Here is a 72089-nt window from a genome sequence, read left to right on the forward strand (position 1 = left end):
CCTGTCAAATCCTGTAAAAGCACAAAAGTAAGGATCAAAGTGTGATGGAGCACAAAAGTAGAAGATTAGAAATATGTGGTGTGTTCCTTTCAGAAATCAATGAATAGTGATTCAATTATATAATCATACAATCGCTTTGAACTTTTTGACAGAAGCAACCTATTTTTCTATGAGAACAGATTATCTGATCCAAGAGAAGGAAATCAGCTTATGTACTCATTGACGATCGATGTTTAGTTGCAATTGCAGTTAACACACCATCCCCGCCTATGTAAAACTAGTAAACTGCACCCGTGCTTTGCACGTCAGGGATTAATTAAGGCAAGGCAACAAAACAAAAATGCAGACCAATTTCAGAACTCAAATGGGCATTGTTACGACATACAAATTCAATACATCAAAATACTATGGAATGCGTCGACACTGTCAATCATATGGAGCGCAAAATGTGCTACCAAGGTTCCAGGATAGCACCTTCAAAACACGCTGGACACTAATGTTCGCGGTTAGCTGATACCCGTATTAATTCAGAACAGCTATTTCAGAGAGGTTTCATAATCTCTAAACTAAATTAGGCAGGGTGCAAATAAGCATGGACACACGGACCCAGGCATAGGATATCAATTGAAGTTCTTCGTGTTCAAGAGTCAAGACTAGAACACATAAAAAAATTACTAATATTAACGCTCCAAGGAAAAAAAAAAGTTAAGAGCATCCTGAGATCATATACTGGTTTACTAATTTTAACTCTATTCTCACATGAGAAGAGGTATATGCAATGGCATCTTCACTGCTACAAACCAGACCACATCATTCGACATAGTTCTATACAGCTAGCACAACCTATCAGTATCTGAAGTTAGAGCAAAGTTAATTAGGCCAACTGATGATTCGTACATCAAATAATTCAGTCTAACTTAGACTGTCTAAACATAACAAAAGAAGGATCGTATTTTGAGATTTACACGTTATAGTTACAAATATATTAGAAAAAATAAAGTGGACAGAAAAAAAAATCAAACCACCTTTGTGGACATAAACACAAACACCTGGTGGTCACATTAGGCTATTAACTTGCTCATTTCAGAAATACCATATTACCTATTCAAATTCTGAATGTGTAGTGTGGAGGGTAATGTGCTCAATGCGTTGCTGGGGTGCAATGGTATGGCACGGCTGATAGCACTGGCAACCCACGCGCCGAGAGGCGAAGGAACTGGAATTTCAGGCAAGCAGCAGCGCTAGCACCAGAGGGAAGAGGCGACCACCGGGCAGGGACGGCCTGACTTCAGACGACAAGGGATTGGAAGCATGAGGAGGCAAGCGGTGCCAGGGAGCGGTGGTGGCCGGTGACTCGGTAAGAATCTGTAGCGGCAGCAACAGATGGTGAGGGAGGAGCGACTGGTGAAGGCCTGGCTTTGGCCGACTTGGACAGTGGCGAGGGCATCTCCAACATGGGGACCTATTTGCTAGCCAGACCTAAATCTGGCCCTGTTTTGCATCCACTCGTAGTAAAAAGCGATCTGTCGTTCAAATATAATTTTGGTTTACACACCAAGTGAAGAACCTTACTTTCAGGGCATCTGGCCCTATGAATAGGATTCAAGAATTGCTTCTCTTAAACCGATTTGGTTCAATGTTGGCTATTTGAAGTGAGTCTCCAAGTGATGCCATCCTCGAAGTCTTGGTGAAGTTAAACATTCACGATAAGGGACCAAAGCTCAACAAACTGGGAGAGGTGGTCAGTGGTAAAAGGACGTGTCAAGTCAATTTTCGCAACCCAACACAAGCGTCTTCATACATTGCTTGCAAGACCTTCAAATCATATTCTTGGAAGAGGCATAGAGGAGAGGGACAATCTCAATGGGCTTCCTCCCGTCAAGCCACGGAGCTTGCCACCAAGGGTGATTGTAGTGGCGGCATAAAATATCTCCATACCCTCCTAAGAACAAGGGTGGCCGGACCCCGCCCATACTTTGCTTGCTTCTTTCCACGCAAGCCAAGGCCTTGTTGGTATATCAATTTTAGGGTGCCACGATGATAGAGAAAGAAATGTAGATTCAATGTTCAAAATTGGTACACTATAGAGGATTACAGATACACATATAAAACAACTTAGGGCATTGGATTTCCATTCTGCTAGCAAGTACACTATTTCTATTTGGTTATGCTAGATAAGTATTTGGTGTGTTTGGTGGTGCTGTTCAACATATGTGCGCTTCCAGAATTCCTTCCAAGAGAACCAGATTTGGTCGTACACGGGAGAAAAGCACTAGTTTCAGGAGAGCAGATTTGGTGCACCCAGCACCAGTGATCCTGGTTTTTCAAAAAAATGAAAATTATAGTTTTGTGATTTAAAAAATCATAAAATTTATTTCATGAATACATACATATGTCCTAAATACTCGTGTGAAGTTTTTATAGAAATTGTATTGTATTTTGAGCTATAGAAAATTCACAAATTTGTGGCTGTGGATAGTGATAGAAAACTCAGATTTATGTCATAAATTTATTCATATTGTATAGCTCAAAATATAACATATGTATGTGTGTATTTAATTTCATATTTTTGGAATCTCGAAAATATGTTATTCAAAAACCGCGAACACTAGTTTAGTTAATAGTTATACACCTCTGGTTTCAACCTACTTGACATCTGAATTAGTTAGAATAACTCTACAAGGCTCAAGAGAAATTTAAAGTATTCTGCACAGTCTGCAGTTGAAACGAATGCATGGCTACCATTTTTCTATTAGATGCAGCTGCAACAATGGACCACAAACTGGAACAGCAAGAAGCTGATGAGCTCTACTGCCACGATGTTGGCTTATATATGCTGCCACATCCTTACTAACAATTTGAGCATATAACTGTTCCAAATATGTCTGAGAAATGAGTTATCTTTTTTTTTAACATAAGGCCTACGGCCCGGCTTCATATATAAAGTCCCAACAGCAAACACACCAATATCCAGATTACAAGACCCAACTCCACACCACAACATAAATGAGTTAACTTTACTAGGTTCAGTTTACTGCCCCTTGAAATTGCTACAGATGAACTAAGGAAACATAGTGTGGACATAAATGTTTGGGCGCTTTCTATTGACATGTCCCTAGTTCTAAACAAAAAAAATCTTTATTCTGAAGCCTGCACGACACATGTAACATAGCACTAAAAAGCTTGTGGATACGGACCAAGGGTTCATCCTTTCGTTAGGGTTCTAGTCCAAATTGATCCAAAGTTGCAGTACACAAAACGGGGAGATGTGCAACTCCACAAAATGGGGAGGGGGGAGATTGCAGGAGTCTGAAGAGAACTTACAGAGGATTGCCTGGTATTGCTTATTTGCTTTCATCCGACTAAGCTCGCCGCCGGCCGGTCACTGACTGAATACACCAACTGGCTCGACCAGTAGGTTCCCTGGTCAAGCTGCTGTTCAGCTCCAGTGGTGTTTATTTTCTTTCTAGAAACTGCGAACTACTCTTGCGCAGGTAACACCCTAATGCTGCTTCTTCGGTTATGCTTTTAATGGAGCAGGGCTACAACCCCTTTTTATCTAAAACAGATGAGATGCTTACAAAGGAATATTGCACAGGTAAGAGGCCGCCGTGTCCACAAGATTCGCGCTGTGATACTCTCTCACACGCAAGAGCTTCTTCACTCAGTTGTCAGTACTGACCAAATTAGCCACTGTAGCCACTAGCTTGGCACCGTGATTCTCTCTTACACGCAAGTGATTCGTGTTCACTCCAGTGCATCCCAAATAAGCAGCCGTGGCCGCATGATTCGCACGCTTATCCTCTCTATCTTACACGCAAGTGCCTCTTCACCACCAGCTTTTTGGTGTTCGGAAAATACACTTGTTTGTTACCAGTAGAAAAGGAAGTTCACGAATGTCAACGTCCCAACAAAAAGTTCAGGAAATATAAGGACATAGGCCCAACAAAGGCCCAAGTACTCAGATGGTACTATAGATTCCGGGGATTTCCCTCCTTTTCCAAAAAAAAAAGTGGTAGTGAAAAAATAAGAAGACAACACGAATAGGCTTTTTTTTTCTCGAAAAGGACTGTCGCTCTATCAATCATCATCAATAGAAGCAGAAATAACGTCAAAGATAATAAAATTTACAGATAGATCTTTGGGCCACCTAACGAAAACTATGAACACTGAACCGAGTCGAAGGCGCAGTGCTGTCTTAGCCCCTCCATCACCAGAGCTAGATAAACTTTGTCGAAGTAGAGCTCAATGTAGTAGTTAGACAGGAATTCATCATCTTAAGGCTCCAAATGACCACAGAGGAAGAGCCAAACTGTAACCACACATACCCACACATGCGAACACGAAAATGGATCGTACCCCAAGAGATCCCAGAATCGCGCTTCTCATGCCAGCCTCGCCGCCGAACAGGGATGGCAATGGGTACCCATGACTCGCGTACACGCTGGGTAAACTCCCAATAGACATACGGATATGGGAAAAAAATATCCATGGGTTTGTAAATGGAAAAATATCTTGCACATCAGGTAGAGCGGGTACGCGTATGAAATCATAGAACCCATACCGGCATATGCTCATTTACCCGTGAAAATTTGGCAAGTGGGTTGCCATAATATTTTTAAGTACTTAATTTTCCTCCTAATCACATCTTCATGTTTCCTGGCGCCTCCCAGTATCACAATCGTTGCTTGGTTAGTGAGGATGAGGATTATACCCCATTTAAGATCGCTTCACCTGTGTCATATGATTGTTGCGGTCCATATCATCTTTACGTGATCACATCCTGATGTGTTGTTGTTTATGATCAAGTGTTTGTGTTTATAATAATGTGTTGTTGTTTGTAAATTTATGTTGATGTTAAAAATATGTTGTTTTCACAAATTTTAGTTATATGTTGTTACTTACGACTTTTTTAATCAATTTAATGTGTTTTAAGCGTATTTTTATCTGCGGGTATCCATTTACACTAACTGGTGATGGGTATGGAAACAAATTTGTACGCGGTTATAAGTGTGGGTGACGGGTAAGACCAGGGGCGGAGCTACTTGAAGCTACCAGGATGCACATGCACCAGGGTAGAAAAAAATAACCTTGCAATTAGCCTGAAATATAGTGTGCACACCCCTCTAGACAATGGTTTGTGCACCCGTGTGGCTTGAATTTGTCTAAAATTGTAAGTTAGCTAGGAACCGTGAACCTGATTAGCTTTGCTCTAAGCTCCACCACTGGGTAAGATTGAAAGTCGTCACGGTACCGTGTATAGGATAGGATGACGTACTGTACCCATACCCATACCCATACCCTGGGTGTGCCGTACTGCCGTCCCTAGCCGGACTCCGGCAAGAGCCGTTCCCTTCGGACACGATACGGGTCTCGCTCACTCGCGGATACTTTGTCAGCCGGGCGGCGAACACTTGTCACAGCAATTCAAACATCGGCGACGGGACGTGCAGTCAAGGCCACGCACGCACGTCCCACCTGCGCTGGAGCGTGACGGGGCGCTCGTCGACAGACGACAGCTCGGACAGGCACACGCGGCATCAGCGTCAAGCGGCGTGGCCGGCCCCGCCGCGTTTGGCGCGATCGAGCGGGCGGTGCATGCTCCTCTCCCCCTAGCCGCTTCGGGACAGCGCCACGTTGCTTTCTCGTGTCTCGCTCTCGCCCAGAAAGGCAAGCCACGTGACCGCCGGTGGCGCCGCGCTGTGTGCACCGCAGCGCTCGGACGGCCGCGCGCCGGAAAGCAGCGACGGCGACGGGCGGGCGGGCGTCAGCGGCGACCCCGGCCCGGCCGGTCTCTCTCGTCGGTGCGTAGAAGAAGAAGAACGCGGTTGCTTTGCGCGCACGGCCGCCGGCCTCGCGGACGGACTGGGCCTACAGGGTTTAACCATGCGGTGCGGGTCACCATCTTGATCCAGACAGCGGGAGTTATCTGAAGGTCTGAAACCAACTATCACCACGGAAGTTGTATAAATATAAAACTGTCACCATGGGATCTCGCAAGCTACTCCTACATAATATAATCGAGTGTAGAAGCGTCAGCATGGAGCATTCGAGACGCACGTATAATTTTCAAAGAACCAAAATACTATTTCCGTTTGAAAATAAGTGTCTCGTCTCGGGAGGCAAATTTTATGCACAATGAGCACCCGTGCTCCTGATTTTTAAACCCTACAAATTATATTTCTGTGTTTTGATTTTTTTCACGAATACATACACATGTTTTAAAATATTTAAAAATTATATTCTTGCGAAGTTTTGGTAGAAATTGCCTTATATTTTAATAAATAAATTTGTGGCTGTGTATAGAGGCATATATTTGTCAGAAATTTGTCTTTTCTATATACTTCAAAATCACTGTTCAAAAACTAGGCCGATTCAGCGATTACTAGGCCGATTAATCGCTACTAGGGGTCTGACCGTGTCGATTATCATTAATCTCTTGTGTTAATCCTTTAGCCCGATTAATCATACTGAAAGTCCGATTACTAGGTATGTTTCCGATTAAATACTACATTTGGTCAAAAAAGTTACAAAATTTTCCATGCATATTGCTAGTACAGGCGCTACCCCTCCCTACTAAAGTAGGTTTTGCGAAGCTCCCGCTTGATTGGAGCCTCCAGCAGCTCGATTTCCACTGTCGCCAACTAGTTACTTGCCCTCCTAGACCAGTTGCTCGCAGTTGCCCAGACCTCCGATACAGGAGCTCGTGCAGGAGCTCGAGGATGTCGTCAATAGGTTAGGTGATTGAGGTGTAAGAGGGGTCGTACCCTAGGTAGGTGGTGGGAGAAGATAAACTTTAGAGGTGAGAGGAGAAGAAGTGGAAGGAAGGAACGCGACTTCGGCTAGTGGATCCTGATGCGCTCGTGACCTTGAAGATTAGGTCACAGAGGAGAAGAGTACATGTTTTCTGAGATTTTAGGCTCTAGACAAGTAGGGCCAGACATATAGAGGCTCATATACTATTATTTTTATTATATAAACTATTTTTAAGTGCTAATTTGTGTATGATGCACCGATTAATAGCCGACCGATTAAATCAGTTAATCGTCAGAATTCCGATTAATCGCTACTCCCAAGCCGACCGAGCAGTTAACGATTACCGATTTCCTTAACATTGTTCAAAATACAACATATTTTTCTCCAAATTTTTTTGCCGTACATTCGGAATATTTATATATATGTGCATATTTAATTTCAGAAAATATGATTTCCAAAACTGAGAAGCACTGATGCTCATGTGACAAAGACACTTTCCATCTCATATCTAGATATATTGTAGATACAGGTAGTATATCTATATATCTAAATAAAGTTGGGACACTTCTTTTAGCATGGAGGTCGGAGTACAGACTAAGACGTTTGCTTGCAGTACGACCTGTGAAGTCTTGTCTTAACAATGGTTGGAGTACTCTCATCGGCTGCCTGTTAATATATATGTCAACATCAGCTATGTACATGGAGGAGGTTACAACGATAAGAAGAAACTCAGGGGATCAATCTAATCTTTATACTCCGTCTATAGGATGCCTATAATATTTGGATAAAATTAAACTTCTCAAAGTTTAACTAACTATATAAAAAAATATGTCAATATTTATAATTCTAAAGTAATATTTTTTTAAAAAAACCATCATGAAATATATTTTCATATTATGTGTATTTAAAATTATAGATGTTGATATTTTTTTGTATATAGTTTCTCAAACTTTATAAAGTTTGACATTAACTAAAAACTAGAGGCATCCTAATTTGAAAATGAGGTACATCATATTAGCTCGTTTACATTGATGTTTATCTAACAACCTCTAGTAGCATCTCTAACATCAACGTGACAAGTGACACCATAATTGGTATACTAACATCCCCTCCTCAATAACAACCTATTTTTTGTTTGACATTGTGCTTAAACTCTTCAAGTTTCAGAATTGGTACAGCCTTGGTGAATTCATCTGCCACCTGATGAAAGGACACGGATGTCGCCTAGAGGGGGGGGGGGGGGGGGGGGGGAATAGGCGATTTAAAACTTTTACGAGATGGGCTTAACAAATGCGGAATAAAACTAGCGTTTACTTTGTCAAGCCCAAAGCCTATATACTATGGTTCACCTATGTGCACCAACAACTTATTCTAAGCAAGAGTTCACATATGTGCACCAACAACTTATGCTAAGCAATACAAGCAAGTATGTGATAGCAAGATATATATAACTTCAAGCACGATGACTATCACAAGGTAAAGTGCATAAGTAAAGAGTTCGGGTATAGAGATAACCGAGAAACGCGGGAGACGATGATTTATCCCGGAGTTCACACTCTTGCGAGTGCTAATCTTCGGTGGAGAGGTGCGCTTGCTTAGTGCTCCCGAACGCCACAAGAGGCTCACCTTGAGGTGTGGTTGCTCGATGCACACCAACGCCACAAAGGCCTCACCCCAAGATGCGGTACTCACACCACACACCGAACGCCACGAAGGCGCCTCACCTAAATCTCCGGTGACCCTCGCCACAAAGGCCTAGGTCACGGTTCCACTAAGGGATTTCCTTCGAGGCGGAAACCGGGCCTTACACAAAGATTGGGGCACACATCCACAACTTAATTGGAGGCTCCCAACAAATCGCCACAAAGGCCTAGAATCCGTCTAGGGTTCCAAGAACCCAAGAGTAACAACCTTCTTGTTTTCACCACCACGAATCACCGTGGAGAACTCAAACCGATGCACCAAATGCAATGGCAAGAACACCACAAAGATGCTCAAGTCCTTCTCTCTCAAATTCCAACAAAGCTACAAAAGCTATTGGGGGAATAAGAGAGGAAGAACAAATAAGAGGAGGAACACCAAATTTCTCCAAGATCTAGATCTAGTGGATTCCCCTCACAAAGAGAGGGATTTGATTGGTAGGAATGTAGATCTAGATCTCCTCTTCCTTTTCCCTCAAAAAGATTCAAGAAGCATAGGAGGAGTAGAGGGAAAGGGAAGCTCTCAAGGTCAACAATGGTGGAGAGCACAAAGGGGAAGAGGTAGCTGCCCAAGGAGGAAGAAGGGGGGCTTAAATACCCCCTCCCATCGAAATATGACCGTTTGGGTGTGCTCAGGCCGGATTTTCCGGGCCGGATATTTGCAAAATATCCGGGCCCCAAAAAACGGCTAAGGACATGAGAAAACTGCTCTCAGGATGGGGGCCGGACATTTGGCCGGATATTTGCCCGGATTTGTCCAAAAACCTGATTTTTCCGGGGGGCCGGATTATCCGCCCTAAACTTGGGCCGGAAAATCCGCTCCCCTGAAAACTGGCAGAAACATCAAACTGAAACGGGCATAACTTTAGCATCCGGACTCCGATTTTGATGATCTTGGGCTTGTTTTAAAGCTAGGAACAAGCTCTACAAGATCATGCAGGAAACCATCATAGTCCAACAAGGGAGGATAGAAACAAATGATGAAAGGTTTTACCTATCTAAAAAAGACATACCGGTAAAACCTCCAATCTTAAAAATGCAACAAGTTGCCCGTGCAAAAACCATTCTTGATGAACTAGAGCTTGTCATGAGAATAAGCACAAGCTCTAAATCATCACATGGATAAGATCCAAATAATAACCAAGAAAGATGATGAACCAAACTTGAAAACGCAACAAGTGATCTATGCAAAATCCGTTTTCGATGAACTAGAGCTTGTCATGAGAATAAGCACAAGCTCTAAAACATCACATGGATAAGGTCCAAATAACAACCAAGAAAGATGATGCAAGGATGCAAAGGTTTGAGCTCTCTCCGAACGATACGATCGAGTTACTCACTCGAGAGCCCTCTTGATAGTACGACAACTAAACTATAAACCGGTCTCCAACTACACTATGAGACCGGTGAGAAAGAAACCCTATCAAGAGCAAACCTTATACTTGCGCATTCCACTTGAGCTTGATGACGATGATCTTGACCTCAACAAGATGGAACGCCTTTCTTGCTTGTGCTTGCTTGACGAAGTTTTGTAGATTGCTCCCCCATAAACCACCATGGGAGAGCTACTTCTTCGGCGCATCTTCACATAACCCTGACCACCATGTGGATTGCTCCCCCATAATCCACCATGGGAGAGCTTCTTCTTCGTTGCATCTTCACATATCCATGATCACCATATGGATGGCAAGACTCAAGCAAAGGATCTCTTCGAGATGGCTCATCTTGAACTTGCACTTCATTTCTTCATTCTTCATCATGTTGATGTCTTGAAGTAACTTGAGGGCTCACTTCATCTTCATCTTCAAGACATACTTGACACTTGATATCCTTCATCAATTTCTTCTTATTGCAACCTTGAAGCCAACATATGGTTCAAGAATTGCCTATGGACAACTCCTACAAATATAACTCAATGCAAACATTAGTCCATAGGGATTGTCATTAATTACCAAAACCACACATGGGGGCTCCATGCACATTCAATCTCCCCCATTTTGGTAATTGATGACAATCTCTTTGAGAGGGTTTATATAAGGAATTTAAGTAACAAATAAGTTGAATATATAGAGCAAACTCCCCCATAATATATGCATGTGTGAATGATCTTGACTTTCATTGCATATATTGGCATTCAAAGCCTAGTGGAGTTTCCTCTAAATATTGAACTATGCAAAGAAACAAGATGCAATGCAATAAAGGCACATGCTTAAGCACAAAGCAAAGACATAACCAAATTCCCTTAAACCCTCCAAACTTCTCCCCCATTGGCACCAATTGCCGAAATGGGTGAAAAATTTAGAAGGCCAATATAGTGAGAGTTTCTCCATAGCGTGTGCATTTCTCATAATTTGAGTGGAATCAAATGCACATATCCAATGACGAATATTCGGAAGGAATCACACTATAGATAGGATCAAAGATTGCAAAAGATAACAAAGTCAAGAAACTTCAACAAATGAAGCAAGCAACCAAATGAACCACAAAGAGGATACCAAAAGAAAGATAGATATTATGATAAGATCAAGAAGATTGCTCTAAATAATATGAGGAAGCTCCCCAAGGTTTGTGCACAAAACTAGACAATTTGCATTAGAGTATAAAGTGCACAAACATGGAATCATCACTCCCATAATATCATTCAAAAACAAAAGATACCAAGTGAATCAAACTCTAATGATCGCCACAAGATAGTGCTCTAAATCAAATGAGGAAGCTCCCCAAGGTACATGCATAAATTAAAATGTTGTATTTGAATACAATATGCATAACATGGAATCCTCACTTCCTCATTTAAAACACAAACATTTGTAATAGATCATAGATAGAAAAGTAAGCTAAACACTTGCAACAAACAGATAGTTGAGCAACAAGTAAGAGGCACCATAATAAAAAGGCTCAACCAAGAGGATATGTGAAAGGCATGATAAAGCATATTATAAGACTATTACAAGGATGAGCAAAAAGCATCATCATAGTCTTCAAAGAATTATATTGCTTAGCATGACCAATCAACACGCAATAATAAATAAGATATCAAACGGAGATGTATCATCTCTTATGTGTATAAGTTTCTCTAAGTGGGCAATATCACAAAGATATTTATCCACAAAGAAACATGCACACATAAAATAGATACGCAAGAAAAATAGTATGATATCCAAGACGAAGTCATGCAATATACCAATAAGAATTTTTGCTTAATAGCATGGCCAAAGGCTCAATTTTATCTTATTGTACATTCATGAACTTCAATCACAAACAACTAAAATACATCACAAATATCAACAAGGGATAGAAGATAGTTGGGATGCATTTGAGAAAGACAACAAGTATCACAAACGGGGATACCAAAAGAAGTAACTAAATTTGCACTTTCATCTATATTGCACATGTGAGAGCCTTGAGGAATTGATATGCAACAAAATTGCTAGATAGGCATAGTTGGGATGGATGAATTATGAGCATGATTTAAAATACTTCCCAACAAATGCACTCATCTCAAATTACTCACATTCACAATAAAGAGGTTTCATTAAGACTTTTGCAAGAAGCCCAACATTTGCAAATCAAGAGATTCATGCCAAGATGCAACCATAAGGTTGGATACAAGAAAAGTATGCATGAGAAGATACTTGTTACCAAGATAGCATTGGTGTGGATGTAGTAGATATGTGTTCGTTGACCATCCTAGCTTGCCTCAAGTTACCATTGAGTCACCACTTCTTTCCAAGAGTGAGACAAGCATTCAATGCATATCCATTGTACCTAACACAAAGGTAAGTACAAAATGGTCCCCAAACTAATTGGGTCCGAAGTAGTTAGACACACTACAACATATAGGACAAACTCCACAATTCTATGTGCATATAGATATGAAATTGAATTTCATGCACATCTTAGCCAAATTAGGATTTGATGGAGTTTACCCTATATATTGGATCAAAGAAAGTGACACATGCCATAAGATATACATATATTAAATATGCATGCACAATACTTTCAAGAACCAAAGGAAGATACAATTTGGACAAAACACCAAATAAACCAAGAGACAATGGTTGTCCAAATTATATCAAAGAATCAAATCAACACAAGATTGACTCCAAAGACTTATCTCATTATAAGAAGCTAATTAAACCTAAACACAAAGGAATGAGATAACCAACTCCCAAGAGAGCAAGGTTCCAACAAATAAACCAAACCCTCGAAACTTTTTATGATGGCACAAAGTACCAAAAAGAAAATTTTATGTCTCCCAAAACCAAATTTTTGATAAAGATCAAGAGATGTTAAGCATTCTAATAATATAGAAGAGCTCCCCAAGTTTGGTGCATTATCTAGGATTTTTTATATGAATACAAAATGCACAAAACTAGGATCATCACGCTACCTATATCTTCTAACAATGCTAAGAAAGTTTGAATAGACAACTTAGATCCATAAGATGCAAGGAAGACACATGGGAGTCAAAGCACAACAAATTCATGGCAATAAATAAGGCAATATAAATACAAGAGCCAATGTAGATATGATCAATAAATATCTACCTCATAATTGATTACCAATTGTCCTAGGACAAGAGGTATTAGGAAATATTTCCGGTGGTAGTTTGTAAGTATACATAAGATCATATTTACAACGAACAAAGCATATGGTAAAAGATAAGAGTTAACCATCATGCAAAGATAGTTTCTTGATAGCTTCATTTAGTCATACCAACATGCAAGGCAATTAATAGTATTCATACCAACATGCAAAGCAATTAATAGTATTCATACCAATATGCAAAGCAATTAATAGTATGACTTGAAGCACATGGTTTTCCAAAAATGTATTGAGGGACACGTTGGGAAAAACCATGCCAAGAAAAACTTTCACAAATAAGATCCACAAAGATATTAGCAATGAAGCCATTTAAGAAAATTGGAGCTTGTTTGAGCAAACATGCCACATAGGAGAGAGATAATTTACGGTATCAATTCTATGTGACACAACCTCAAATGTTCACATTTTCTAGGCTTGTAATATGCACAAAGCTTATTACTCCCCCATAATGTGATAAGGAATTTATTTTCACAAGAGGCAAATAAGATCCAAGTAGAGATATTAATGGACATTAGAATTTGAATTTCTCATGAAGATGACATACCACATAGCGACTAGATAATCTCGCAATATCAATTCTAAGTGATATTCCTCATGTACACACATTGTTTAGGATAATGAAATTCCCAAAGGAATATCACTCCCCCAAAATGGGATTGTCCATTAATCGCTCATAAGAGCCATATAAGATACAACAAGATGCAAAGAGGCTCCAACACAAACACAAATACATGGTGTGCAACCCAACATGCATAGACTTGATTTCTCAAGAAAAAGCAAGTAGGAAGCACAACATATACAAGCACATGTTAGGAACAAAACTAACACATGCAAAGGGGCGAGTAACTTTCAATATAAATGAGTTGAGCACATGTTACCGCAAGGAGGAACATTGAATATATGATAGAAGCAAGATAACCAAGACTTGGCTTGAGATAATATAAATGATGAAGATCCCTTAATTCTTCATGATGTAGCCAAGTCTCCAATGCCCTCCAAAAAGCACCTATTGATCAAGTTTTGGATTGTTGGTCCCCAACTAAGTTGGGTCCTAAGAGGTTAGTCACAATAGGCTTGGCAACCCAAATGGTTCTTTTCTTGACACCACTTTGAGCACCAACATATTTGGCAAACACATTGCCACCCTCATCCTTACAAAGAGAATAAACATCATCAATGAAGATAGAGTTGGATGAGGTACCAACAGTGCAAAAAGAGGAGATGTGGCCCTTCTCACGGCATATGTAGCAAGTTCTTTTCTTCTCCTTCTTCTCACTAGATTTCTCCACAATGGGAGCATTGGCTTGATTCTTCTTGGGAAGTGGAATTTCTTCAACTTGAGGTTGAATATGAGTTTGAGCTTGAGGCCGCTTCCCTTTTTGCTTCTTCTTCAAAGGGCAAGATCTAACATGGTGCCCTTCAATTTTGCACTTGAAGCAAACAATCTTGGCCGGGTCTTTGACTTGTACTTGGCCCTTCTTGTTGTTGTTGTTCTTGGACTTATTCTTGTTGTTGGATTTGAATCCAAGTCCACTCTTGTCATTGGGGGATTGTTGCACACTTAGCATCGTGTCAAGTTTGCATTTCCCTTCATGACTCTTTACCAAGTCGGTCTTCAAAGAAGTGACTTGGGCCTTGAGCTCTTTGATTTCCTCTACATGGTTAGTAACAACACAAGTACTAGAGGAAGTAGAACCTTCATTGTTAGAGCAACAAGGCAAGGAAGATAATTCATCACAAGATTTAGCAATACTATGAGTGGATGAATTACTAGGACTAGCACATGGCAATATAGCATTTTGGGTAGTAGTGCTAGTATCCACATGAGGCTCACAAGGTGTTGCCTTCGATATGATAGCCTCATGAGCTAACTTTAGCCTATCATGGGAGGCTAGAAGATCCTCATGGGAGCTAGAAAGCTTTCCATGATTTTCTTCCAATTTCCCATAATTGCTAGTTAGCAATTCAAGTTGAGCCCTTAGCTCAACATTCTCCTTCAAGATAGATGCTTCACAAGAAGTAGAGTTAGTAGCACAAGCATCATCACAAGACATATTAAGAAGAGAAGGTAACATAGCATGCTCTTTTAAATAGGAAGCTTGAAGTTGCTCATGGGACTTGGTGAGGATAGAGTGTTCGCTCTCCAAGACCTTGTGGGCCTTGTCTAGATCATCTAGATCCTTAACAAGTTTATTATGACCAACACCAACTTTGGGATTTTCCTTTTTAAGCATTTTTACTTGAGCTTTAGCATGGTCTCTTTCCTTAGTGAGTTTAGAAACTATTTCATGTTGAGACACTTCAAGGGTTTCAAGTTGCTCTTCAAGAGAGGATATGGTCTCTTGTTCTTCTTCAAGATAATTTTTTAGGGATGCTACATCATTGGCATACTCTCGTTCAAGAGCACCCTTTTTATCAATGGTGTTCTCATGCATCCAAATAAGTTTTTGGCTCTCAATAGCGGTAGTCAAGATTTCAAAGAAGTGAGTGCTAGCAATTTTATCTTTGCAAATAACCTTGAATACGCTCTTACCCTTATCGCGTAGAGAGACAACCCAATCCTCTTCTTCATATTCATCCTCATCCTTATCACCACGAGACATATTAGGTTCCATGGTAGGAGGTACCGTGGAACCCTTGGCCATAAGGCATATATGAGGACCGTGAGATAAAGATGAGGAGTTACTTGAGGCTCCTTTCAAGATCTTGTCTTGACCAATAGAATCTTTGGTTTCCTCTACAATGTTAGTCACACAACAACTAGAGGAAATAGAAGCATTTTTATCATGGCCACAAGACAAAGCAAGCATATCATCATTAGATTTATTCAAGCAACTTACACATGATATGCAAGGACTATCAACACAAGCATGTAAATCATTTCTAGTGCTAGATGTGTTTAAGTCCAAAGATGAACCATTGCAATGAGATATAGATGAAGGATCATCAATAGTAAGCTCAATACCAACATTGCAATTTCCATCACCACTCACCATATCATTACCTTGTGTCTTGAAACACTTTGGTGAAGTGGATGAAGATGAGAACTCATCACGGCCGGAAGTGGAAGCAATACAATCATCCTCAATGATATTGGACACATCATATTTATCTCGAAGCTTTGTCCATAATTCATGAGCGCTCCCAAAAGGCATGATTGAAGAAGTAACTACACTGCTCACAACAATGGAAAACACATAAGAAGCAAGAGCATCGAGACAAGAGTTTTTCTTCTCCTCATAAGATAAATTTTGGGGATCTTTAGGAGAAGAAAACCCCATGTCAAGAAATCGCTCCATGTTCGGGGAAATACCCCGCAAAATATTAAGCACATAAATTTTCCATAGATCATAATTTGTGCCATCAAATATAAATAAGTTATTGTGATCTAATCCCCTAACCGACATCTTTACTCTCAAGGCGGTGAAGCCTAAGAATGAGAGACCTTGCTCTGATACCAATTGAAAGGACACGGATGTCGCCTAGAGGGGGGGGGGGTGAATAGGCGATTTAAAACTTTTACGAGATGGGCTTAACAAATGCGGAATAAAACTAGCGTTTACTTTGTCAAGCCCAAAGCCTATATACTATGGTTCACCTATGTGCACCAACAACTTATTCTAAGCAAGAGTTCACCTATGTGCACCAACAACTTATGCTAAGCAATACAAGCAAGTATGTGATAGCAAGATATATATAACTTCAAGCACGATGGCTATCACAAGGTAAAGTGCATAAGTAAAGAGCTCGGGTATAGAGATAACCGAGGCACGCGGGAGACGATGATTTATCCCGGAGTTCACACTCTTGCGAGTGCTAATCTCCGGTGGAGAGGTGCGGTTGCTTAGTGCTCCCGAACGCCACAAGAGGCTCACCTTGAGGTGTGGTTGCTCGATGCACACCAACGCCACAAAGGCCTCACCCCAAGATGCGGTACTCACACCACACACCGAACGCCACGAAGGCGCCTCACCTAAATCTCCGGTGACCCTCGCCACAAAGGCCTAGGTCACGGTTCCACTAAGGGATTTCCTTCGAGGCGGAAACCGGGCCTTACACAAAGATTGGGGCACACATCCACAACTTAATTGGACGCTCCCAACAAATCGCCACAAAGGCCTAGAATCCGTCTAGGGTTCCAAGAACCCAAGAGTAACAACCTTCTTGTTTTCACCACGACGAATCACCGTGGAGAACTCAAACTGATGCACCAAATGCAATGGCAAGAACACCACAAAGATGCTCAAGTCCTTCTCTCTCAAATTCCAACAAAGCTACAAAAGCTATTGGGGGAATAAGAGAGGAAGAACAAATAAGAGGAGGAACACCAAATTTCTCCAAGATCTAGATCTAGTGGATTCCCCTCACAAAGAGAGGGATTTGATTGGTAGGAATGTAGATCTAGATCTCCTCTTCCTTTTCCCTCAAAAAGATTCAAGAAGCATAGGAGGAGTAGAGGGAAAGGGAAGCTCTCAAGGTCAACAATGGTGGAGAGCACAAAGGGGAAGAGGTAGCTGCCCAAGGAGGAAGAAGGGGGGCTTAAATACCCCCTCCCATCGAAATATGACCGTTTGGGTGTGCTCAGGCCGGATTTTCCGGGCCGGATATTTGCAAAATATCCGGGCCCCAAAAAACGGCTAAGGACATGAGAAAACTGCTCTCAGGATGGGGGCCGGACATTTGGCCGGATATTTGCCCGGATTTGTCCAAAAACCGGATTTTTCCGGGTGGCCGGATTATCCGCCCTAAACTTGGGCCGGAAAATCCGCCCCCCTGAAAACTGGCAGAAACATCAAACTGAAACGGGCATAACTTTAGCATTCGGACTCCGATTTTGATGATCTTGGGCTTGTTTTAAAGCTAGGAACAAGCTCTACAAGATCATGCAGGAAACCATCATAGTCCAACAAGGGAGGATAGAAACAAATGATGAAATGTTTGACCTATCTAAAAAAAGACATACCGGTAAAACCTCCAATCTTGAAAATGCAACAAGTTGCCCGTGCAAAAACCATTCTTGATGAACTAGAGCTTGTCATGAGAATAAGCACAAGCTCTAAATCATCACATGGATAAGATCCAAATAATAACCAAGAAAGATGATGAACCAAACTCGAAAACGCAACAAGTGATCTATGCAAAATCCGTTTTCGATGAACTAGAGCTTGTCATGAGAATAAGCACAAGCTCTAAAACATCACATGGATAAGGTCCAAATAACAACCAAGAAAGATGATGCAAGGATGCAAAGGTTTGAGCTCTCTCCGAACGATACGATCGAGTTACTCACTCGAGAGCCCTCTTGATAGTACGACAACTAAACTATAAACCGGTCTCCAACTACACTATGAGACCGGTGAGAAAGAAACCCTATCAAGAGCAAACCTTATACTTGCGCATTCCACTTGAGCTTGATGACGATGATCTTGACCTCAACAAGATGGAACGCCTTTCTTGCTTGTGCTTGCTTGACGAAGTCTTGTAGATTGCTCCCCCATAAACCACCATGGGAGAGCTACTTCTTCGGCGCATCTTCACATAACCATGACCACCATGTGGATTGCTCCCCCATAATCCACCATGGGAGAGCTTCTTCTTCGGCGCATCTTCACATATTCATGATCACCATATGGATGGCAAGACTCAAGCAAAGGATCTCTTCGAGATGGCTCATCTTGAACTTGCACTTCATTTCTTCATTCTTCATCATGTTGATGTCTTGAAGTAACTTGAGGGCTCACTTCATCTTCATCTTCAAGACATACTTGACACTTGATATCCTTCATCAATTTCTTCTTATTGCAACCTTGAAGCCAACATATGGTTCAAGAATTGCCTATGGACAACTCCTACAAATATAACTCAATGCAAACATTAGTCCATAGGGATTGTCATTAATTACCAAAACCATACATGGGGGCTCCATGCACTTTCACCTGATCCTTATAAGGAATGAATCGAGTCTCCAGTTGTTTACTTGCTACTTTTGCTCTTACAAAATGAAAACCAGTTTCGATGTATTTGGTTATGCCATGGAATGTAAGATTAGTTGAAGATAAGTTACAACCATGTTATCACACGTACCATAAACAAAAAAATTGATCTTTTTAAACTCCAAATTTTATAAATAGAAAGCTATTATTACCATGGAACCTCGCAAGTGACTCCTACATATATATAATCGAGTGTGGATGCTTCAGCATAGGGCATTCGAGACCACCGTAATTTTCAAACAAACGAAACATATAAACCAATGGCATCTCCGGCGACCCGACGCATGCAAAGTGACAATTTCCTTCGGTTCGAATAGAGAATGGATAAAATCCCAACACAATGGTCCGACGCAAAATGATCGGTTTATCCACGCCGACGCATCTGTGCCCTAAATTTGTGTTCGAAATGTGTCGCCGTGGACACTGCCACACTGGGCGGCCATCGCACACGTCTGCGCTATAGCGCGCGATTGTGCTTCGTCATCTGCGTGTGGCGGTGTCGCTTCGATTTTCTACGCCGCGTTAATGGACCTCGTTGACGCCTACGAGGACAAGTAGGCGTCCATGCTGGCCCCAATTTAGGGTTCTAATTTTTTTTAGACATTGTGTAAATTACTTTCTACTAATAAAAACTATTATTGAAAAAATTTGCCGCTCCAGATGCAAACATCACTGGTCATTTTCATGTCCTCTATCCTATCCAAACGAGTATATAAATCATGTATGAAATATGTCGGATCGCTAAAGATTGCCCTAATACCAGCAAATCAGTGGAAGTGCAGGGTCGACCGTATCTTGTACCTAAAATACATGAGGTCCAGAAGAAAGTTCCGGCTGCTACATCTGCACTGGCTCTCTGCAACCACAACCACAACCGCACACACACAAAATGGGGAGAGAATGAAAGGTGAGGAATCGTCGCTGCTTAATCTAGCAATGTAAAGTTGTGATTACCCCTAGCCTAGGCTGAAACCACACGAAAACAGGACGCAAGAAGAAAAACAACGAGCGGCTTGCGTCCATGACGAGGGAGCGAGCACAGCTGCTAGACCCAACAAGTTGGCAGAAAGGGTGGCGGCCTGGATCCATCCACGGGGTTCCGGACGTGGATCACCGGCGACCACATCCCCATATATACAAGCACTATTGACTAGTCAGACCACCCACACGCGCCAAATCTCCACCGAAATCTTCGCTTATCCGAGTCATTTAGTAGCTAGAAGCAGCGAAACCCTATTCTAATTCAAGTATCCAGGCCACCACACTATACTATTCAGCAATTTGATTTAGCGATTACTATACTGATCAACTTGCATGCTCCCATGATAGCTAGGCGTCTGGTTGCTTGGCACGACCGATCTCTCTCGCCGAACATGTGTGGGTACCAGTCGCTCGATCGAACATGTGCCGGACTGCCGGTGCAGTTGGATCGACGCCGAATCAGGAGGGCGCGCTGTGCTAATCCTGCGGCCGGATGCTTAACGCAAGCAACAACCTTAATTCGGCAGCGGAAAATCCTGTGGCGCATTCCAGCCACATGAACTCTTGCGACTGACCTACCATTCGTTGCACGATCGAGCAATACCCAATGCGTCCATAGCCTCCTTGCACTTTCGTGTCAAATCTGCTGCTTCCCGCTGGCTAATGGGTGCGTTTTTTTTTCCCTATTTGCGGAAAAGATTTCAACCTATTCGATGGGTTCTTATAAAGCACCCAAACATAATGAAAATTACATCGAGGTTCTTTGACTATAAAACAACCACCACTACTGCCAGAGCGAGCACCCTAGAGACTAGCAGCAGATTTGACACGAAAGTGCCAGGAGGATTGACGTTGTTGATGGCAATTGTGAAATCTGCATGTACGTGCCCCTAAAGACTAGCACCCTAGAGCCGAAGTCATCGTGATTGAAACCTTGAATTGATCCGAAGCTTGTAACACCAAGCCTATCACGTACGTACACCGGACGAGACTCACCACTCCATGGAAGCGACAACCAGACGAATCTTCGCCCCTCCTCAACGTAACCGGCGAGATTGCCCCCAACGAGGTGGAAGAGGAGGCGGTTATACCTTATTTCAGTCCCGTAAAACATCGCCATAGCCACTGTAATGACGATGTTGGTTCACCAAACTCTAACTTTGTTGAAGTATTGTGATGCTACCTTAGAAGATTTAAAGTTCACAATCGACCAAAAGAAGTAGTTAGAAGAGGAGCTCGAGATAGCTCATGAGAAGATGCGAAAGATGGAGGGGTCCATGCAGACAATTGAGGAAGCTAAGAAGAAAATATAATAAGACAAAAAGATACAGTCGGAGTTACACATCGCCGACCTTGATGATTACTATCAAAACAAGGCAAACGAAAAGAGGTTGAAGAGAATAAAAAGTCATATGTCATAGAAAGAGGAATTTATTTTCGATATGCATTTGGTGCAATTGTGATCTTAGTTTCTATTGTAACCGAAATGATAGTCTCCATCTGGGCTTGGAAATAGTATTCGTATTTTCAGCCAAACCAAAAGCAACGAAATGTACTAGCCAATTAGGAATTTTAGAGAATTAAATTTAGATAATATGCTAAGAACCACTAATGCTCACCCTATTTAAAACAAGTGTAACAAAATTTGTATGTGTCTAAACGTGTTCTAGTGGTGGAGGCATACAAATCTAGATAATACTCGATTCGCTCACTAATATAAGATATTTTAGCTTTTAGTAGATTCATGTACAAGAAGGGGATTTTTAGTAGTAAAATATGTATTTAGTCTACTTCTAGTGTGTTGATTCACTCATTGTGGTGTGTATCCAGTTTACTTTGAAATGTCTAAAATTCGACATGAATTTGGTGCACATGGACTCCGGTGCTCTCTCCATTTTCACCTTTTTGAAAATTTCAAAACCTCACACTTTTATGTTTTCCAAATTTATGGCGTTAAATATGTATATCGACATGATCATGAGAAATGTATACAAAAAAGTCCCGGTAAAAAATACTTTAAATTTTGGGAAATACAAAAAATAAATTTCTGACACACTATTGTAATACTATTTTACTACCATTTATGTCAGAAATTTGTCTTTTTTATATTATTCAAAATAGAAAGTATTTATAACGGGACTTTTTTGCATACGCCTCACCTATATATATATCTATCTATATATTTAATGTCATAATTTTTTGAGACTTAAAAGTGTGAGATTTTAAAAATTTTAAAAATCTGAAATGGAGGAAAGCATTGGTGCCCATGTGTCAAAGACACTTTCCGCTAAAACTCATCCTATATTCATGGACAAAGGGGTCATATTACACTGTACATTAAAACGGTGGTACTAGTAGAAAACATTTACTTGTGTAAATTATGAGGAATCGGTCGGAGACGTAGACATCGGCCGATCTCGACTATAAGGACAACGCCGCGTGCGTGTGAACGGGATTTTCTTGGTCGGTTACATTTCAGGGGGAAGCAGCTTACTATATTAACCGGCAGAGCAACGAGGCACTTGAAAATTCGTCTGGCTAGCTAATTGCATCTGCAACTGCCAATCTCAGTTGCTTGGCGACGAATCATCACTGGCCGGTGCAAGGTAACGTAGCCCAGCATTACAGCGGCATGTTAGTACGTACATGCATTTCGCCGAGACTTTCCCTACGGCAAGCAAACGGATTTACAGTACTGCTACTGCTACTAGTCACTGGCCTGGCCGCAGCTGAGCTGACCCGTCCGTCGCGGCATCGTGGAGCGCGACCTGGCCAGGGCGTCTCCGGTGGCGCACGGGTGGGCGGCGGGCGCGCCTGTCGCCGTCCCGCGTCTCGGTCCCGATCGGGCGTCGACTGGTCGCAGCCGTAACTCCGTCGACGGCGAGCGGACGCACGAACAGTTCCAGGGGAGGAGGGGCGCTTCCAATTTGGCACCGAGCGACCGCGACGGCCGGACCGGGATCGATTCAATCGGCCGCGCGCGCCGGCAATCGTGCAGGCACGGCAACCCGGCGAGATAATCCTACGGAATGGGACGGGCAGAAGAATGACATTGTTTTGATCCAAGTTGCGCTAATGCCGTCCGAGTAAGTCGCAAGTTGCCATGGCCCGTCACCGGGCCAACCCTGCTCACCTACGTACGCTCACCCCTGCTTTGATTCGAACTGTCCGCCAATTAGCGATCGCCGATCGCGCCTACTGATTCTTGGAGCGCTGTCCGGTGACAATGCACTCGGGCCCTGGATTCCCTGTCAACCGTGCTCCCTCCCACTCAAAATAGTCTCGGTTTGGCTACGTACAAGTACAGTATATATATGGATGTCCATATTCACATATGGACGTACTCCATTGGTTCACATCTGCGGGTTTTTAAGATAAATTATCAAGTGGAAAGAAAATTTTATTGGAAAGATACAAATCAACATCTCTCTCCTCTTTAATTATTTCATCTTCAATGAACTAAGAGCATGTAGAATTCTCCGTGCGCGTCTGTTAAGCCGAGATGGAGGAAGTATTAAGATAACATGTGTGGAGTATTATTGGGTTTGATTTTCGTACAATGAGAGAGAAATAATTTTTATTACTTTAAACTGCATTGGGAAGTAGGAGTACACTCTTTTATGGACAAAGTTTTTAGTCTAAACGTCCACTTATTTAAGAACAAAGAGAGTATCTAGATAAAATTGACATAATTATTCTTCTTTTTGAAAATATTGACACAATTATTCTACAACAGAGGTAGTAATGGTAATTTGATGAAAAAGCTTTATTTTCAGAGTGCGACTAGCTAATTAGTTTTCACTAGGATGATGCCATCAAATCTCATTTATAATTACAAGTCACTATTAGCATGGATCACGAAGCAAGTCTAATGGTTTGAAGTTATTTTCCGTAGTTGTAGCCCCACTTGTAGCTAAAAATTCTAATTTGCAACCCACTTGAAACTGGAAAAATCTCAGTTCCACTCCAGCTTGCAACTCCACTGCATGAATCACGATGAAAATCCGACGTTGCACGCAAGACTTTGCTGAGCACTCGCTTGGTTCTCGGTCGATTGAGAACCAGCAATTCCCTTGTTTGTAAAACTTGATTTCTAGAGGTGTGACCGACTGAACCGTTAAGATGAAATCACTGTCATTTGGACACTAAACTATCTAATCTCAACCTAAATTAAACATTATGCCAAAAAATATTCTAATTTGTGTGTTTAAATGAACATATTGGCTCATATGTCATAATCATCTTGTACCCCAATCTCACAATTGTCTCCTTCCCATCGGAAGTACCAACCGCCATTTCTTCCGCCCTGGCCATTAAACCGTTGTTCGCGTCGGCACCTGCTGCAGCGTTGCCTTCCGAGTCCAACAACCCCAATGCGGCCATGCCTTTCCAATCCACACGAGTATTTCTCAAACAACAAAATCGTCGCGTTCCACCTTAGCCGTCGTCGGAATGAACCGGATCTCGTCCCTCTCATTGCGGGGGCATAGCATGCTTAACAAATTATAATTTTTTTCGTTTAGGAAAGAGGTCTAATGTTTAATTTAGATCAAAATCAGATAGTTCTGTATGCACAAATCAATGGTAGTTCTGTATGCAAATCAATGGGGACTGTAACCAAAAAGGGTTAATTTTGTCCAACCGCTGTGAGTTTAAGGTTTAAAATAAAAAAATTCTAATCCATTGCATCCACCATTTTGGATGGATCGGCCTAAATAATTGGTACCTCGGCGGCGGGCTGCCTCACGACCCCTGCACGCATTATTGGACGCCACGGCCGGAATTATTGGGCACCCACGATGAGGATGAACCGCCCCGCATGTGGGGTGTCCCCCTCCCGCTTGAGATCCAACGGCTGGGATCGCTCGAGCGGCCCCGGACACGAGTCGCGGTACACGCACCACCCGAACAAGATAGACAGAGGTGACACCACCATCCCCATCCGCTTATAAATCCGTCCCGCACCACCTCCCACTCTACTCTCCCACCACCACCCCCAAACGAAATCCCAAATCGCCGACGAGTCCGTCCGCCGATCCCCAATTCTCCGATGGGCATCTCCAGCATGCCGGCGCCCAAGGAGAGCCTGCTGATCTACCTGCTCTACCACGCCGTCGTCTCCGTCGCCGCGCTCGCGGGCCTCCTCCGCGCCGCGCTCGTCTTCTTCGGCCTCCCCGCCCCGCCCCCGCTGCTGGACGACGGCGAGGGCGCCGACCTGCTCACCCCCTCGGGTCCCACCCTGGCCGAGCTCTTCCGTGCCCGGTTCCGCCCCGCCCGCTTCGGCCGGAGGCGCGGCACCGGCGCCGCCGCGGCGTCGGCCACCCCGGACTGCCGCGTCTGCCTGGTCCGCTTCGAGGCGGAGGCCGTGGTGCACCGCCTCCCCTGCGGCCACGTCTTCCACGGCGCCTGCCTCGAGACCTGGATCGACTACGACCACGCCACCTGCCCGCTCTGCCGCTCCCGCCTCCTCCCCGCCGCCCCGCCGGCCCCCCACGGCCTGGCCGCCTGGATTTAGACAAGCCAGATGAAGAGAGAGATTCGCTCGTCGATCGCCCCGGCTACTACGCGCTGGTAGCTCCGTGTGGCCTTCCCGTGTGCGCATAGGAAATCTAGATCTCGGTGGGGGACTGCTGCTACCCTCCTTCCTCCCCCACCATTTTTTTTTGTAATTCCGTTTTCTGTACGCCTCGTGCAGTCGCTGTGCCGTGTAAATATTTTTCAGCAGAGATCCTGCTGCGAGTAGTGGCAGCCTTGCTTGTATACAGGCTTTTTTCGAGATGGTGGAAATGATGATGCAACAAATTATTCTGAACTGACCAGATCGAGCTGCTGATTCTGCTCTCGCCTGCCTGCCTCTTGAGCTGTGCCTTGCGGTGCCTGCGCTGATTGATTCGTCACCGTAAACTAATCCTGCTGGAGTACTGTTTTCAATATCTGATTGATTCGTCACCGTAAACTAATCCTACTATTACTGTTTTCAATCTCATTACTGTTTCCAGACACTCCTTCCTAGAGTATTTATTTTCTTCCCAAATCCAGGAACAGGTACTAGCAGATCTTGACAGTTGTTTATTAAATCAGGTTAACAGGAAACCACTACTGCTATTCGGGTAATTTCTCCAAACAAATGGCGAGGGAATCTTAACTAATCAGTAAGTACGGAGTAGTAGATTATAGTAGCAGTCGGTGTGCTATGTTGAGTGTCGCCGAAGCAATTACGGAGGAGAAGCAGACAAGGCGCTGAAAGGCACGGCAACGGAAGCGGTTTGTTTATGCGGCAGGGTCACATGGATAGCGGATACGTGCTTATCAACGTAGGGCCCGCATCGCTTGCGTCCGCATCGCCCATGGCCAGTTTTAGAGCATCTCCACTCGTCCCCCGAACAGGCCCCCGGCGAGCGTTTTTTCCATCCGGACGGCGAAATTCGGCCCAGTCGCGCCCCCGGTTCCTCGTTTTCGTCCGGATTTGGGCCTAAATTCATCCGGCGATCCCACGCCCCCGGCCCGAGAGCGCTCGGGGACTCGGACGAACGAAAGCGCGCAGCGAACGGCGAGGAAACTTCCCGCGCGTACGGTGGCCCCAACTTGTCGGCGAGAGAAACCGATCGTCGTCCTCATCGCATCGTCTTCGCGCGCGTAAAGCTGCCGCCCGGCATGCATTCGCCGGCCACGCGGCGAGTTAATGTCGTCGTCTTCCGCGTTTGTAAAAGCTGCGCCGGCATGCATTCGCCGCCACGCGGCGAGTTAATGTCGTCGTCTTCCGCGCACGCATCGTCTTCCGCGCGCACTAAAAGTGCCGCCAGTCGGCTCGCCGCGGACGCGTCGCAATCCACGCGGCATTTAATCCCCGCGCCGACCACGCCTATATACGCCGGTCCGCTCGCCGCGAGGCTGCCCCCGTGCTCCACTCTCCCTCCACTCTCCCTCTACTCTCAAGATGGCGTTCTACGACGACGGCGGCGCAGCCAACAACGGCTTCCCCGCCGGTCGGCACGCGTGGGAGGGCACCTCCTCCGCCGGGCGGGAGTACCCACGCCCGCCGGACACGAGGCCTCCCGGCGGCGGGTGGCGGCTTAGTCTTTGGCGGCGTACCAATCCCGCCGCCGCCTCGGGGCCACGCCCTCGACGTCGCCATCGAGGAGGCGCGGATGACCTTGACGGACGAGGAACGCGCCGAGCCACGCCACCACCCCGACAACTACACGGCGTGGAACTCGTACTTCTGCGGCGGTGGGAGCGGGAGGCGGCGGCCTACGACGGCCCGCCGCCTCCGCTGCGCGCAACAACGCCGCGGGCCGCCGACGGTGGTGGAGCGCGCCGGGCCGGACACTCGAGGCCGTCGTCGAGCACATCGAGGCGGCAACTCCCCGGTGCTCACGATGCCCCCTCTATCGGCATCGAGGGCATCGGCGAGCCGCCGTCGGGAAGCGTACGCGGCAGCCACGGCGCATGGCTGCCGGCTCGTCGTCTTCGGATCGGCGTCAAGGTCATCCTTGGCGCCGGTGAAGAGGAGGAGGCGTCGTCGCCTTCGACGCCGGTGCGCGTCAAGAAGGAGCCGGCGTCTCCGCCGGCGACCGAAGGCGCAGCGGCGGCGCCCTCGTCATCCGAGAACAGCCTTCCGCGCCGCGCAGAGCGGCGGAAGAAGACGAAGAAAGAGGCCGCCGCCGCAAGCCGGCTCGCCGAGGAGGAGGCGAAGCGCGCGGAGGACGCCGCGATGGCGGAGGCGATCGCTGTGTCGCCGCACGACATGGAGGAGGAGAAGCGCGCGGACGACGCCGCATCGGGCTGGGCCAGCGCGGCGGCGCCCGGGAGGCGGAGCGGCGGCGGGCTGCCGGACCCGGCCGCCGCACGCCAACTCGCCGCCCGCGCCGCTCCAACCGCCAACGACGATGTCGCGCGGTACCGCCGTCCTGCGACACCTCCATCCGGCGTCGCTGTCCCCGTCGTCGACCTCGAGTCCTCCGACGACGACTGGTACAAGCCATCCCCGGGGTGGGGAGACGCCGGCCAGGGCAGCAGCAGCCGCGCGGCGAAGGCCAACGACGACGGCTCCGACGACGACGGCGACGGCGACTACACGGTGTTCTACCGCCATTTGGGCATGTAGAGCGCCGTGTTTTAAAATTAGCGTTTGAATTCCCCTAGCCGAATTCGAAATATAGTCGAATTCGGCCTCTATGTATGAACCCCGCCCGTTTTAGTCTAAATATCATTAAATTTAGTCTATATTCACCCGAATTTAGCCGAAGTTTGTCAAGTTTCCGTTTTTTAAATTCGCATCGTCGACTTCGCCTGGGCACGCGGCTGGGAAACTACTACTCCCCACGCCAAATCTTCCTCCAATCCGGACGAAAATTTCGCCGGATTTGGGCGTGGGGAGCGCCAACGAGTGGGGATGCTCTTATTCCGGCTACGCCCTCCGCACTCCTTGTCGTCACGGCAGGTCCCTTTTTTTTACACTTTTGCGTCCTCTGTAACTCCACTAGTAATAATAACATTTAGTTGAGGGCATCTCCAGCGGGCGTGACTCATTTCGAACGTCCGAAATGTCCGTTTGCGTGGCGGATGCAAGACAGATCTTTTTTGTCCGTGCGTTCGTTTGCACCTGCGGTGGCTCCAGCGGCCCGACGCATTTCCACGTTTGCATTAATTTATGAAGTTTCCAAACAACAACAAAAAAGAAAATCAATGAAGTCATAGTTATTACATTTAAATTTTTAATTGTTTACATGAAAATAAGATGGTATTTCTCAAGGCATGATCTTTATGGCCAGCAAATATCCACTCATGCTCAATCAGATCCGTCTGCGGCTGTTTGGAGACGTTCTCGTTAGTGACTTCTACATTAATATTTAGATGCTCCTGCCAAGATGAAACACCAGGAAGTGGCGCCACCAGCTCACATTGAAAATCCCAGTGGTTCTCATTGCGGCCATCAGGACGCTTGTTCTCAACGATCATATTGTGCATGATCACGCAGCATGTTATTACCTCATGCATGGTCTCCAGGGACCATGTTTTTGCCGGATGACGGATAATTGCCCACCTAGCTTGGAGCACATCAAATCTGCGCTCCACATCTTTCCTGCAAGCCTCTTGTATCTTGGCAAACCTCATCGTCTTCTCGGAGTTTGGATTACGGACAGTCTTCACCAATGTGGCACAGCCAGGGTAGATGCCATCAACAAGATAATATGGCTTGTTGATTTCGCAGCACTAGGGCAGCAAAGAAGGGGAAAAAGAAGTAAATCGAAGCGGTCGATTTCGCTGTCCCTAACATGCGGGACCAGGTAAGAAATGGAGGACGCTTCGCGCGACCGCCGATCGTCCGCGAAGACGCAAACCTGACGCATATTTGGGCCAGGTTTGCGTCTCCGCGGACGGCCCGGTCACTTTGCATCGTCCCGCTGGAGCAGGCTCCGGACGCATTTCCGGTCACGGCGGACGAAAACGGTCGCTCATCGTCCGTTTGCGTCGCGCCGCTGGAGATGCCCTGAACATCCATGAACGTTAGAGCATCTCCACCGGCAGCCCCAAATAGGCGCCGACACCTCCGTTTAGAGGACGCCGGCACAGTATCCTTCATTTGGGGAGCTGCTTCCACACCGACGCCCCCAAACAGGCGGCCTCGATAGATAATTTGAATTTGAAATCTCAAACACAATCATAGAAATTCGAATAAGTCTACGAATATGAAGTTATGCCAACATACGGCCACCAAATACGAATAGATTTTGGAATAAGAAGATTGGGCCAACATACGGCCACTAGATCGCCGTTTCCGGCGCAAAAAAGGGCTTTGAAGCCATATGATGGCATGATCACACGAAGGAGGTCACGGGCGGCGCAACCTCGACGGCTTCCTCATCGGCGGCCGGCGGCAGCTCCGTCGCTGCAACAGGATCCACGGTCGCCGGGGGAGGCATGAACATCGACGGTGCCGGGGTAGACATGAACGCGGACGGTGCCGGGGTAGACATGAACGCGGATGGTGCCGGGGTAGACATGAACACGGACAGTGCCGGGGTAGACATGGACGGTGCCGGGGGAGACGTCGACGCAGCTCGCGCCGCCATCACCTCTTGGCTGATGCGCTCGCGGTACATCTCGTGCCACGGCCGCGCCAAGGGGTCCATCTTCTCCATGCCGGCTTCTCCTTCAGCGCGACGGTGCGCGTCTTCGGCGGCGCCTTCGTCGACGGTTTCGCTGCCTTCGCCGGAGCCCTTCTCTTCGGTGGCATGGCGTGGCGGCGAGGGTTAGTCGGGTTCGAGGCTGGATGGGAGATTGAGCGGCTGGCGGGAGAAATGAGCGGCGGAGGGGACGGGATTTTGGGGGAGAATATGTATATTTTGTTGTTGTGTTGCTGACAGGCGGCTCCCACGTCCAAAATTTTCAGCCTCCCGAGGCGCCGGCGCGCCCGATTCGCGCCCTTGGCGAAGGGGCCGGCACGGGGTTGCCGGCACTTCTATTGGGCTCCAAAAATCGCCGGCGCCGTTTGGGCGCGCCGGTGCAAGCCCATTTTCACCCCAGCTCCTAAAAAGCTATCGGGGCCGCTATCAGGCGCGCCAGTGAAAATGCTCTTACTACTCGGTGGAAACATGAGAACGAGTCCACGACAGATAGCCGCGAACCAAATGGCAACCGAAGTTTTTTACATGGGAAATAAGTTCATTTCAAACCCTCAACTCGTAGAGGTTGGGCGGTTTGAAATCTCTGTACTATTAAATCCCGATCTAAATGGAAACCTCGAGCTGATTTACTAGGTAGCCATATAGGCAAAAATTTACAGCAAAACCCAAAACCCTACGTAATTATCTACTCCCTCCGTCGATAAATAGATGTCAAAAATTTATCCAAATACGAATGTATCTAGACATAATTTAGTGTAAGATACATATAAAGTTAGATGAATCTATTGCTTTCTATTTTGGGACGGAGGTAGTATTTCGATTGCATGGTCCTTAACTCTCTCACATTGCTCCCACTACCTGGACTCAGTAGATCATGGCCCTATGGTGGTGCTCCAACATGACCTAGCCATGGACGTCGTCCCTTCTTCATGTCGGGGCTCATGTCTAGGCACTGCGACGCCTAGCCATCGTCATCTACGTAGAGGGAACCAAGCCAGTGAGCTAGGAATCGTCGACGTGCACCTCTTCTTCTTCGTCAGTTGCCCGAGGAAACTTCTCCATGCTCCGACAACATCACTCTTCCTTGAGCTTGATCGAATACCGCAACATCTTCCCCGTAAGGCCGTAAGCCCGTAAGCCCGCTATCATCCCGGCCCTCTTCCCCATCACTTTCATGCCTTGTAGCCACCACTCCTCACATGGTTGTTGACGGTCTCGTCTTCCTTCCCATGTACACGCAACTCGGCACGCCTCATCGCACACTCCACCAACACGTTCCGTCCCCAATTGCTAGAAGCCTATGCCGGAGCCAGCTTTTTTTAACGTTTCACCATGGGCCAAAGAAAACATTTTTTGTTGGTTCTTAATCTAGCGTGCTGATACGTCTCCGACGTATCGATAATTTCTTATGTTCCATGCCACATTATTGATGATATCTACATGTTTTATGCACATTTTATGTCATTATTATGCATTTTCTGGAACTAACCTATTAACAAGATGCCGAAGAGCCGATTCTTTGTTTTACGCTGTTTTTGGTTTCAGAAATCCTAGTAAGGAAATATTCTCGGAATTGGACGAAATCAACGCCCAGGGGCCTATTTTGCCATGAAGCTTCCAGAAGACCGAAGAGTCAACGAAGTGGGGCCACGAGGTGGCCAGGGGGTAGGGCGGCGCGGCCCCACACTTGGCCGCGCCAGCCTGTCTCCTGGGCCCCTCACGACGCCCCCTGACCTACCCTTCCGCCTACAAATAGCCTTCGTCGCGAAACCCCCAGTACCGAGAGCCACGATACGGAAAACTTTCCAGAGACGCCGCCGCCGCCAATCCCATCTCGGGGGATTCAGGAGATCGCCTCCGGCACCCTGCCGGAGAGGGGAATCATCTCCCGGAGGACTCTACGCCGCCATGGTCGCCTCCGGAGTGATGTGTGAGTAGTTCACCCCTGGACTATGGGTCCATAGCAGTAGCTAGATGGTTGTCTTCTCCTCATTATGCTTCATTGTCGGATCTTGTGAGCTGCCTAACATGATCAAGATCATCTATCTGTAATGTTATATGTTGTGTTTGTTGGGATCTGATGGATAGAGAATACTATGTTATGTTGATTATCAATTTATGTCTATGTGTTGTTTATGATCTTGCATGCTCTCCGTTATTAGTAGAGGCTCTGGCCAAGTTTTTGCTAGTAACTCCAAGAGGGGGTATTTATGCTCGATAGTGGGTTCATGTCTCCGTGAACTGGGAGTGACAGAAACCTCTAAGGTTATGGATGTGCTGTTGCCACTAGGGATAAAACATTGATGCTATGTCCGAGGATGTAGTTATTGATTACATTACGCGTAATACTTAATGCAATTGTCTGTTGTTAGCAACTTAATACTGGAAGGGGTTCGGATGATAACCTGAAGGTGGACTTTTTAGGCATAGATGCATGCTGGATAGCGGTCTATGTACTTTGTCGTAATGCCCAATTAAATCTCACAATACTCATCATAATATGTATGTGCATGGTCATGCCCTCTCTATTTATCAATTGCCCAACTGTAATTTGTTCACCCAACATGCTGTTTATCTTATGGGAGAGACACCTCTAGTGAACTGTGGACCCCGGTCCAATTCTCTATACTGAAATACAATCTACTGCAATACTTGTTCTACTGTTTTCTGCAAACAATCATCTTCCACACTATACATCTAATCCTTTGTTACAGCAAGCCGGTGAGATTGACAACCTCGCTGTTTTGTTGGGACAAAGTACTTGGTTTGTGTTGTGCAGGTTCCACGTTGGCGCCGGAATCCCTGGTGTTGCGCCGCACTACATCTCGCCGCCATCAACCTTCAACGTGCTTCTTGACTCCTACTGGTTCGATAAACCTTGGTTTTTAACTGAGGGAAACTTGCCGCTGTGCGCATCACACCTTCCTCTTGGGGTTCCCAACGGACGCGTGTCGAACGGAAAGACAACACGTCAACCACGCGCATCAAGCAAAATTTCTGGCGCCGTTGCCGGGGAGGAAAGGTAAAAGGCACTCATACTCCGGTTCCAGGTAACCGTACTTTTCTGGCGCTGTTGCTACTGCTCATACTTATTCATACCACCTGTATTTCACTATCTCTTCGCCGAACTAGTGCACCTATTAGGTGTGTTGGGGGCACAAGAGACTTCTTGCTTTGTGGTCGCAGGATTGCATGAGAGGGATATCTTTGACCTCTTCCTCCCTGAGATCGATAAACCTTGGGTGATCCACTTAAGAGAAACTTGCTGCTGTTCTACAAACCTCTGCTCTTGGAGGCTCAACACTGTCTACAAGAATAGAAGCTCCCGTAGACATCAAGCACTTTTCCGGCGCCGTTGCCGGGGAGATCAAGACACGCTGCAAGGGGAGTCTCCACATCCCAATCTCTTTACTTTGTTTTTGTCTTGCTTAATTTTATTTACTACTTTCTTTGCTGCACTAAATCAAAATACAAAAAAATTAGTTGCTAGTTTTACTTTATTTACTATCCTGTTTGCTATATCAAAAACACAAAAAAGGTTGCTTATATTTGCTTTACTTATTTCAACATGTTTCCTTTTAATTTTACCGTAAAAGACATGCCGGTAGGACGTGGGTCTATAATTGGGAGAAATAATATAGAAGAATTTTTCAATCATGTTAGTATCGTTGAAGATTTTGAAGATAGACACTTGGTAGACCTTGCTCCTACTTATGAAATTGCTGCTGCTGCTTTAGTTCGCATGTTGGAAACTAAATTTGTTAATCTCAATCCTATAATCCAACACATGTTTCTTACACTCGGTGATATGGAAGAAGGGGAAAAGAAAGATTTTGTTTTAGAAACCCTTCTTAGAGAATTTGGTGGTGTAGCAAGAGAGGCTAGAAAGGTCTTTATTAAATACAAGATGCTTGGTTCTTATACCAATTTTGTTAGTCTCCTTGAAAAGATGGACATGGAGAGAATAAGGTACACTAATAATATTAATGATGGTGGGGAGATCAAAGCACCAATACCATGTAAGCTCCTAGCGATGAATGACGCACTAGAAAATAAATATGCTTGGCTTGTTCCTGAAAATTTGTTTGATGAAAGTAGCAAGCCCAAGACTAATGAAAAGGGAGCCGCTGAAACTTATGTATCCAATATACTATGCATGGTTGAGAAAACCCCACACCTCGCTGTAGATGCACCATCTTTTGATAATACTTGATACACACTTTCTGCGCCTAGCTGAAAGGCGTTAAAGAAAAGCGCTTATGGGAGACAACCCATGTTTTTACTACAGTACTTTGTTTTTATTTTGTGTCTTGGAAGTTGTTTAATACTGTAGCAATCTCTCCTTATCTTAGTTTAGTGTTTTGTTGTGCCAAGTAAAGTCGTTGATAGTAAGGTTCATACTAGATTTGGATTACTGCGCAGAAACAGATTTCTTTGCTGTCACGAATCTGGGCAAAATTCTCTGTAGGTAACTCAGAAAATTATGCCAATTTACGTGAGTGATCCTCAGATATGTACGCAACTTTCATTCAATTTGAGCATTTTCATTTGAGCAAGTATGGTGCCTCAATAAAATTTGTCATTACGAACTGTTCTGTTTTGACAGATTCTGCTTTTTATTTCGCATTGCCTGTTTTGATATGTTCGATGGATTTTTCGATTCCATTGACTTTCAGTAGCTTTGTGCAATGTCCAGAAGTGTTAAGAATGATTATGTCACCTCTGAACATGTATATTTTGATTGTGCACTAATCCTCTAATGAGTTGTTTTGAGTTTGGTGTGGAGGAAGTTTTCAAGGATCGAGAGAGGGAGATGATACAACATGATCAAGGAGAGTGAAAGCTCTAAGCTTGGGGATGCCCCGGTGGTTCACCCCTGCATATATCAAGAAGACTCAAGCGTCTAAGCTTGGGGATGCCCAAGGCATCCCCTTCTTCATCGACAACATTATCAGGTTCCTCCCCTGAAACTATATTTTTATTCCATCACATCTTATGTGCTTTGCTTGGAGCGTCGGTTTGTTTTTGTTTTTTTTTTTTGTTTTGTTTGAATAAAATGGATCCTAGCATTCTTTGTGTGGGAGAGAGACACGCTCCGCTGTTGCATATGTACAAGTATGTCCTTAGGCTTTACTCATAATATTCATGGCAAAGTTTCTTCTTCGTTAAATTGTTGTATGGTTGGAAACGGGAAATGTTGCATGTGGTAGTGTATAATAAAATACTTGTAGAACATTGAGCTTTGATAACTTGATTCTTTGCAAATGTTTTGAGGTATTTAGATGGTAAGGCTTGCTGGATAAATAAGTTAAAATTAGTAGTGGATTGTTGTCTTTAAGCTTGTGCCGTACTACAAACTCTATTTAAATAGTTGAAAGCGTAGTTGGACTTGATAGCTTTCCATGTCTGAGAGTTCATCGTAATAACTAAGTTGTGCTGAAGGTCGAGGGAGCTAGCGGGGTACTTGTGCCACCGTGAACGGCCCTCCTTGGAGTAAATTTTAATCATGCTCTTAATGATGAACCTGCTAGTTGTTTGCAATAAGCTTGTGAGTTCTTTTTGACTAATGTTAAGCTACGGTTTTTGGCACTTCCACCATCCAAATTTGCTAGCCTCTTGATCTGTGCATTGCCTTTTGCTCACATTGAGAATTGTGCATACTTCGCCGGTACATCCAAACCCGTGGGAGAACTTTCTCTTGTTCTCCTACACATAAGCCCATACATCTCCTCAAAACAGCCACCATACCTACCTACCACAGCATTTCCATAGCTGTTCCGAGATATATTGCCATGCAACATCCATTTTTACATTACATGCCATGTTGTCATTTATTATTTATATATTGCTTTGCATGATCATATACAGCTGATGTGTGGTTTACCCATGTTACGCTAGATCATTGCACATCCTGCTACACTGGCAGAGGCATACAGTGTCATACATCATGTTTCATTCATTATGAGTTATTTGTACCAAAAAGTGTGTTGTAATATTAGGATGTTGCCTCTAAAAATGAAAAGAGCCGTAGGCCATCAAAAAGAAAAAAAAATAAGAAATAAAAAATGAAAAGAAAGAAAAAAAGAAAAAAAAAGAAAAAAGGAAAAAAAAGAGAATAAAGAAAAAGGGGGCAGCATTACTATCTTTTATCCACACTTGTGCTCATGTTTTAGCACCCGCATTATTCATAGTCATCATTTGTGCTCATGTTTAGCACCTACATTCATATGAGAGAGTTTTCATGTTTTACTAGTATAACTATGTGGGAAATTTACACTATAGAACTTGGGTTGTATATTCCAATGATGAGCCTCCTCAAAAGTGCTCTAGGTCTTCGTGAGCAACCAAGTTGGATGCACCCCCACTAGTTCCATTGGAGAGCTTTCATACACATATAGCTCTATGTGCATCCGTTGCATGGCAATCACTACTCCTTGCATAGCATCGATCATAAGGCTTCCTCTTGTCTAATGGTCATTTACAGCTTTGCAAGCCTTTCTTCCATTTGGCCTTCCAAACCCCCATTAACGTTCTTTATGCCATAACATCCTGGTGCTAATACCAAATGCTTGCGCTCACCGGTTGAGTAGACTTCGAAACAATTGATTCATGACGTTCATGTTTATGTTTACTTGACTGAATCCTTCTTATGTTGTGAAAATTTACTTGATGCTTGGAATGAAGGATATAACTTCTATGCTGAATGCTTAATACATCCTTAATGAACTTTGTACGGTTGCATGTCTTTAAAGCAATAGTTCATGAAAACTTCTAGCTTGTCTAACTCTTGCATTATCATCTCTTATATCAATATAGATACTTGCTTTGAATGATTTGATCTCAGCTCATATGCTTTACAATAGTATGATCAAGGTTATGATGGCATGTCACTCCAAAAATTATCTTTGTTATCGTTTACCTGCTCGGGACGAGCAGAAACTAAGCTTGGGGATGCTGATACGTCTCCGACGTATCGATAATTTCTTATGTTCCATGCCACATTATTGATGATATCTACATGTTTTATGCATATTTTATGTTATTATTATGCATTTTCTGGAACTAACCTATTAACAAGATGCCGAAGAGCCAGTTGCTGTTTTCTGCTGTTTTTAGTTTCAAAAATCCTAGTAAGGAAATATTCTCGGAATTGGACGAAATCAACGCCCAGGGGCCTATTTTGCCACGAAGCTTCCAGAAGACCGAAGAGTCAACGAAGTGGGGCCACGAGGTGGCCAGGGGGTAGGGCGGCGCGGCCCCACCCTTGGCCGCGCCAGCCTGTCTCCTGGGCCCCTCGCGACGCCCCCTGACCTACCCTTCCGCCTACAAATAGCCTTCGTCGCGAAACCCCCAGTACCGATAGGCACGATACGAAAAACCTTCCAGAGACGCCGCCGCCGCCAATCCCATCTCGGGGGATTCAGGAGATCACCTCCGGCACCCTGCCGGAGAGGGGAATCATCTCCCGGAGGACTCTACGCTGTGTGAGTAGTTCACCCCTGGACTATGGGTCCATAGCAGTAGCTAGATGGTTGTCTTCTCCTCATTATGCTTCATTGTCGGATCTTGTGAGCTTCCTAACATGATCAAGATCATCTATCTGTAATGCTATATGTTGTGTTTGTTGGGATCCGATGGATAGAGCATACTATGTTATATTGATTATCAATTTATGTCTATGTGTTGTTTATGATCTTGCATGCTCTCCGTTATTAGTAGAGGCTCTGGCCAAGTTTTTGCTAGTAACTCCAAGAGGGGGTATTTATGCTCGATAGTGGGTTCATGTCTCCGTGAATCTGGGAGTGACGAGAAACCTCTAAGGTTATGGATGTGTTGTTGCCACTAGGGATAAAACATTGATGCTATGTCCGAGGATGTAGTTATTGATTACATTACGCGCAATACTTAATGCAATTGTCTGTTGTTAGCAACTTAATACTGGAAGGGGTTCGGATGATAACCTGAAGGTGGACTTTTTAGGCATAGATGCATGCTGGATAGCGGTCTATGTACTTTGTCGTAATGCCCAATTAAATCTCACAATACTCATCATAATATGTATGTGCATGGTCATGCCCTCTCTATTTGTCAATTGCCCAACTGTAATTTGTTCACCCAACATGTTGTTTATCTTATGGGAGAGTCACCTCTAGTGAACTGTGGACCCCGGTCCAATTCTCTATACTGAAATACAATCTACTGCAATACTTGTTCTACTGTTTTCTGCAAACAATCATCTTCCACACTATACATCTAATCCTTTGTTACAGCAAGCCGGTGAGATTGACAACCTCGCTGTTTCATTGGGACAAAGTACTTGGTTTGTGTTGTGCAGGTTCCACGTTGGCGCCGGAATCCCTGGTGTTGCGCCGCACTACATCTCGCCGCCATCAACCTTCAACGTGCTTCTTGACTCCTACTGGTTCGATAAACCTTGGTTTTTAACTGAGGGAAACTTGCCGCTGTACGCATCACACCTTCCTCTTGTGGTTCCCAACGGACGCGTGTCGAACGGAAAGACAACACGTCAACCACGCGCATCACGTGCCTCCTAGCCTTCACGATCATTCGAGCTACGTGCCGCCGTCCCCGCTAGAATCGAGAAGGAGAGTGAGGTCAGGGAGGATAGATATTGGGGAATAAGAGAAAGAAATTAGAGGAAGAATATGAATATGACATCCGGACCAACTATCAGCGTGGGTAGCCTGTAGTCCCGACTAGGGTCGTTGATTTACTGGTGCAACAAACACCTCCGGCGTTCGATTTAGACCGGCATTCAATATTTCATGGTACAAGCTATAGGGGTTTGAAGTTCAAGGTTCAAACTGCTAAACCTCTTCGAGTTTGAGGTTTTAAATGAACAATATTTTTCTTTTGCATGTGTCTGCTTCGGGCAGTGTGGAAAACAAAAGGGGAAGCAGAGCACCGGAGGAAGAAGGCTTTTGCACGGGTGAGGGGGCGCCACTCCACCCACCGGCCGTGGAGGGAGATAAGGACATGCATGCCGTAGCTGGGTTGCATGCAGCACCGCTTTGGTCCCGTCCCGTTTGTGTGGACGGCCTGCGTCCACTGATTTCGCCGGCCGGTCGCTGTCAAACGTCGAACCATGTTTGTTGTGACGTCGGGTTCACCCGCGCATCCGCGACTTCTCCGGCGTCGCCGCGTCGTCGAGCGCGGCAAACCTAGCAGCTACCTGGTCGATGGTGTGTGCCCGTGTACTGCATGCCACGAGGTTATTAAACAAACAATCAACGCGGCGCGCACGCATCCTGGACTGGAGAGGAAGCCAAACGGCTCTTTTGGGCTCCGCTCCTTCACTCGTTCTCCCCATGCAAGTGTGGAGTTGAAAGAAACCTTTTCAGTGAACGGCCAACAGACAAACCAAGGAGTGTCCAGCTTTTTCTTGGAAACGGAAGATGGATTCTAGCTCCGCATTGAAAAGATGCATCCCGCCACTTACATTAAAAAAATGTATACGATTTTTTAAATTAATTTACTTCTTTTGTTTCTAAACAGGTGGTGTATAAACTTAGATAAAAAACCAATGATTTTAAAGATTAACCAATACTATATAACAAACTATATAGATCTGTAATATCAAATCAATATCAATAGATTCATCATAAGGTATATTTTCATAATATAATTATTTAATATTATGAAATTTGATATTTTCTTTAACATATTTGGTTAAAATTGAAAACATCGACTTTTGGACAAAGTTTATATGCCGCCTCCTTTCAACAAAGGTTTGATAATGATCATACATAAAAAAAATCCAAAGACACCACCCGCCAATGAGTGAAGGTCTTCCAACAAAGTTTTATATCCCAAAATCATGAAAATATCTCATCAACTAGGAGCTAGGATCATCGCATACCCCGAAACACTCTCCAGGCGAGACGGGAACGCTCACCCGGTCTAGCAGACTTTTAGCGAGCACCTCATGCGCACATTATAGAAGTTATAACCGCCATCAAACCGCCAAGCAATCTCCATATGATAGAAATCTGCATAATCTTCGTCGTTCCTGCCGCCGAGGCGCCGATGCAACAACGACGCTAGACATCCTCCCCACCCTGCACATGTCGAACATCACGCGACCGCCGTTGAGATCCCACTGCGTCGACCAAAACTCGTTGTCATGGATGCGCTAGAAATAACATTGCTCCTCCAAGAAACCATCCATTGGTCCCTCTCATCGATGTGCAACTCCAAAATTGATGCCCCTAAGGAGGGAACGACGTAGAGTCATCGCCATCATCTTATCCAAGGATTTAGGGTTTCTCCGGAGGGTTGTCGAAAGAACTGGGAGCTTCACCTCAACGAGGCCTTCAAGAACGCGCAAGACATCACCATCACTAGGTTCGGGCAAAGGCCAAAACCTAGGGTTTTCACCCGGATCTGCCACACCAAGGCTTCGTCTAGCAGCATGTACATCGGAGCGACCAGGAAGACCACCTCCGATGGAAGGAGGAGGCCTTCCCATTTTCAATGCACCGACCACCGTCCAAGCTAGCCATGCGCCAACGTTATCCAGATCTGACGCGCAAGGTCGTCCCTGCCGCCAGTTGCCACCGATCATCGGAACCCGCCGATGGCGATCCATGTCTAGGTGCACCTTGCCACCCCACTGTCCGCCGCTCCACCGCAAAAGCTGCGCCTCCGTGGCATCCATCAGCCACCCCATGGCCCAGCCCAAGACGCAGCCCACCGCCGTCACAGTTAGGATTCCCTGCCGGTCATCTTATGGGGCGACGTGGGAGGGGAAGGGAGCGTCAAGCTACTCCCGTTCATGACACCAAGTTGAAAATAAATAATTGTATAACATATCGTAGTATATTACTTATTGTTGCTTTTACGGCCGGCTGCTGCATGTAGTATGGGTATAAATGGACGATAGAGCTGCTGACCTGATGTCGTCCCACTTCGACGCAGTTCTAGACCCATATGGAGTGCAAACTTTAGCGGCCGCGTGTTGTTCAGAAAACGTGCGGCACACAGGATATGTTCTGATATGAGATTTGTGTGCATGCCGAGTTGAGTTCAGCGGGAGGAAGAAAGGGCGAGCTTAGCTGTTTCCGGATGTCAGCTAGTCTCAATATATATCTCCACCTCACAAGGGTAGCCGACGCTAGCTGTACCAGTCGACCCCATGCATAGAGTCCGCTCATCCAGGCATTTCATTGCAAGGCAAGGCTACACCCTCCGGTCAGTCGAAATCAATTAAAAAGAATAGCAGGAAGTATAAAAATTTAGTAGATATAGGCAACATGCATAAGAAGGAGGCATCTAGAATACATAAACAGAAGGTAATGTGAATGTATACTGCAGTGAATCATATATATACTTTATCTGTTCACTAATGCAAAATATTTTAGATTTTTTAAAGTAAATTCAGAAACAAAAGGTGATGAGAATGAACACTAACCGAAATGTTTTAGACGCATGCATTTAGAAAAAACCGAAAAGATATTATATTAGCGAAGGGATTTAGTATATATATTCCGATTAGTGTTCATGTAATCATGTATGCAAAGGTTCGAGAATTTTAAAATTGGGAGCGAGATATGAGCCGAACTCTACTGTCAAATGTGTTCCGTAATCACCGTCTAGCTTGCATTAGGAGCGTCGACATTATACTCGCGCCCGAGAAAAAAGGCCCGAGGGCCGAGATCCAGCCCACCAGAAAAATGCCCGAGAGAAAACGCGCGAGAACCAGCCCACCACAAAGAAGCGGAAATAACGAGGCTCCTTATGCTGCAGATGAAGTCAAGAATGCATTGTTTCAGATGTTTCCTCTTAAAGCACCTGGCCCTGATGGTTATCCGGCTTTCTTTTTCCAAAAACATTGGGATATATGTGGATCGGACGTCACAAAGCGATCCGAGCATTGTCCAGGGCAGCGAGTCGGCGGAGTGTATTAATGATACTATTCTGGTGCTTATTCCCAAGGTAAAGAACCCGACATTGCTTTCACAGTTTCGCCCAATCAGTTTATGCAATGTGTTGTATAAGATTGCGTCAAAGGTTATGGCTAATCGGTTAAAACAGATCCTCCCTGATATTATTTCTGAAGAACAATCGGCATTCGTCTCGGGTAGACTTATAACTGACAACATAATATCAGCTTATGAATGCCTCCATTTTATGAAGAGGAACAAATCCAAGAACAATGCCTACTGCGCTCTCAAACTGGATATGATGAAAGCATATGATAGGGTAGAGTGGGGGTATTTGGAAGCAATGATGATGAAATTGGGTTTTGCACCGCAATGGATTTCTGTTATTATGGGGATGGTCAGTTCGGTATCTTTCTCTGTGTTATTCAATGGGAACAAGTTGGAAGGGTTTAAACCTACAAGAGGTATAAGACAAGGTGATCCAATCTCACCCTATCTTTTCTTATTAGCAGCAGAGGGCCTTTCGTGCCTTTTAAAAAGTAATGTTCAGTCATCGCATCTTGAAGGAATTAAAGTGGCTCCACTGGCACCACCGGTGAACCATTTGTTGTTTGCGGATGACAGCCTGCTGTTCTTTAAGGGAAGTAGAGAGGGAGCAGAAGCTTTGTCTAGCTTATTGGAGGTTTATTGTCAAGCATCAGGTCAGAGAATAAACAGGGAGAAGTCATCTATCTTCTTCACTAAAGGCTGCCCCCAATCTATAAGGGACGTGGTCAAAAATATCTTGCATGTTAATAATGAATCGTTAAATGAGAGATACCTGGGAATGCCTACTGATGTTGGGAGCTCGGTTAATGGAACATTTAAATTCCTAAGGGAGCGTGTTTGGAATAAGATTAAGGGGTGGATTGAGAAGATTCTGTCGGCGGGGGGTAAGGAGGTTTTGGTGAAGTCCATTGCTCAGGCTATCCCGGTCTTCTCGATGGCGTGCTTTCGTCTACCCCGTGGCTTATGTGATCATATTAATTCTTTGATACGTCAGTTTTGGTGGGGAAGCAAACAAGGGAAGAGGAAAGTGCACTGGGTATCCTGGGAGGTAATGACAAGGCCAAAACATCTGGGGGGTCTAGGATTCCGCGACATTGAGTTATTCAATTTGAGTCTGCTTGCAAGGCAATCGTGGAGAATCCTCCAGGAACCCAATTCCTTAAGTGCCAGGCTACTAAAAGCTATCTATTTTCCAACCACGTCGGTGCTAGAGGCTGAGCTTGGCTCACATCCGTCGAAGATTTGGCGGTCTATTTTGGAAGGGAGGGATGTACTTGTCCAGGGTCTTATCAGGCGGATAGGCGACGGGAGAACCACGAAAATCTGGGAGCATAATTGGTTGCCGAGGGACACAAATATGAGACCGATTGTCTCATTGAAGCAAAACCCGCCGATGCTGGTTAGTGAATTGATTGATGAAACAACTGCGACGTGGAGGGAGGAAGTTCTTAGAGAATTTTTCTTGCCAATGGATGTGTCTCATTATCATGAGCATCCCGCTGTGTACAAGGAGGCAAGTGGATTTCTGGGCCTGGAATTTTGATCGAAAAGGTATATTCAGTGTGAGATCTGCTTATAGGATGATGGTTGTGACTAAGCTGAACCGAGAAAATTATTTTGAGGGCAATCCAGGTTCCTCTAATACCCAGGTTGATTCTAAAGCTTGGTGCTCTTTATGGAAAGTGCAAGTACCCTCGAAGATAAGGGTTTTTCTTTGGCGTTTGGCGCAGCAATCACTACCCACAGCCGATGTGTTGGAACACCGTAATATGGCACAATCCATCCGTTGTTCTTTGTGCGGTGAAGCAGATTCTTGGAGGCACTCTTTAATTGAGTGCAACATGGCGGCTAGTGTTTGGATACTATCTGATGATGAAATGGTCGAACATATGAGGGCTATTGGTGAACCAAATGCGAAGAACTGGTTGTTCAAGCTTATTGAGTCGTTATCACATGTGCAATTCACTAGGATGACAGTAACGCTGTGGGCGATCTGGACAGCGAGACGTAAAGCAATCCATGAGGAGATCTTTCAGAGTCCTCTCTCTACTCATTGCTTCATCAACTCTTACCTGGAGGAACTGAAGGCGGTGGCACAGCCTCGGAGAACGGCGCCTGGAGGTAACTCTACTGCGAGGCAAAGCCAGGATGGGTTCCACCTCCTTATTCCTGCACCGAAGATCAATGTTGATGTCAGCGTATCCGTAACCGAGGGCCGTGGAGTTGCTGCTGCTTTCTGCCGGGATAGCAATGGAGCATACTTGGGTGCATCTGCTGTTGTATTTGCAGGAATTTCCGATCCAGCTACTCTGGAGGCCCTGGCGGTACGTGAGGCTCTGGCTTTGGCTGAAGATCTCTCCCTGGATCAAGCATACATTGTCTCAGATTGCAAGACAGTCATTTCTGATATCAAGGATGGATCAATGGGAAAATATGGTTCAGTCATATCCGAGATCAAGCATCGTTCCAATATTTTCCAGAGTTGTAAGTTCGCTTACGAAAGTCGAGCTTCAAATTTTGAAGCACACAATCTTGCTAGGCATATGATTTCTTCAGGAATAGGTCGCCACCTGTGGCTAGATACTCCTTATTCTGATTCCATTCCTGTACACATTATTACTTATCAATAAAGCCTGGCAGTATTGTCCTCAAAAAAACTTACTCGTCTATCCCTCAAAAAAAAAAAAATCATACTCGTCTCGCCGAACTGTATACGAGAGAGAGAAAAAGCTTCGATCGCTCTATTCTAATGGCTTCGTGCGCACCGACCACCGTGGGGGTGTCCGGGGGTGGTGGGAGCCGGATTCGACGGGAGATTCCCGAGGAGCTGGATGCGCCTCCGCCGCCGCCGCCGCCGCCTCCGCTCCCGGAGAGCGTGCTGGACTTGCTCATCATGGGATCCCGGTGGCGCTGTGGGTGGTGACCTGGGGCGGCACGATTTGGGTAGGAGACAAGGGGTCAGGTTGGTTGTCTGGGGACGACGGCGTGCGTGCCTATCGCGTGCGCTCGGAACGACGAACCGACGCAAGCTGCGCTTTCAGGTACTCCTATTTGGATTTTTTTTTTGAAAGGTTGACATTTCTCAACTTAGTTTCTACTGGTGCTGAAGAAATATATTTTCCAAAAAACCGAAAAATCTCTGGTGAATAGGCACTTGCGTGTAAAAGAGAGAGAGAGAGAGAGAGAGAGAGAGAGAGAGAGAGAGAGAGAGAGAGAGAGAGAGAGGATAGGCTTGCGAATCTTGTGGTCACCGCGATAAGTTGGATTCCACTGGAATGAAGTCGAAGCACTAGCGTGTGAGAATAGCACGGTGCCACGCCGATTCCCCCCACACCACTGACCAGTGACCACCCACCCCACTGTTCCATCAATCATAGCTGAAGAAGCAGCATAAAGTGTTCCATTGGCGACACCACTGGATCTGAGGAAGCTACCGGTAGAGCCAGTTGGTGTTTTACTTGAGGCACCGGCGGCGACCTTGATCGGATGAAAGCAGGACCCGGAGATCCTCTTCAAAATCCTCTGTAAGTTCTCTTAAGATTCCTGCAACCTCCCCTCCTCCGTTTTGTGGAGTCGCGTATCCTCTGGAATTGTCGGTCAGCTAAGGTGTGTTGCTGGAGTTTATGATTGTGAATCTTTGGAATCAAATTGGAGTAGAACCCTCAGGGAAGGATGAATCATGGGTCAGTATGCATAAGCTTTTTTAGTGGTTCCTTAAGAAACGACATATGTTTATGCCCACACTATATTTCACTAGTTCATCTGTAGCATATTTTTAGACGGAAACTCAAAACTATATGCACCTGGTATGTACAAAACATATTTCAAGAAGTTTTTTTTTTTTTGGAAAAACATTCCGCATGTAGAGGGACATGTTCTAATTGCGCACGTAAAGTTTTACACAAAATCGACATTTTTTGTGTCCTGTGTAAAAACACCCTCCCCATTTTTAGAGGTAGTGAACGCCTTAGCAATTTTTTTTTCCATTTCTCAGACATATTTTAGAATATCTAAGTGCCCAAATCGTTGCTATGGATGTTGCAGCATGTAAAAGCCAACACCATGGCATTAGCAGACCTCTATCAGATTCTTGCTGTTCCAGTTTGTGGTCCTTTGTTGCTCCTGTGTGTGCTAGAAAAACTTGGCCAGGCATCTGCCTCAACTGTAGGCTGCACAGAATACTTCAAATTTCACTTGCGCCTTGCAGAGTTATCCGGAATTCAGAGATTACATGACTAAACCAGTGACGAATTCTGGAAGTACCTAAATATTGAACAGCACTATTGAACATCAGCAGAACTAATAAATCACCCCAAGTTGTTTCCTTATTTCATATACCCGGGGATGGTGTGTTAACTAGTACAAGTGGAAGTAAACACCTATCACCAATCATTACACAATCTAAGATAAAAAATTCCTCAACGAGAGAGATGTCAGAAGTTCAAAATGATTGCACGATTCGAGAATTGAATCACTCTTCATCGACTATGAATGTCCTATTTATATCCACTCCAATTTCTGAAAGGAATGCCCTATATATTCTAAAACTTCTACTTTTGTGCTCTACCATACCTTTATCCTTAAGTTTGTGTTTTACATGATTTGGCAGGCACAGCTTTCTTACGAGAAAAGGTATCTGAAATGGCTACCGACAAAGACGACCACATAGAGCGGCCGATGGAAAATCATGCAGCAAGCATCAGCCGCATCACATCTGATGTCCTACACGAGATACTTCTCAGGCTTCCAATCAGCTCTCTCCTGAGATTACTGAGGACGTGCCACCAATGGCGTGACGTAATCCGCGACTCCTGCTTCGTGATGGGCCATGCTAATCGTGCACCCGAGCATCTCCTCCTCTTCTTGCCAAGAGTAGATGCCTCAGAAAGCCACATGACTGTCTCACCTGGCCGCATAAAAATCTTTGATGAGAAATGGTCCGTGTCAACATGGGCAGCTTCATCCATGGATCCGGACGACCACCTCTTCGCATCATGCAACGGCCTTCTCTGCTTCTACAGGAAATACACACTGAAGATCGTCAACCCAATGACCGGCCAAAGCCTGTACCTCTCAAAACCTGACAGGAAATTGTTCCGTGACCTGTACTATCTATACAGCTTCGGGTTCCACCCGGCGACAGGGGAGTACAAGCTCATCTACTTCCACCGCGAGCCCCGGCATGGCCGCTTGTCAGGGCAGCCGTTCTGCTTCGACTCCATTCAGGTGTACACCCTTGGCGAAGACAGGTGGAGAGAGATCAGAGCACCCAAAGAGAGCTGCCTGGTGAACCTCGGGGTCGTCAATGTGGACGGCGCGATGTACTGGATCACGGAGGAGGAAGGGACATGCTGCGGCGTGGGGGTCATGCGGTTCGATCTCAGGGACGAGACCTTCCAGCTGCTCAGGCCTCCGCCGCTGAAGACTTGCGAGGTGACAGACAGGCCCTGTGACGCTCCTGACCTCTCTTACCATATAACTGAGGTGGACAGGAAGGTGTGCCTGGTGACTGTCCCATTCAGCTGCAGCTCTCCCCTTTGGCGCCGCTACAACGCGGAGGTCGCCGGGAGGATGGATGTCTGGATGCTCCAGAGTCCGGCTGAGGATAGGTGGTTCCTGAGGTACAACATCGACCTGCCCGCGTCTGCGCCGCGGTTCGTTCCGCAGCCGTGCTTCATCCGCGGGGAGAAGATCTTGCTGCATGATCACGACGGTAGCGCGTTCTGCCAAGATCTGCAGGGCAACGGTATGCAGACTGAGGACTGCAGTGAGGTGGTGCTGTTGAACTTCAAGCCTTACAGGTACTACGAGACGCAGTCGTACCTGTACAAGGAGACCCTTGTTCCCTTGGATGTGTATGCAGGGGCGGCCATTGTTCGCTCGTCGCGCTAGACTCTAGCTCCACCGTATGTCTGATATCAGGTTGCAGCAGGATGATGTAGTTTGAAGTTTCTAGCAGCACGATCATTGTGTGCTATTTAAGGTATTGTAATCATGTTTGCTTTGAACCAAGAAAAAGAGAAGAAAAGCTTGGCTGTGCGAGGCAGCTGAGGCCAAATCCTGTCTTTGTGTTCGTGACGGAGATTCAGAGGAGCTGAGCGAGTCCGCTCCTACAATATACGTATGTGAAGAGCCATGCTTGTTATCTTGAGTAAATAAATGTTTGCAGCCGTAAGATGTTTTTTGCAAGTGAACTGTTGGAGTTGCATTGCATTAGAGAGAGAACAGTAAGAGGATCGTAACCAGATTGCGTGAGCTATTGTGGAATATTGATAACAAATTGATAATAGTATGCTAGTTTTTTTTTTTGAGAGAGAAACGGTATGCTAGTTGGGAATGAAGCACATGATATGTTTGTTTTTCACTTTTCCCAATTTACAGCTAGCTGTTTTTCAATTGGTGCACAGTCACTTTTCTATCCGTTGATTTACTTTTGAGTCTCACGAATCTCGGCACATCGCTATGTTTGGACTTTCTAGGCCGCGCTGACGGACTTGGTCTCATTTTTTCCGTCTTCACTTTTTTCGAATTTCCCCACGAGAAAGTAGTACTCGTTTTGGTCGAGGTGAGAGGAAAAGGGTCACAAGGAAGAACAGGGCGGAGGGCCATGGCAGAGAGGTCTGCGGGGATCTCTCTCCAGGCGCACCCCAAGAGAGCTGCGGCTCGCGGTGATGGAAGCAATGGACGGCATGGCGCTGATTGGTACGTCTCTGATGTCGAATGCTTCCTATTATTTATCCACACATCAATATTGTTACACCATGTCTGATCTTAGATGTAATAGCAAGCTGTCTCTATTTTCAAATACCTTAGTTTCCGGCAAATTTCTTAGTCCTTGGTCTTTAGTCATAAGTTTCACTATTCAGTCAATTTCTTTGTATTTAATCTTGAGTCATAAGTTCTCTCAGTCCCTATTTTCAGTTAATTTTATCAGTCTTCAGTCCAAGCATGGCAGTTTCATTAGATTTTCAGTCTCTTTTTGTACATGATTCTTCCAGTGTCTTTCTCATTTCTCAGTTCTCTGTCTCTACATGGTTCTTTCAGTCTCTCATTTTTCAGTCCCTCCGCTACAACGATTTTCTCAGTCTTATTTCTTCAGTTTAACTCATATTTTCAGTCTTATTTGCCCTGTCAGTCTTCTCTCAGTGTCATTTGTCTCGATCTCTTAGCCTTTTCTTGATTCAGTTTATTTTCTCTGTTTTTAGTCTCCAGTTTCTCAGTTCTTATCACTTTTCTCATTTCAGTTTCTTGGTTTAATTTGTCTCAATCTCTTAGCCTTAAACTGGTTCTCTGATTCTATTTCTTCGGTCATTTTCCTTCAGTTCTTAGTATATAATATAGTCGCTTTCGAGTCCCGTCTTTTCTTTCTCTCTCATGAGTTTCTCAGCGTTCTATATATTCATTTTCTAAGCTTCTATCGCTTTTCTCGTGTTTTTTCAGTGCTATTTCTCTGTCTTTAATCTTCGGTTTCTCAGTTATCACTTCTCTCATTTCTTTGGTCTGCAGCTTCTCATTTCTTTTAGTCTCCAGTTTGTCAGCATTTCATTTTCTCTGCTTGAGCAGTTGTATTTGTCTCAATTTCTTAGCATTTCTCTGCATTTCTTTTCTTGAGGTAGTGGATTTTCTCTGCTATAATAAAGCCAAGCATGGTAATGCTGTCCCGTGGGGGAACATGTTCTACCTATGGTAGTACTAAACATGATCTGGTATGTAGTTATTGTGGTTGGCAAATGTTGTGCTTTGTCAAGGCAAACCACTATTGGTTTCACAACTTGGCTCAGCGTATTTTTTTTGATATATTACCATTGTTGTTTGCACGCTTATGTTCTATTTGGCATCTAGCAACCTATGTGATTAGCCTTGCATCCTGCACTACATGTATAAAAATGTTAAGTGAAAACTTTGTTTGCTAAATCTTTACATTCTTAGCTTGTTGGCTAGAAAGTATTATTAGCCTTGCATCACTTCCTAATTCCCTGTTAACATTTCTGATCAAAGAGGTGGCTTGCGAAATGGCGAGCCTGTTAACTAATTATCCATAAACTTTGTTAGTTACTTACTGAAAACATAATTTCCAATTTTCCATAAAAGTTGTACGGAGACAACAATATATAGCAGGTGGCCAAGTTAGATATGCAATCCCGATTTTATGCCACAAAAATTGTTATATTTCCTGCCTAGCTCGGTTCCGAATTGTCTACAATTTTAATCCAACTTATTTGGCTCACCTCTCATGTTAAGGGTTTTAGGGTTAAACATGGAAAATGAGTTAAAGCATATAGCTCGCAGCGGCACAGTAAATGCTGCAAAATGGAAGGTGCAGGGTACGTAACAAAACAAATGCCCTTTTTTTCCATTGGTATCGGGCATTAGTGGTTGTGTTATCCAACTTCAGATAGCTCTGATTTGTTGCATTGTAGCTCATGTTTGTTTGATTGACAGTGATAGTAGAACATTTTAGACCTCACAGCATTTCTCTAGCTTGGCAAAAGGAAAGGAAATTAGTCTAGCAATCTCTTCCTGAAAATTTTCGTGTCATGAGGTAGATGAGATATATGGTTCTTTTTAATTTCCTTTCCTATCTGTACATTTTACTTCCATTTTCGTGACCCGAGATTGATAGGCACCGGCTAATTTTCATTTTCGTTTTGATGTTCACTTTCATGGAAGAAACAACTAAAGAAATTCAGCTGAGTTTGTGAAGTGTTTTTCAGGGAGATGCCAGCAGCTAGTGTCGAAAAGCCAAGTAAAAGGGAGAGAGGCCAGCTGCTAGTGTGAACACTGTAAAGGACAAATGGAGGGGAAAGGGTTGGGGGTAGGGTCTGAAAGCTCCAAAAGGAATGGGCTCCACCTCAAGCTCCCGGTTGCACAAGAGAACAGTGCCCAGCCGGCCACCGGGAGGATCCAGTCAAAGGGAGCGCAACCGGATACAAAAGTAGACGTTGGGAGCATCCTCCCTGGAGGATAGAGGAAAACCGGGCAACGCAGGGCTGCCGACCCAGGTTTTTTAGGGTCCTGCCGAGGCTTTTCAGGCCTCGAAAAGCCTGCCGAAAGCCCAGAGACGTGTGTGGACAGGAATATGCCACGTAGGCGGGTGGGTAGTAGATGCATATATAGCAACCCTTTTGGTGAGAGATCGCTTATTCTGTCTCAGTTAACATAGTGTAGTATGAGGGAAGCGGCGGAAAATCATTTCACCACCTGAGGGGGGCGGCGGGAAACCCATCCCCATCCCCATCGACCAGAGAGCCGTCGCTTGGCGGCGACCGTGGAGATTGCTTGGTCCTAATCCTGCTTTTGTGTGTGAGTACTCCCCTGATCCCCTCGATTTCCTCTTTGGTGTAGATGCTTCATCCCCCGATGCCCTTCCTGTGCGCACTCATGGTGGCTAGGGTTTCTAGTTGACTGCCTTTAATTGAGAAATTGAAGCGCCGGACGGAGGGTGCACATGCATGGTTGTTGGATTTGATAGTTGACTTACAGAACTGAACTTTTGGTCCACGAGGGAGGACTATAATTTTTTACCGTGGGACTAATCAATTGGTAATTACAGCGAGTTAAACTTTTTTTTTAGCGAGAAGTGAGCGGCGGATATTTCGAGATGCCATCAGTTTCGTCTTTTACACGTTGGGTGATGAAACAATCTTGGCAGCAGGGCAAAAACATGCTGGTGTTTCATGATTTTTCTTTGCCCTCAAAATTATTTAAGATTCTCTAAGCAGTATGCCTCTATTGAAATGTGTATTTGCAGACAGATCTGGTAGCTCAAGTGCCTCAAAATTGCGGGCTCGCTATGGTTACTGAAGAAGCCAAATCAAAGAAGCAAATAAGTGACGAATGCATCATAAACCGCCTCCCGGGAGACCTCATTGAGCGGATATTTTTGAGGCTTCCAGTGAGCACTCTGTTGAGCTGCATCGGTGTTTGCAAGCATTGGCACGACTTCATCCGGGGTCCCCAGTTTGTTACATCACACCTCCAGGATGCACCCCGTTATGCCTTTCTATTCTTTCCACAAGGTTTGGTTTCAGGCGAGCCCTACCCTAGTGATGCTATCCTAATTGACGAAGCCTGGTCACCCTCTACATATGCAGTGCCAGTGATTGGGCCCGACGATCTCCTCTTTGGTACGTGCAATGGCCTTCTTGGCTTATACACAAAGACATCAACGATCAAGATAGCAAACTTTACAACTGGTGAATATATGCATCTTAAGAAACCTGCCAAGAATATGAGAGGTGATCACTTCTCTTTCTACAGTTTTGGATTTCATCCTGTGACAAAAGAATACAAGATTACCCACTTCCTTGGTGATTGCATTGAGGGTCGTCCCAGTAACAAACACAAGTTCAGTTTTATTCAAGTTTACACGCTTGGTGATAAGAAATGGAAAGATATCCCAACACCAGAACCTCTTAGCTTGAACAGTGTGAGAAACTCTGGGGTTGTCAATGTTGATGGCACAATGTATTGGTTAACTGAAGATAAGACAGCTAGCTGGCAACACACACTTGTGTCCTTTGATCTCAGGGAAGAAAATTTTGCAATGATACAACTGCCAGTAGAACGTGAAGATGATGATTATTTTGGTCCTCGTATGTTCTGGATCAGAGATATAGGTGGTAAATTATGTATAGTAACTGCTCAAACCGGTCGTTATGATGCCAGAATTCTTGTTGGTGAGCTGCAGATATGGACACTTGACAACCCAGTAGAGCAAAGGTGGAGCCAGAAGCACAATATTAAGAACCCTCCAAATTACATTCCAGGTCCACATTTTGTTCACATGGATAGGATCCTCGCACAGAGCTTCTTCAGCGTAGATTCGTTCGAGTTGATTAGTGAGAACACTGAGGTTAGCTGCAGTAAGGTGGCAACGCTGTTTGATTTCAGCCCCCGCAAGCTGTACAACATGCAATCCTACATCTGTGTGAAGTCACTTGTATGCTTAGATGTTTACAAGAAGGGTGGCATTGTGTGTAGACCAAAACAGGAAGTAGGCTGGAAATTGAAGAAGTGGGAGGTATGGGAGAATGAGCTTCACGAGGCAGAGAACATGCGGAGAGAAATCCAGAAACTTGATCATAAGTTTTCTGTATGTTGGCCAAACTTTATTCTCCTTGATGAATACACTTTTTTAAGAAAGTTCTGACAAAATGCTAACTTGCCATTTTGTAGGAAGTCACAGAAAAAATTATTAAATTGTATCAGGTTTTAGTGGATAGCACACATGCCATTTCTGAACGTGTACGCATGGAACTCGATCATGTGTTGCAGCATAAGCCAGAAAATCGTAATCAGGTAATTCTCTACTGAAATGATAGAATGGATGCTGCCATACTTTCAGCATTCTAGTTTAAAACATCAACAGTTGTTCGAGTACAAAGGCATAATAATATTTAAAGTGTGTTGTAACTACTGTGTTAACATGTGTCCAATAGCCAAGGTTCCTCCGACGGCTTAACTGGGTGGAACGGAAACGGGACAAGGATGAGTTAACTTTGCGGTCAAATAAGATTAATGACAGAATGCAGGTATAGTGTGCTGGCATTTATCATTTACTGGACAAATTATTTACGACTGATGTTGAAATATGCCAAATGTGACAAAAGTTGACCTTCCTATAGGCCATTCATCAGGCGCAGAAAAACATCAGTAGTATTGTAAGAAGTTATATGCCGGACCAGGTGAACTTTTGCGTAGTTTCTAATTTATATGTTATCCGTCTTTTGTACTAGTTGTTACTCGGTTCTTGTTGTGAATTACCTGTCTCATTTTCCATAATAACGAAGCAATTGACTTATCTTGAGAAATAAGCAACTTAGATGTGTTCTCTCTATTCATATAAATGAATGGCTTGCCCACTTGTCATTATTTCCCATGACAAACGCAATGTTATATGTCCCAAACCTAACATTCATATAGAGGTGCATGCATTTCTGTTTTCATGTTTGCTGGAACAAGTTGCACTAGTAAATTACATGATGAGCATAATTGTGTATGGAGTTCTTAATCAAAGAATACCGTGAATGGTAAAGAAGATTATTGTCGTGTTGGTTTTAAATTTTCATATTTGATCTTTATTGTTCTGATATGAGTTATCTTCTTGAAAATTTAACAACATTTAGTTGCTTATTCCCTGTTAGATAAGTACAAGGAGATATCTGATAAGTCTTTCTTTTTTGGGATGTTCCTAGATACGTGGGATGAAAGTCGCGAAAACTTGTTGTATTTGATATTCTGATTCATATTCACATTTTGCAGGGTATTTCAATTCCTGGCGTTTCTTCCACCGCAGATAAGAACCAATAAGAGAACCTTCCGTGTCTCGGCTGGCAACGCCGCCGGTCCGTGTGGCCTCAGCCTTTGGGGTGTTGGAGGTGTGGCAGACAATGACCCCTAGGCCCTCACTGACGGAAGGGTTTTCGTCCTTAGTTTTTGCAGTTTTAGTGTCTTTTTTGTGATTATGAGGTGGTGGCAACATCCTGAATTCAGAATAAGTTCCTCTCCGTCCTATTCTCGCTCCAATGGTGTGTTTAGTGCTATCGGAGGAAGCGTAGAGTTGTATGTCCAATGGATTTTCTAGGATCTTGTCACTTTCCGTGGTTGTTGTCAGTCTTCCTTTTAAGTAAGGACGGTCATATTCGCTGTCAGATTAGATTAGATAGAAAGAACTGGCCCGTTTATAAGGGAAACCAGGTCAAAAACCCGTATTAACTATACAATGCCTGGTCTATGAGAAAACCAGGGCGAAAAACCACATGCGAGGAGGCTTGTGGTCCACACAACTCAACTACCAAACACAAGTATCACCCGACTCACACCACCCAGCACCAAAGTCGCACATGAGCCGCAACGCCACATGACCCATCCGTCTCGTAACACTTGCTACCCTGTCGACCGGTGGAGACATTGTACATCACGCCAAATCCAAAGCCATTGCCCGACATAATAGTTAGATCGGCCTTCACATTGCCTGTAGATGAACCAGCCGGGTCAATGAACACATTTTCCACACAAATCTCCAGGTCTCCACCCAATCCCCATGCTAGTCCATGGCCAAGCCCCATAGGACCGTCACTGCATAGCGGTTCAAGGTCGTCACCTCGACACTCAACCATCGTTCGAGGTCGGCTTCCTCAACCACAGGGCCGACCTGCCTAGCCACCGTGAACTGGTTGTGAACTGGTTGTACCTCGAGGGACAAACTCTCCAAGGCGACTCCTCTGACAAGGTGGTGACACGTTTGTCACCGCCGCCCGCTCCCGATGGAGTTTAGGTTTTCACTCAGAGAACTTGAACCGCGTTGGTCTATCTACTACACAAGTTCTACTACAAACTTTGCCCAACTCCCGTGATGGAGGACGAGTAGGGTGGCACACCTTCGTCCCGTTTCAGTGCTTGTAGTCATCGCTAGATGATCTAGTGACATATTTGTATTTTTATTACAAATAGGTCTCTCTATAGGGTTGATGATTATTAATACAGTAGATCAGTTGATCTTTTTGAAAAAAAAGAAGAACACAATCGTATGAGACCATATACACCTTTCTTTAACCTAAACCTATGACTTTTTTAAAAAAAACTTAGAGAGAATGAAACATATTTTGTAGGAGGCTTGCTCCGGTGTCCCCTCCCCCCCCCCCCCCCCCTCGCACACACACACCAAAACTTGAAGGGGCTAAGTTTTCCTTGGTGTCTTTTTTTAGCCTACAAAAACCCATATGAAGCTCTATATACCCTCGTATAGATATACTACACTAGTAGAAAACATGCCTTTTGTCCAAAGCCCCTGGGAGCAATAGTCTCGGTTTTAAAGCAAACCGGGACCAATGGGAGCATTGGTCCCGGTTCGTTCGGCGCAGGGCGATCCCACCCTTTGGTCCCGGTTCGTTTGGGGTCTTTGGTCCCGGTTTGTAATACAAACCGGGACTAAAGGCTCTTTAGCCCCGGTTTGTATTACAAACCGGGACCAAAGGCCTACCCATTGGTCCCGGTTTGCCTTACCAACCGGGACAAAGTCCCCATCTGCCTACATATACCTTGCCCCTGTCCAAGGTTGAGCCACGCTTAGTCATTTTTTCACTTCTTATCACAAGAGGGGTGTATCTTGCTTTGCTCTCTTCATATGCACAAGAGGTGTTCGATGAAATGCCTAAGACGTTTTGCCACTTGAGTTCACACAAAACAAGCCACACTTAATTGTCTTTCTTCTTCTCAATCGAGGTTAACAACTTTATCCTTTCATCTGTCATTGATAAAATACATGTATATATATATATACAACGCTTCACTAATCATGATGTTTTGTACTGATTTTTGATAAGCTTAATTATATCATGCAGATGAATTGGCAATGGAGGTACATTGACCGACACTTCGACGAGTTCACTTCGGACCTGAGTAATTTTATCGCCGTGGCTGAGGCGAACAAACATGGTGGCTTTATGTATTGTCCAAGTGTTGACTGTAAGAATGTCGTAAATTACTCTTCCTGGAGCACCATTCACAGCCACATGTTGCAGTCTGGTTTCATGCCCCAGTACAATGGTTGGACCAAGCACAGAGAAAAGGGGTTATGATGGAAGATAATGAAGAAGAAGAGGATGATGATGACAGCTATCCCATGTTCCCTGAATACGGTGATACTGCAAAGGGAGGTTGTTTTCCATCAGAAGACAATGAAGACAATGAAGCAGAAGATCAAGAGGCACCAGATGAGCCTACTGATGATCTTGGTCGGGCCATTGCTAGTGCAAGGAGAGAACATGAAACTGAAAAGGAAAGGTTGGACTTTGACCAGATGTTAGAGGATCAGAACAAATTGTTATACCCAACTTGCAAAGATGGCCATAAAAAGCTAGGCAACACACTGGAATTGTTGCAATGGAAGGCAGAGAACGGTGTCACTGACTCAGAATTTGAAAAGTTGCTGAAAATAATTAAGAAGAAGCTTCCAAGGGGTAACAAATTGCCCGCCAGTACGTACGAAGCGAAAAAGACTGTCTGTCCTCTAGGATTAGATGTGCAAAAGATACATGCATGCATTAATGACTGCATCCTCTACCGCGGTGAGTACGAGAATTTGGATGCATGCCCGGTGTGCACTGCATTGCGATATAAATCAGACAGGATGACCCGGGTGATGTTGAGGGCGAGCACCCTAGGAAGAGGGTTCCTGGCAAGGTTATGTGGTATGCTCCTATAATACCACGGCTGAAACGCTTGTTCAGAAATAAAGAGCACGCTAGGTTGTTGCGATGGCACAAAGAAGACCGTAAGAAAGACAAGATATTGAGACACCCTGCTGATGGGTCCCAGTGGAGAAAAATCGATGGAGAGTTCCCGTACTTTGCAGAGGATGCAAGGAACTTAAAGTTTGGTCTAAGTACAGATGGCATGAATCCTTTCGGAGAGCAGAGCTGCAGCCATAGCACCTGGCCTGTGACTCTTTGTATCTATAACCTTCCTCCTTGGTTGTGCATGAAGCGGAAGTTCATTATGATGCCAGTGCTCATACAAGGCCCGAAGGAACCCGGCAACGACATTGATGTGTACCTGAAGCCATTAGTCGAAGAACTTCTACAGCTGTGGTCCATAACATGTGTACCTGTGTGGGACGAGCACAAGCATGACGAATTTGACCTACGAGCGCTGCTTTTCGTAACCATCAATGATTGGTCTGCTCTTGGTAACATTTCAGGACAGTCAAACAAGGGATACAATGCATGCACGCATTGTTTAGATGAGCTCGAAGGTGATTATTTGTATAAATGTAAGAAGACCGTGTACCTGGGGCATCGTCGATTTCTTAGGCATACCCATCCCGTAAGAAAGAAAGGCAAGCATTACAACGGTGAGGCAGATCACCGGAAGAAGCCTGCTCACCGTAATGGTGCTGATATATTTGGTATGGTCAATGATCTAGAAGTAATATGGCGGACGGTCTATTCCGAATGACGCTGCCGGACACGCGGCCATGTGGAAGAAGAAATCTATATTTTGGGATCTACCCTATTGGAAAGTCTTAGAGGTCCGCTCTTCAATCGATGTGATGCACGTGACGAAGAATCTTTGTGTGAAGCACGGGAGGACCAGCAACGTATGAAAGACCCCAAAAAACTCCATGAGATAGATAAAGGACGTCATTACTCCAGCTACGCTCTTACAAAAGCAGAGAAGGAAATCTTTTTTGAATGCCTAAGTAGTATCAAGGTCCCATCTGGCTTCTCCTCCAATATAAAGGGAGTAATAAATATGGCAGAGAAAAAATTCTAGAACCTGAAGTCTCATGACTGCCACATGATAATGACACAGTTGCTTCCGATTGCATTGAGGGGGCTTCTACCGGAAAATATCCGAGTTCACATTGTGAAGCTATGTGCATTCCTCAATGCAATTTCTCAGAAGGTAATCAATCTAGAAATTCTACCGAGGTTGCAGAATGATGTGGTCCAATGTCTTGTTAGTTTTGAGCTGGTGTTCCCACCATCCTTCTTCAATATTATGACGCATCTCCTCATTCACCTGGTCGATGAGATTTCCATTCTTGGTCTTGTGTTTCTACACAATATGTTCCCCTTCGAGAGGTTCATGGGAGTCTTAAAGAAATATGTTCATAACCGTGCTAGGACAGAAGGAAGCATCTCCAAGGGCTATGGAACAGAGGAGGTCATTGAGTTCCGTGTTGACTTTATTCCTGACCTTAAGCCGATTGGTGTTCCTGAATCGCGGCATGAGGGGAGACTAAGTGGAAAAGGCACTCTAGGAAGAAAATTAATGATATGTAGGGACGGGATTTCTTTCACTCAAGCACACTACACAGTTCTACAAAGTTCCACCTTGGTGGCTCTGTATATCAATGTACACAAGAATTTTGTACGCTCCCAGAACCCGGGGCAGTCGACGATTGGATTACACGTGAACACATGTCGACTTTCGGCGGTTGGTTGCAAAAAAATCTCATGAATGACACCACTGTTGGAGATCAGATGTACTTGTTGGCCCAGACACCATCTTCGACTGTATTGACTTTCCAAGGGTACGAGATAAATGAGAACACATTTTACATGATCACCCAAGATAAAAAGAGCACCAACCAAAACAGTGGTGTCAGCTTTGATGCAATAAACAACAAAGGCTCAAATGACACATATTATGGTTACATAGAGGAGATATGGGAACTTGACTATGGACCTTCTTTTAAGGTCCCTTTGTTTAGGTGCAAATGGGTTAAGATAACAGGAGGCGGGGTTCATGTAGACAAGTTGTATGGAATGAAAATAGTGGATCTCAACAATTTTGGGTATAGAGACGAACCATTCGTCCTAGCCAAGGATGTGGCCCAGGTTTTCTATGTGAAGGACATGTCTACCAAACCAAGAAAAAGGAAACATAAGGAAACGAATACATCATACGATGAGCCAAAGCGCCACATAGTTCTTTCTGGAAAAAGAAACATCGTGGGAGTGAAGGACAAGACAGACATGTCAGAATATTATAATAAGTTTGATGAAATTCCACCCTTCATAGTGAACATTGACCCAAGCATCAAGTTAAATGATGAAGATGCTCCATGGTTACGGACGAAGAAGGTTCAATGATGAAGATGCTCCATGATCAAGTTAATTGAAGAATGTTCATGGCACAAATGAGTATCTCAACATGGCAATCAATTTCCCATTTATTTTTGTGTAATCATGTAACTGTATGTAACATATTAAAAGTGGAGATGGTTGGATTTTTGTACCATATATATAGGGAGATTCCCCAACACTGTTAGAGGAGATGGAGTCGTTCACGGGCTTGCAGGAAAATTTTCCGAGGCGGAGGTTCCGAAGATGTCGTAGGGCATGTGCACCAACAACATCTTCGAGAAGCTCCTCCATATGAGATTTCCCAACCCTTTCCCCAACACTGTTAGAGGAGATGGTATCAACACCCGGATATTTAAGTCCAGATGCCTATTATGCCATACATCGCAATCCCAGGAATATTGTTTTTGCGAGACATAATAGATTGATATCACAGAACATCATTCATTACAAACCATAATTGTCTTACATCAAAGGATCACATGATCCAGTCTTACAATAACAATTGATCTAATGATCAATTACAGAACACAGCGGAAGAAACGTAGTAGCGGTCCATCTGTTCCACAGGCAATGCTTGACGTCAGGAGTAGTCCTAGTTATCATAGACGTCCTGTTGTCCATCATCCTGGTACTGGTGCTTCTCTTCATAGTCCGGCCATTTGAATAGCCAGGGATAAAGCCATGAGTACTTTAAAGTACTCGCAAACTAATACTAGTGTAAGCACTATCAACTATATCAATGGGGTTCTAAGCTCTAGGTTCATTTGCATAAAGCCAGTTTTATTTCATAAGCACTTAGTAATAAAAGACTCTTTAGTTGTCTAACTAACTCAAGTGGGAACATTAGTGTCATTCCCACAACTCTGTTGTGATCAAGTCAAATTCACCTTTCAAGTTCAAGTCACAAGTTACCAGTCATATGTCACATTTTGAAAAGTTCTGATGACGGAACAGTATGGCCTTTCCAACTGCCCATGACCGCGGGCGCGGCTATTCGAATAGTTTTACACTCTGCAGATGTCGCACACTTTTGCCACAACATTTGCAATAATCCGTCAGGGGTAACTGGCCCTGATTTATCACACTCAGTGTACGGACTACCAACCATAACCTTTCACTTACATACCCTAGTACAGGCACCTCTCCCCATGAGCTTGGCCTCCCAGCCATGGCAAACCGCCATCCTGGGAACTGCACAGGGCTTGGGTAGGACATTCACCTCATTTCACGTCATTTCATTTTTAACGGAGGCAGCCTCGGCATAACCCCTATGACGCTTGTTTAGAGGGAACCCATACTAAAGCACATAAATTTCCAGTTAATCCCTACCCATGATCAGGTATTGTGGGGGTACTCTAAAATTGGAATGGTATCGCATCCAAACCCAACCACCAGTTTTTGTAAAATTCACCATGTCATTCACAAGTCATATTCACCTTCAAAACTTTCAATAGAATGACTCATCATTCTAAGGTTTTCAAAATCATTTGATTCACATGTTCCCATCTAGAGTAGTCAATTTTAGTTTTAGCACTAGCAACTAGTCATGAAGGGTGCTAACTAACTTGTAGCTCTCTAGGCTAACTTTGATGCTCTTGTGATACTCCATATCTAGACCAAAGTTAACTATGAACAAAATAAACTTTGAGAACCAAAGTAAAAGCTTGCAAGATAAAAAAACTTGGGATTGAAATTCTTAAACACAAAATGATATTGCAATGGTGCCTTGCTCTAGTAGAGCTTGCACTAGGGTTTCCTGCAAGAGTATAGCTTGCATGGGAATAGCTTGCAATAATATAGCTTGCCTTGAGTGGTGTATTGATCAAAGTTTTCTTCTTCTTCTTCGTAGACTTGTTCTTCCTCGTAGTACTCGGTACTAGCGTCTATCAATGAATACGAGGTACACAATCACCAAACAATACTTAGGTATTCTATTTGCCACACAAGATGATCTATTATCATCACAATCATCACCCAACCTAATACTAGGGTTTTCCATTCATTTCTTTTGAAAAGTAATTTCCTCTCATTGAATATTACTAAGATTTAATCTCCTCAAATAATAAAGTATGAAGTCATGTTGACCAAAGTCACCACTTCATATTTATTCATTTGGGAAAATGATTTAAATGAGATACTACATCTCATACCATTTAACCACTACTATTTTGAAAAAGGATTTAATATTCTCAAGTAATAACATATGGGGTCATCAAGACTAATGTCATCACCTCACATTGAATTACTTAGAAAAATTATTTAAATGAGATGCTACATCTCATAGAATTTAAATACTATTTTTGAAATATTTTAAATGAGCTAGAAATGGCCACATAGCCACTATTTAAATATAGCCCATGATCATTTGAAACAACCATTTCATATTTTTACATATTCAGATAGACAATATGAAATGTGATTTTTGAGAGTTGGAATCAACTCAAAATTCATTATGGTTGATTTTTAATAAATATTTGAAGTTGGAAAAGGTACTGCCTTGTTATTTTTACTACATGAGTTCTACAATAAATCTAGGGTTGAGACCAGTGTAGTTGGCTAGAGAATTTCCTAAGCTTTCCAGCAATATTAATTTCATAAATTTTGGCTCAGTAGATTTTGTTTTATTAAATTTTGAACATGGCACCAGTATTGAATTAGAATTAAACGAATTAAACCAAATTCAAACATGTGGGGTTCGGCGGGAAAATAACTGGGCCAGAGAGGGAAAAGGTAAACGGGCCGGCCCAGCAGTGCGTCTCGCACACGTGGGCCGCCTGACAAAGGGACCCACTCGTCAGTGGCTTATCAAACCCGAAACGGTACGCAGCAACTAGAGCCGTAGGATTAGAACTAGATCGCACGGGTGAGGTGCGTCGTCGTCTCCGACGAGACCCTGCCCTTCTGGCGGCGAGGCTAGGGGGTCGCCGGGCTCACCGGTGGCCGGCGAGGGTCGGTGTTGACGCAGCTGGACGTTGGCGACGACGGCGAGTCGAAGGAGGGCCGAGGGAGCGGCGGAGGTGGTCGGGAGCTTCTCCTCCATCTGGCTACTGCCGCGGCGGTCTCCGGCAAAATTCCAGCGGCTCCGGTGATAATGTGGACTGGCGAGGGGTCGAGGAGAACTAGAGAAAGGAGGGGAGCAAGATGGTGTGAGGATTGGAGGCTGGGGCATCCTCCTTTTATAGCGGGTGAGAGGGGGCGGCTCGGCACGGCAGGTCGTCGTCGTCGACGAGGCTACAGTGGCGGAGGTGCGTGGGCGAGGGTACATCGCGGTTCCTAGTGTCATGGTGGTCCCAGGGCTCGTCATGGCGCAGCAAGAGGGGGACGGGGTGGCTCGGGCGACGTCAGTCTCTGCCACGGGCCCGACGGAGGTCGTCGACGGTGGCGTCAGCTACAGGGCTCGCGCGTGCAGGTGAGCATGTCTAGGGGGTAGCTGGTGGTGTGGTGAGTGTGTGTGCGAGAGGAGAGGGTGAGGGCAGGACGAGGCTGACGGGGCGCGACGATGCTCTGACGCGTCCAGTGGCGTGTCCGTGCGCATGCTGGCGTGCCTGGGCGTGTCTGGGCGCGTCGCGTTCTGGGCTGGGCAGAGCTCCTTTTGGCCAATGGTGTGTATGAGCACGATCAGTGGAGTGAGGTCAACCTTCTGGACATGCTGAGCTAAGCCAGAGATGAGAGAAAAGGAGGAAGGGCATGGTGGTGGCTTGGTGGGTGACATAGACATGCCCTGGTCATGATCACCATGGGAACAGTGGTTCAAATGCCTTGCAATATCCAGAGGGGTGTAGAGGGAGCTAGGGTTGACCATGGTAGCTAGGGTTTAGGCTAAAATCCATCAGATTATAGAGGGTATGGAGTTGGCAGATTTGTGCACCAAAGGTGTTTGATGAAATGGCCGCAAGAGAAAAATATTTGAATTTTGCCAAACTTTTTCTTGGGTGTGATTCAAATAATATTTGGCATCTCCTGGTGGTGTTGGCTTGCAAAAAGGAGGTGATTTGGAAAAATCCAAATGTGATATGATCTTGAATCTGATTTGATGTTGCATCTTTGCTTGATTATATTACGCAAATGAGAAAGATTTTGGAAGGTTGGTCAACACCAAAAGTATTCACCTTGATGAGGTCTTAGATGAGGTGCAAAGAGTTGAGAGGTTTTAGTTTAAAAGTTTTTTAATATAGAGGCTCAAATTGGGTACCCTGATATAAAATGTCAAAATGACCATTATCATATGTGAGTAGGTTTTGCTTTGTATTTTGATTTGTTTGATATTTCCTTGATTCAAATGTTGTTATTATTGGTTTAGTAATGTTATCCAACCATTGAAACAAAGTAAAAAGGCCTAGGTTGAGATTTGGCAAAAATGGCCATAAACTCATATGTGGATTTTATGTTTTTATTTTATTTTCTTTTTATTTGACCAAAGGTCATTGTTTTAGGTTCATTGAGTGTTAGGTTAAGTTTACTAATGGTTTCCAACCATTTTGGTAAAGTAAATATGGCATAGTTCATTATTTGCAAATATGGCTATTTGCTCTCATATGACTTCAAAGAGCAAGGTTTAGGGTTTAAGATCATTTCCAAACATTTCACACAACAATCATGGCAAAACACAACATATATGCATGATCACTATGCACACCAAGTAATGCAATTAAAGTTTTTGTTGGCTCCAATTTTTGGAAAAAGGGAAATTTATTTTCTTCTTTGTTTTAAAATTTGGGATGTTACAGATGGATTCTTTCACGGGCTTGCCGGAAAAAAATTCCGAGGCGAAACTTTTGTAGATGCCATAGGGCGTGTGGACCAACGACATCTTCGAGAAGTTCTGCCACGGGAGATTTCCCAACCCTTTCCCCAACACTATTGGAGGAGATGGAGTCTTTCATGGGCTTGCAGGAAAAAAATTCTAAGGCGGAACTTCCGAAGATGCCGTAGGGCGTTTGCACCAACGACATCTTCGAGAAGTTCCGCCACGGGAGATTTCCCAACCCTTTCCCCAACACTTTTAGAGGAGATGGAGTCTTTCACGGGCTTGCAGGAAAAAAATTCCGAGGTGGAACTTCCGAAGATGCCGTAGGGTGTGTGCACCAATGACATCTTCGAGAAGTTCCTACACGGGAGATTTCCCAACCCTTTCCCCAACACTGTTAGAGGAGATGGATTCTTTCACGGGCTTGTAGTAAAAAAATTCCAAGGCGGAACTTCCGAAGATGCCGTAGGGCGTGTGCATCAGCAACATCTTCGAGAAGTTCCGCCACGGGAGATTTCCCAACCCTTTCCTCCATCCATGGGGATGAAACTCTCCCTACCTTCTAGGTTGGCTTGTTGAGCTGCTTGCCATGGCGTATCGATGCTCCTTTTATAGGCACAACGCCGCTTCTACTTTGTCTTGTTCCTCCGATAGGGCGTCGTGCGTTACATGCTTTATCTCATCGAGCAGTGCGTCCACCCACGCGTCCTTATCCTACTGACAGCTTTAGCCCCGGTTGGACCCACCATCCGGGACTTAAGGTTACCCACACATCCTTATCCCACCGACAGTTTTGTTAGATGACACAAAAACCACCTTTAGTCCCGGTTGTACCCACCAGCAAGGACTAATGGTTGCCTACACGTCCTTATCCCGCTGACAGTTTGGTACATGGCTTCTGAAACCACCTTAGTCCCGGTTGCACCCACCAGCTGGGACTAAAGGTTAGATGGTCAGCTCTGGCTTCCTCTTCTTCCTCCATATGCTCACTGCTGAGCGCGGAGTTGATGAAGGAGAATTTATGCGCAACGTTGAGTGGAACCCCAAGAGGAAGGTATGATGAGCACAACATGAAGTTTTCCCTCTGTAAGAAACCAAGGTTTATCGACCAGTAGGAGAAAAACGTTCTCTCCCGAGGTGTTGCGAACCAACTCGTGGCAGGGCGCACTGCCGGCGTCAGCAGCAACGTGGAGACCTGCACACAAACAACCAAGTACTTTGTCCCCAACTTTCAGCGAGGTTGTCAAGCTCACTGGTTTTGCTGAAAACAAAGGATTAAACAAACCGTGTGGAAGAAGAATTGTTTGTAGAGAACAGAACAGGAAAATGCTGTAGAAGATTGCAATTAAAAGAAGAAGGACTGGGGTCCATAGTTCACTAGAGGTGCCTCCCCAATAAAATAAATATGCTGGGTAAACAAATTACAAATGGGCAATTGACAAACAGAGATTCTACGCTAATGGTTGGTGCAGAATACATGCTATGAAATTAAGCGGGCATTACAACAATATACATAGACCGTAAGCCAACTGCATCTATGACTAATAATCCACCTTCAGGATTGCATCCGCGACACCCTCCATTATTAAGTTGCAAGCAACGGACTATCGCTTTAAGCAATGTGTGTAAAGTAAACGATGAAACTACCCTTGAATAGAACACCGATGTTTTCTCCCTAGTAGCAACATCACATCCACAACCGTAGAGAACAAGGTCACTTCCCATGGTTAAATAGAGGCATGAACCCACTATCGAGCATAAATACCCCTTCTTGGAGTCGCTAGCATCTACTTGGTCAGAGCATCTACTAGAAACAGAGAGCATGCAAGATCATAATAACATAATACATAATCTCAACCAAAGCAATCTCTCTATAAATCGGATCCACATCAAACCAACATGTAGCAATTACAAATAGATGATCTTGATCATGTTAGGCAGCTCACAAGATCTATACATGAAGCACAACAAGGAGAGGAGAGCCATCTAGCTACTGCTATATATGGACCCATGGTCCCGTGGAGGAATACTCACGCATCACCTCGGATGAAGACATGGCGATGTAGAGGCCTCCGGCGGTGATTTCCCTCTCCGGCAGGGTGCCGGGATGGACTGCAGAACCCTCCTGAACTAGGGTTTCGGTTAACGGCGGTGTCGGAACTTTTCGTGGATGGAGGCTCTGGTCCCTGGGGTTTTCCCGATACGAGGAATAAATAGGCCAGTACATGGGCCAGACGTCCAAGGGTGGGGCCGCGCTTGCCCTATGTACTGCCACGTGGCAGCTCTCCTGCGCGTGTCCTGCTGGCTTCGTCTTCGTCCCGGAAAAATAAGACTCTGGGCTTTTGTTTCGTCCAATTCCGAGAAACTTTCATGTAAACTTTTCTGAAACACAAAAACAACAGAAAACAGGAACTGGCACTGCGGCACTGCGTTAATAGGTTAGTCCCAGAAAATGCTAAAAAGTGTGGAAAAGTGCACATAAAACATATAAGAATTGTAACAAAACAAGCATGGAGCATCAAAAACTATAGATACGTTTGGGACGTATCAACATCCCCAAGCTTAACTCCTGCTCGTTCTCGAGTAGGTAAGTGATAACAAACAAATAATTTTTGAGGTGACATGCTGTCACACTACTTTGATAAATCTAAGTGTAAAAGCAAACATAGCTGGAATCATAGAATCCTAACATAAGCATGATAGATATAATCAAACAATGAAACTTAATAACCATGCTAAAACATGAATAGTAATGAAACAAAATAAAATATATAACGTGCGTGGAAAGCAAAGTGATTGTCAAGAGCATAGCATAGATACATAATAAAGTGGTACTCAGCTTGTCCCATAAGTGGAAGCAAAACATAAATGCTTGGACACCTTTAAAACATTATAAGGATGACTAGAAACAAAAAGTTTGAACAAGCAATACCATAATTATGAATCAATCAATAAAATCTTGGGACCATGCACATAAAACTAAGAATGACAACTATGCTCTCATAAGTGGTGCATAAACTAGAAGGTGGAGACTCAACATAAAAGTAAAAGAAGGTCTCTCTTTGAGAGGCAAGTAAGATCACTCATGTGCTAGAGCTTTTTATTGAAACAACAAGAGAATAAAATGCACTTTTGAGAGGTGGTTGTTCATGTCAACGAGTAGTAAAAAGAGCTATTGTCATCTTCCATACTAAGCAAGTTTGAGAGCGGTTCTGAAATATTTGGGCGCATCCGCTTTTCATTTATACTACTTATAAAATTGTGACATTCCTCCCAACCTTTGCTTACACATACCATGGCTAACCGAATCCTCGGATGCCGACCAAGCAATCACAAACCATGGAGGAGTGTCCTTTTCTTATAATTTTCCTATTTTCTTCCCCTATTGGAAGTTGTGGTCAAACCAACTCTTCTTTTTTATATACTTTTTTATGAGACAAGAAAGATGAAGCTCGCGAGTCTTTGAGTTACTTAACTAGTATGGAAGACGACAACCATAATTTTAATTTACTTCCTCATGAGCTAAAAACAATGTCACAAAACGAGGAACTGTTTGAATGTTTTAAAGGTAGCACACGAGCAAACTACTATGGAATGACAATGAAATACCACATATAGGTAGATATGGTGGACACTTTGGCATATTTGGTTTTTGGTGGTTGGATGCAAGAATAAAATACTCACACAAATGGAGGCTAGAAAAAGACCGGGTGCGACCAACTAAGAGAGCATAATGACCATAATCATACACAGTGACAAAATATATTAATCAAAGCATAAAGTGATACACAAGTTGCAAACTAAATGATCATAGAGGCAAGAATTGACTAGAATGTAGTCATAATATGTTGCAAAACATGTGCCAAGTCGACCCAAATAAAAACATTCGCAGGAGAATACATACGACAATATTATGCTTTTCTATTGTATGCTAAAAACAATGCATGAAACCTTCAATGGCACACTAAACACTCTCAGTATTTGAGACTAATAATAATAAAAACATAATTAACAAGCTCATCATGATAATAACATCTAGCAAGATATGCAAAAATAACTATACCACAGTCTAAAAATGCTTCCATTTGCATCACATACACATAAAACTTTTTTCATGCTTCCAACGCCAACCAAATGAAACCAAACAACTCTCATATATGAAAAACAAGTAAATTTCCAGAGAGCTATTGAAAATCAAATAAATATAAAAGTGGAGTGTGTCTCTCTCCAACGTAAAATGCATAACAGTGGAGCGTGTCATACTCCAAAATAAACATGCAAAACTGCGGAGCGTGTCTCACTCCAAAGTAAATATGCAAAGTGGTGGAGCGTGTATCACTCCAAAGTAAACATGAATGATGGGATCCAACTTTATTGAAAGTAAACACACAGCAAAAAGTAAAGACGCTCCAAGGATAACACATATCACATGAAGGAATAAAAATATAGCGTGTTGAAAAATGACCTGGTGCTTTTTGTTGATGAAGAGGGGATGCCTTGGGCATCCCCAAGCTTTGATGCTTGTACTTCTTGGATATTTCTTGGGGTTCCAGGGGACATCTTGATATCTTGTCCAAGCTTCATCTTATTGCATCATTCTTCTCTCCCTATACTTCAAAACTTCCTTCACACAAAACTCAGCACAATTAATTAGCAACATTAGTGCAAATAAAAATATATCAAACCAGCAAGGCTTCAGTAATGGCACATATCAAACACTCATTTTAACATATGCTACTTTAGATACTTCTTCCTAAAGCTCTTTTTCACAAAAGCACTCAAAAAGACAAAGCATAAGACGCAAATGCAAAACATGGCAGAAATCTGTCAAAACAGACCAGCAGGCAGAGATCGAAATTAAAGAAATAGTTATGTTGCTCAAATCGAAAAATTATAAACTAACTAAAGTTATATAACATACTGGGGCATAAGCACAAAAATTTGCAGCTAAACATATCGTTCTGGTGATTTTTAAGAATTTTTTTCGTGACCAGCACAGAATCTGTTTCAAAATTGCAAATACCCCAAACACTGCTTTCTTTCTATTAGAGGCTACCCTTGGCATAAAAACGAAATAAAAACGATAAGGAGAGGTTATTACAGTAGCAATAACTTCAAAGACTCAAAAAAGCAAAAAATAACAGAAATAAAACATGGATTGTCTCCCATAAGCGCTTTTCTTTAACGCCTTTGAGCTAGGCGCAGAAAGGGTGCAAATCAAGTATTATCAAGAGGTGGCTCATCAACACCATAAGTTGTCCTATAAATAGAGTCATAAGGTGACTTCTTTCTTTTTCTAGGGAAGTGTTCCATACCTCTTTTGAGTGGAAATTTATACTGAATTATTCCATCTCTCATATCAATGATAGCACCTGCAGTTCTAAGAAACGGTCTTCCCAAAATAATAGGGCATGAAGCATTGCATTCAATATCCAAAACAACAAAATCAACGGGGACATAATTGTTATTCACTTGTATAAGAACATTATCAACTCTCTCCAAAGGTTTCTTTGCAGCAACATTAACAAGAAGAACATCCAAATAACATTCTTCTAACGGTGGCAAGTCAAGCATATCATAAACTCTTTTAGGCATAACAGAAATACTTGCACCAAGATAACATAAAGCATTACAATCAAATTCTTTTACTCTCATCTTAATAATAGGTTCCCAACCATCTTCTAACTTTTTAGGAATTGAAGACTCATGTTTCAACTTCTCTTCCCTCATTTTCATAATAGCACTAGCAATATGCTTTGTAAGAGCAACATTTTGTTCACTAGCATTGGGAGTTTCAGCGATATTTTGCAAGAACTTTATAACTTCAGTAATGGTACAACTTTCAAAATCAAAATCATTGCTATCAAAAATAAAAGGACAATTATCTCCTTGTACTGTATTGTAAACATGCATTACTTGTACTGTATTTCATGACGATGTCTATATATACATGACGACGTTTGTGTTTTCTTGAATGATGTGTACATTGCTGAATTGAATGAATAATACAAAAACCTGAAACTCTGACGCGGCAGAAAAACGGCCAGTTTCCCTGCCGCAGCAGAGAAACGCTGCTCCATCCTCAACCTCTGCCGCGGCAGAGAAACATACATTTTCTCTGCCGCGGCAGAGATCCTCCAGTCCCGGTTCGTATCACGAACCGGGACCAAAGGTCCTCCACCACGAGCCCCTTGGCGACACCACGTGGCGGGGCCTTTGGTCTAGGTGTATATTTGAACCGGAACTAAAGGGTTGAGCCTTTAGTCCCACCTGTTTGGTCCCGGTTCAAAAACCAGGACTAAAGGCCCAAATGAACCCGGACTGAAAGCCTGTTTTCTACTAGTGCTAGGTGCACTCAATATTTCTATCAGTCGATGTGGCCGATGAAATATTTTACCCGTGGGTGTTTTGGTTTTCAGTGTACACCGTTGTCTGCGCGTCTGACTACTGAGCACTATACATTTAAACGGACCGTACGGGCTACTCTAGAGCTTGTAGTTATGTTTTTATTCACTTTTAATCATTGCGTCCCTGATAATGAAGAGGTATGAGGAGATCTAGATGTTTGTGTGTTTCAGTTCATCAAAGTTTAAAGTGGGGTACCGAAGCAAAAGTGATTTTATAGTGTGCTTCGGTGTCCTCCCTTAGCTCCACTGTCCTGAAAAGTTGGAGCTGCTCCAGATTTTGGTACAAATATGTGAAGTTGGATTCGTGAAATATAAAAACGCAGAGCACACCTCGTCATGTCTGGGACGCACTACGTGATCGCATAAATCTTTGGCTGGAAGTCCATCTCGCCCGTGGCGAAGTATTTCCTGGTGGTTGAGTTAGGCTGGCCATGGCGGTGAGGATGGCTATGATGGTGATGGCGGCACTGAACCACCCGGCATTGCCGTGACGTTCCCAAATACCAGGGTAATTAAAAATCTTGAACCAATTTTCAGACTCATATTAGAATTATGAATCCATTACGCACTCAAGAGAAGAGACGGATTTGAAAAGTTAACTGCAAGCTGCTCTAGCTTTTGGTACAAAAACATAAAAACATGGAGCGGCCGTAATTTACATCCGACTCATAAGTGACCGAAATGTTACACACGTGTTATCTATCTCCTCTCTCCTCCCGCCACCAGACTCTTTTCCGATATGAGTTCACCGCAACACGATTTACATTTGTCACCACTGAATCATGGCCTCTGACGAACGATTCTACGTACCTTCCTCTGGAGTCAAACTTATCCGATTCATTCTCGCTGCCGCGCAAATCAAGTTGTAGCTTGCTGCCCCAGCCACCAGGAGCTTGCTGTCACCGCCATGACGTCTCACGCTGCTTCACCTAGGAAGAAGTTGGTTGAGGCGGCCACAACAAGTTTCTGGCGGCGGCGGCAACAAGCTACAACTCATTTGCACGGCAGCAAGAACGAATTAGACAAGTTCGACTCCGGCTAAAGGTACATTGATTCGTTCGTCGGCGGCCTCGATTCGGTGGCGGCAAGCGTGAATCGCTCCGCGGTGAAATCAAATGGGGGAAGAGTCTAGGTGAGGAGGGGGAGAAAGATAAGACGTGTGTAACGTTTTGGTCACTTATCGATGGCAGTGGGATGTAAATAAACAGTTGCTCCGTGT

At 44.3% G+C, this 72089-nt stretch overlaps 4 protein-coding genes across 8 annotated transcripts in view; 3 read left to right on the forward strand and 1 right to left on the reverse strand.

Annotated features, from left to right (window-relative positions):
• Window positions 1–3794, reverse strand: part of LOC127301992 (F-box protein At3g22700) — a 5312-nt gene extending 1518 nt beyond the window's left edge. The window contains exons 1-3 of one of the 2 annotated variants that reach the window (XM_051332319.2): window positions 3325–3794; window positions 1102–2316; window positions 1–11 (exon numbers count right to left, since the gene is read on the reverse strand). The exon at window positions 1–11 is cut by the window's left edge and continues 1518 nt beyond it. The gene's annotated coding sequence lies outside the window, so the exon portion shown is untranslated. The remainder of the gene's footprint in view (window positions 12–1101; window positions 2317–3324) is intronic. The other variant, XM_051332318.2, reaches the window with a different exon arrangement.
• Window positions 3795–24998: 21204 nt separating this feature from the next.
• On the forward strand, window positions 24999–25850 carry LOC127301993 (probable E3 ubiquitin-protein ligase XERICO). Its single transcript, XM_051332320.1, has one exon. The coding sequence runs from the start codon at window positions 25089–25091 to the stop codon at window positions 25551–25553; it is 465 nt and encodes a 154-aa protein (XP_051188280.1). The 5' UTR covers window positions 24999–25088; the 3' UTR covers window positions 25554–25850.
• Window positions 25851–44950: 19100 nt separating this feature from the next.
• On the forward strand, window positions 44951–54747 carry LOC127301994 (F-box protein At3g07870). Of its 4 annotated transcripts, none has more exons than XM_051332321.2 (6): window positions 44951–45160; window positions 51871–53214; window positions 53298–53420; window positions 53561–53653; window positions 53747–53806; window positions 54384–54747. In XM_051332321.2, exons 1-6 carry the CDS (start codon window positions 44951–44953, stop codon window positions 54429–54431), a joined length of 1878 nt encoding a protein of 625 aa, XP_051188281.1. In that variant the 3' UTR covers window positions 54432–54747. The 4 variants fall into 4 exon arrangements, with proteins under 4 accessions (XP_051188281.1, XP_051188282.1, XP_051188283.1 ...); XM_051332322.1 differs by lacking the exon at window positions 44951–45160 and adding an exon at window positions 48461–51422; XM_051332323.1 differs by lacking the exon at window positions 44951–45160 and adding an exon at window positions 48461–48821 and having other exon boundaries at window positions 50834–53214.
• LOC127301996 (F-box protein At1g11270) lies at window positions 45451–48177 on the forward strand. Its single transcript, XM_051332325.2, has 2 exons — window positions 45451–45643; window positions 46729–48177. Exon 2 carries the CDS (start codon window positions 46761–46763, stop codon window positions 48009–48011), a length of 1251 nt encoding a protein of 416 aa, XP_051188285.1. The 5' UTR covers window positions 45451–45643; window positions 46729–46760; the 3' UTR covers window positions 48012–48177.
• Window positions 54748–72089: the final 17342 nt, after the last annotated feature.

This window comes from Lolium perenne, chromosome 5 (assembly GCF_019359855.2).
Source record: "Lolium perenne isolate Kyuss_39 chromosome 5, Kyuss_2.0, whole genome shotgun sequence".
NCBI classification, from domain to species: domain Eukaryota; kingdom Viridiplantae; phylum Streptophyta; class Magnoliopsida; order Poales; family Poaceae; genus Lolium; species Lolium perenne.

Coding starts and splice junctions, on each gene's coding strand:
- LOC127301996 (XM_051332325.2), top strand. CDS start 46,761: ATGGCTACCGACAAAGACGACCACATAGAGCGGCCGATGGAAAATCAT.
- LOC127301993 (XM_051332320.1), top strand. CDS start 25,089: ATGGGCATCTCCAGCATGCCGGCGCCCAAGGAGAGCCTGCTGATCTAC.
- LOC127301994 (XM_051332321.2), top strand. CDS start 44,951: ATGCGCCTCCGCCGCCGCCGCCGCCGCCTCCGCTCCCGGAGAGCGTGC. Junction 53,654..53,746: donor AGATTAATGACAGAATGCAG/GTATAGTGTGCT, acceptor ACCTTCCTATAG/GCCATTCATCAGGCGCAGAA. Junction 53,807..54,383: donor GAAGTTATATGCCGGACCAG/GTGAACTTTTGC, acceptor CACATTTTGCAG/GGTATTTCAATTCCTGGCGT.